The 62,918-nt window shown below is 51.6% G+C and overlaps 8 long non-coding RNA genes across 8 annotated transcripts; all 8 read left to right on the top strand.

Moving 5' to 3' along the window:
• The first annotated feature begins 3,173 nt into the window (after window positions 1–3,173).
• Window positions 3,174–4,595, top strand: LOC135408009 (uncharacterized). The gene is made up of 2 exons (XR_010427146.1): window positions 3,174–3,420; window positions 4,247–4,595. It is a non-coding gene; the product is annotated as an uncharacterized LOC135408009 (long non-coding RNA).
• A 3,072-nt stretch (window positions 4,596–7,667) lies between these two features.
• LOC135408010 (uncharacterized) lies at window positions 7,668–13,100 on the top strand. The gene is made up of 2 exons (XR_010427147.1): window positions 7,668–7,864; window positions 12,752–13,100. It is a non-coding gene; the product is annotated as an uncharacterized LOC135408010 (long non-coding RNA).
• On the top strand, window positions 9,799–11,892 carry LOC135408011 (uncharacterized). Its single transcript, XR_010427148.1, has 3 exons — window positions 9,799–10,146; window positions 10,598–10,669; window positions 11,125–11,892. It is a non-coding gene; the product is annotated as an uncharacterized LOC135408011 (long non-coding RNA).
• A 3,073-nt stretch (window positions 13,101–16,173) lies between the features above and the next one.
• On the top strand, window positions 16,174–21,610 carry LOC135408005 (uncharacterized). Its single transcript, XR_010427142.1, has 2 exons — window positions 16,174–16,370; window positions 21,262–21,610. It is a non-coding gene; the product is annotated as an uncharacterized LOC135408005 (long non-coding RNA).
• A 3,073-nt stretch (window positions 21,611–24,683) lies between these two features.
• Window positions 24,684–30,116, top strand: LOC135408007 (uncharacterized). The gene is made up of 2 exons (XR_010427144.1): window positions 24,684–24,880; window positions 29,768–30,116. It is a non-coding gene; the product is annotated as an uncharacterized LOC135408007 (long non-coding RNA).
• A 3,072-nt stretch (window positions 30,117–33,188) lies between these two features.
• LOC135408008 (uncharacterized) lies at window positions 33,189–38,621 on the top strand. Its single transcript, XR_010427145.1, has 2 exons — window positions 33,189–33,385; window positions 38,273–38,621. It is a non-coding gene; the product is annotated as an uncharacterized LOC135408008 (long non-coding RNA).
• Window positions 38,622–41,694: 3,073 nt separating this feature from the next.
• LOC135408006 (uncharacterized) lies at window positions 41,695–47,127 on the top strand. The gene is made up of 2 exons (XR_010427143.1): window positions 41,695–41,891; window positions 46,779–47,127. It is a non-coding gene; the product is annotated as an uncharacterized LOC135408006 (long non-coding RNA).
• Window positions 47,128–52,448: 5,321 nt separating this feature from the next.
• Window positions 52,449–55,121, top strand: LOC135408004 (uncharacterized). Its single transcript, XR_010427141.1, has 4 exons — window positions 52,449–52,680; window positions 53,132–53,203; window positions 53,659–54,002; window positions 54,486–55,121. It is a non-coding gene; the product is annotated as an uncharacterized LOC135408004 (long non-coding RNA).
• The last annotated feature ends 7,797 nt before the right edge of the window (window positions 55,122–62,918 follow it).

The raw sequence follows: 62,918 nt of genomic DNA, 5'->3' as shown, positions 1-62,918 counted from the left end.
TATAGGCTGGTAAGAGGCAGTGTTCTTTGCTGCAGCATTTCCCACCTGAGGTAATTTTCCTTGTTCTGAAGTGTCAAGTACAGTTGGGCAATGTACTGCATAGGAAGAAGGGAAAGAATCTCCAAAGCAAATAAATGAACAAAAAAACCCTTTATATTTGCTTGTGCAAGAAGAAGATTGTTATTCCACTCAACCAGGTTTTGAGAGGACAAATTAATTGTTTCTCTGACAACAGTATACACTGGAGGCTGTTAATGATCCCATAGTCTGTGCTAAAGGTTTTAGCTGATTGTGTTTGTCATCAGCTTTTACTAAAGAAAAAGCAAGCCTTCTCGGCTGTGTGGATATTACAGGAACGAAATGATTCCTTCATGTAGATAATGATAACAGAGCCAAACCAAAACTATTGTGAGTGTCCTATGTGGAACAATATACAGAATTCAAAAGGGATTGTAGTGGTCCCATATACAGAACTAACATACTTCCTGTTCCTTATTTGCTGATCAGGTCATGTTTATCTGCCTGTCAGGACTGTTGGAGCACTGGATGGAGAGCAGGTCATATGAAGAGGATTACGGAGTAAAAGGCAGCTTGTACTGAAGTGCAGGGAAAGTATAAATATTGATATATATTGGCACAGCGCCTGGCCTTAATGCTTAAAATCCTTTGGAGAGCTGTCTGCATATTTACTGTATTAATGATCAAATGCAAGGCTGTGTTGGGAAAGGTCTTCCATTTGGAAGTCAGTAGTTGAGACTGTCTTGCCTATGAAAAAGAGGGAGAATTTTCGTTAGAGGGTGTAGGATTCTGGCTGGTAATAGTCTTAATTCAAGGTATTTTTAGAGAATTGATTTAATACAAGCAGAACAAATGGCCAGAAGTGTAATGAGAGACAAGTTGAAATTAGAAAGTAGATGTGCATTTGAATGTATTGTCATAGCAACTGATTAAATTCTCCCTCTCTTGCTGTTCTGGGGACCTTTTAAATGTGCTTTGGCTAAATAAAAAGTTAGACTATTAGACTATTTCAGAGCCAAAAGGTCAGTTCTTGTTGTCTCTTTTGCACTTTAATTCTAGTACACTGATACTTGCTAACCACGTATAACCCTAGATGCAGAATGAGAACTTGGGTTATTAACAATAAACAAGTAAACAGCAGAAAGACTTGACCTTTCTTTTGAATTGCCCTACAGTGTTACAAAGTACCAAACAAACCTCCTTCCCCAAAGAAACGCCCCCCAAAATGCCCTAACAACTCACCAAACACAAAATCACCGACAACCAAAAAGCAGAAGTAACAAACATGAACAGCAAGTGGAGGAAGAGTTTGAAAGCGGGCTGGACAGAAGCAGAAGTGTTACTGCCCACTCTTAGGCCACTGTGCTGATTAAATGGGTGTTGTTAGGTTTAGATTAGTAGTTTGTTGTTGTTGGGTTTTTCGGTGGTGTTGATTTTTTTTGTTGTCGTTGTGGGGGATTGTTTGTTTGTTTGTTTTTATTTTGGTTTTTTTTCTGTATTAAAAATCTGGCTCAGTTACTCTCTAGTTCTGGTGTGTTCTCTTTTCCAGGTGGTTGGTGTTTCTGCAGTGTTTGGCACAGGACTGGGGGAGATTTTTACCCAGCTTTCTAAAGCTGTAGATGAATAGGAGAGGTAAGGGGATAACTTCTGGTCCGCGACCCAGTGACCACTTCCTGAAGGTCCTGATTCATGAGTCTGCTCCTTTGATTTGAAGGAGTGTACAGTTGCCATAGCCAAGGTAGCTTAGGGTGTCCAGTATCAGCATAAAAAGCAGCAGTAAAAAGGAACTATTCAGAGATGAATTTTTGTGCTGTTCCGTGAAAAAGTAAAAGCTATCTGTGCCAGCAAGTCTGTGAAGTAATTTTTTTCTTGTAGTTCCATACCAAGTTTTGAATTGTTGCTGTTTTAATGAAGTATGTTCATTGATTTTGCATCCATTGGTTTCAGAATCCAAATCTGGGGAAAAAAGTACTGTCTTTCTGAAATGTCTCTCAAACATGAAAGCCTAGAGAAAACTTTTTTTTGTGAGTAAAAAGAAGCCTCCAGGATGATCCTTATGCAATACAAATCATGTGTTTTTCAGACTGAATGCACTCCTTTATTCACCTTTTCAGAGAGTATCGGCCAGAATACGAGCGCCTGAGAAAAACACTGGTAAGTGTTTTTAGCTGTTTTACACCTGAACAGTGTATCTTGGGTCACTTTTGTGCACACAATTGCCTTTATGTTGAGAGGGTCTAACATGTCATTTACTAGTCGTACTCACTGTGGGAAAACTCCTGTCCTGAAGGAGTCCACCATTTGCCTTTTTTTTCCTAGATGTGGTGGAGCATATCTTTACAAAACTAAAGATTTTGTAAAACAGATGTTGCTCACTGGTTTAGTGCTAGTATTTGAGCTAATTGTGTGAAAATGATTGGGAAATAAGATTGTGTCTTCCATTCAGATGGACAGAGAGTTCTTAAAAATAAATTTCCAAAGGGATTTGTTGAGACTATCCCTGTATCTTCCTGCACCAGTGAAGAGTACTAGTTTGACTTAGTAAGAAAGACTGAATTGCAGTGCCAAAATCAGTAGCTCTGCTCACCTGAGTTCTGGCTGTCCAAAGGACAGTTCTCTGCAGGCACAGCTACACAGAGTTTGCTTCCCGGCGCTGCTGAAAACGTCCTAGAATCCCACCTGACTGGAGGTTGCTTTCCATGCTTAGTCAGAAGTTCTGTGTAACCTGAGTTGAAATGTAAGACCTGCGTAGTGACTTCTGCTCTCTGACTGGGGACAGGCTGCTGGGTTTGGGTGAGGTTTCTCTTCTCCTGATGTTTTAAATGTTCTCAGAATCCACATGTAAATCTTTGTCTACGGGAGAAAGCTCAAAATAAACAAAAGAGAGAGCAGCTGGAACACTTGTGGAAGGACATGGGCAGCGTGTGTGTGCAGGGCAGCACACTGGCAGGTACCTCCCAGGAAGATAAAGTTTACTGCAGAAGTTTTCTGAAGAGTTTGCCTTGTGAAGTAGTACAGTGCTTCTTTGTCCTCACAGCAGAAATGTGAAAGCAGCTCCATGTTAGAGGAGCAGGGCTTTAGTTCCTGTGGGATTGGTCACACTTAGCTCGTCCTGTGTCAGTCACAGGTTTGAAGAAACCCCGCTGTGTAGCTAAAGCAGTGGACCTACTAGAAATAATGAAATACTTTAGAAAAGGCGAAACAGTCAGATCAGAATATGAGAAAGCTCTGCTGTTGGCTGCACTGTTCCTTAGATGAGGCGAGTAGGTGCTGATGGAGTCTGTCCTGTGTCTGGGATCCACAAGCAGCTTTCTGTCCCCTTAGAGCAGGTGTTCATTGCTGGGTTTCTGTGCAGATAGAAACCTTACCTTTAGCAAGCTGCTGTGCTGTGTGTGCCTGCAGGTAAGAAAAGCTGGGAGTGCAGTCCCTCTGCTTTGATTGCTGTGTCCCTTTGGTAGTGATTTTGGAGGGGAATCCCAGAGCCATTTGGTTTGAAGGGGGACCTTCAAAGGCCAGCCTGTCTTCCGTGGGCAGGGACACCTTCCACTGTCGTTGCTCCGAGTCCCGTCCAGCCTGGCCTGGAACACGTGCAGGGATGGGGCAGGCTCAGCTTCCCTGTGCAGTGTGCTCTAATATCTCTCCACTGGCATCCTGAAAAATGTTGTCAGCGTGTTTTGTTGGCCGACGGTAAGCAGGACCTGGGTGAAAAGGACATTCTCTGAGGTGCTGGGAGAAGGAGGACTCGTGCGGGCACCTCCAGAGACAGCGGGAACGGGAGCGTGCTGCGGAGAAGGAAAATTCCAGGGGGTGGGTGCCAAGAAATTTGTCCTTCCCTTGCCCTGTGCTCTGCACTTAGCAATGGGTCAAGTGCAGAAGTTTCCTGGGGACCCTGGGAAATGATGCCGGGTCTGCTAAGAAAAGTGGGGCCAAGGGAGCAGGACCTGGGTCTGCGAGCGTGGGAGAAACAAGGGCCGGGTCATCCTCTGCTTCCAGGAGGGAGGGCAGCAGGAAAGGCCACGGACTAAAGCACTGAAGTGCCGTTCCCCAGGGAGCCCCTGCCCAGCACTGAACTTCCTTGTGCACTTGCTGTCCCTTTGCCAGCGGAGCCGAAGCGTCGGGTGCGGGTGCCGGGGGGATGGAGCTGCCAAGGACAAACTGGGAGGGTGTTTGCGAAGGAAGGGGGGAGAAGGAGCTCTTGATGTGCTTTTTTTACTTCTTCATCCCACAGAATTGCCACGAGAGGAAATACTTCAGAGGGGCTTCCCTCCAGCTAAGCCCTGAATATGCCAGGAGGTTTCAGCCGGGAGGAAAGGAGCTGTGGAAGAAAAGCAGCCTAAAAATAGCCAGCGGGGATCATCAGGTTTTCCAGCCAAGAAGAACAAGGAGAGAGATGAGGGAATCGGGTTCCAATTCCTAATGATTTGGTGGGTGCAGGAATGATTTCTGTGTGTTTTCCAGTCCCTTTTGATTCCTGAGATGATTTTAAAATGATGGCTTTAGCAATCAACTAAATCGGAGATGTTGTTTTTGAGAGGAAATGATGCCAAATAAATGCAGAGTTTTGGGTCAGTTTTTGGGATGATTTGAGTCAGTTTTTGGGGTCAGTTTGGGGTCATTGTTTGGGGTGATTTGGGTCAGTTTTGGGTCAGCTTTTGGGGTGATTGGGGTCAGTTTTGGGTCAGCTTTTGGGATGATTTGGGTCAGGTTTTGGGGTCAGTTTTGGGTCAGCTTTTGGGGTGATTTGGGTCGGTTTGGGGTCAATTTTTGGGGAGCACTGGGTGTTACTGGTGGTTGTTGGGGAGCACTGGGTGTTACTGGGGAGCACTGGGAGAGCAAATGAAAAATAAAGGGAATAAAAAATAACCGAAATAAAAAAGGAAATATAAAATAGAAAAGAAAATTAAAAAAAAAAAAGGCAAAAAAACTAAAAAGGAAATAAAATGAAAATGAAATAAAAGAGAAAAAAAAAAACAAAAAACCCCCTTCTTGGGCACCCCGTTTCCTCTCCTCCCCCCCCCCCCGAACCGTAAATTGCGGGGTCATCACCCCTCAAATGTGAGAAGGGGACCCCAAAATGTGGGTGAGGGAACCCCAGGGAGCCGAAAAAGTGGAGGGGGAGCCGCAGTAAGAAAGCGAAGCCGGGCGGTCGGGCGGCGGGGTGGGGGGGGGAGCCAAGGTGGCGACGCCGGCGCGTGCGCAGTCGTTGGAAAGACGCCGGCGATCACGTGGTAACTGAGGGCAGCCAGGAGAGGGACCGGCGACGCATGCGCGGTGGCTCTCGTGCCGGTGCAGCGCTCCCTGGTCGAGTTAAGGGCCGGTTCCGGCGGCAGGGCGGGACTCGCGGTCTCCCGTCCCTCCCGGGGTGTGTGTGGGGGGAATAACATGAAGATTTTTCGGGGTGAAAGCGCAGAAATTAGCGAGGAGGGACGCTAATTTGGGTAAACCCGGTCCCCGGAAGTAGAGAGCGACCGGAAGTCCTCCAAAGCCCCGGCCCGGAAGTCCGCCAAGCCCACAGTAAAGATGGCGCCGCCAGGACCGGAACGACCACACTAAAGATGGCGACCCCGGCCCGGAAGTCCGCCAAGCCCACAGTAAAGATGGCGCCACCAGGACCGGAACGACCACACTAAAGATGGCGGCCCCGGCCCGGAAGTCCGCCCCGAGGCCACACTCAAGATGGCGCCGCCAAAACCGGAACTTAGCCGAGGCCACTCTAAAGATGGCGGCGAGAGGCCCCCTCGCTTTAGAGAGGCGTTTATCCTGTTGCCTGACCTCCGCCGCCACCCGGACCCCCGCCCCGCGCCCGCAGCGCCGTCTCGCCGCGCCGCTTCCCGCTGTGGGGACAAGGCGGGGCGCTCGGCGGCGCCGGGCGCGGGCGGCAGGTTCGTGGGCGGCGGCAGGCACCGGCGACGGCAGCCCCCTCTCGGCGCCGCGGAGCGCGGCGGTCGCCGCGAGAAGCCCAGGCACCGCCCCCCTTCCGCTCCGCTCCGCTCCCGCTCCCGCCCCCGTCCCCGCCCCGCTCGGTCCCGCCGTGGCCTGGAGATGCTGTCGGGGCTGCGCCGCCGCCTTCCCCCCCTGGAAGCGACCCACGGCGGCAGATCCGACGGAGATCGTCCCCGGGGTAACCTGGGCGCTGTGGGGGGGGCGCGGCGGTGGGGGGGCGCGGCGGGGGGGCGCGGCCGCTCTTCTGCCTCTCCCGCGGCCATCGGCGACCGCAGGCAGGGGAAGCGACAGGCAAGTTTCTCGCCTCTGCGGAGAAACTTGCACCTGCGTGCCGCCGCAGGGCCGGTTTCGGATGTGCCCTGGCATTGCGCCCCCCCCTCCCCCGCGGGGAGGGTCTGCGCTGCCTCGGGGCCCCTGTCTGTGCTGCCGGGAGAGAGAAATCCTTTGGGAAGCTGGGCTGGAAACAGCAACTCTGTGAATTGCTCAGCTTTTCCTAGGCAAGGGCAGGTTTTAGGGAACAAAGGCCCGTACTCGCGAAAGGCGCCGCGGGTCTCGCCAAGGGGTGGGGGGGGGCGCGCGGCTGCGGCGCCGCGCGCGGCTGCAGTGCCGCTCCCGGCCGTGTCCGCCAGGCGGCGACTGTGAGGCCCGGCCCGGCGCTCGGGGGCGCTCTCGCAAGCGACGCCCCCGGGAAAGCGGCGGGCTTTGGGCGCTGCCGGCCTTCCCCCGGAGCGCCCGGGCTGGCCCGGCGCCTGGCAAAACCTCTGAGGGAAAAGGCAAGCAACAGCTGCGCTTCTTCTGCCCTTTCTTTAGCCAGGGACTGGAACACAGACAAAATCAAGGGGCTCTTTGACCTGTGCAGGCTCCAAGCATTTTTCAGCCTTCCCTAGCAGGGCATTCTCACCCTCTGAAAAGCTGAAAGGCTTTAACAGCTGGAGACGCGCCTGCAGCTGTGCAGATTAACGTAGTTTCTTTGAGGAAACGAAGGGGAAGTTTTCCTGTTGTGAGCCTAAATACCGAGTCTACTCTGCTTTTTCAATCAGGTGACGAAGCTTATGGAAAAAAAGACCAAAGGCCTCGAGGTGAGTACATTCTACCGAGTTCTGCTTTTCTGGGATCGGTTTGGGAAAATCACGTGAAATTCTAAAAAGCTTCTCTCCGTGTTTTCTAGTTGTTTTTTCAGCCTTGGTCTAAGTTTCCTGTAGAAAAGGGCATAGAATTATTAGAACAGACAAACTAGACCTTCTCGGGAGAGATGGAAGAAAAGGCTGCTGATTGCAGTTCTGCTTTTCTTGTCTTCCCTTCGACTGTCATTTTCTCTCCCCTGCTGTTCAAATAGGCAGCAATTAATTGCTCTGCTGAAGAGTTTGCTGTGCTAAGTGTCTGTCAAATTGACGCCTTCAACTCAAGACAGCACCTGCTCCTTAGTTACAAAAAGTTCCTCCCAGGAAATTTCCAGGCGTGCCCATAAATCTCCTCGCTGTTTGTTTGGGAGAACAGGGTTTTCTCGTCTGTAACAGAATAGTCGTGGCATTTGCTATTGAATGCTGGTGGCAATCTAGTCAGAAGAGGACCCCGTGCTTCACTAATTTTGCCTTTTTGTTGTTGGGGGTGACTTCTTCCCAGGGATGTTCTTCTTGATCCCCCGGGGCAAAGGGAGGTGTCAGCGTCAGGAGCCATCCTAACTGGGGCCCTGGTAGGTCAGTGCTTTTTGTGTGACTGGACGGTGAAGCTGTCTGTGGGAATGACCTGGCTAGTGCTCAGTGTAGTCCTAATTAAGGTGTCTTTTACTCCGTGTTCCCAGGCTCCCTGTTTTCCTTCGGTCGCCGTGGGTGTGCCGGACGCCTCTGGCAGGACTAACCCTGTGGCTTTTATGTCCAACGTGCTGTGCTGTGTGTGCCTGCAGGTAAGAAAAGCTGGGAGTGCAGTCCCTCTGCTTTGATTGCTGTGTCTCTTGGGTAGTGATTTTGGAAGCGGCGCCCGCGCAGAGCGAGGCGTTGGCCGGGCCGGCGCCTGAAGCGCTCGGGGCCGCCGGGCAGGGCAGTGCCCGGCTGGTGGGTGCCTCGCAGAGAGAAGAGCCTGGCCCTGGGAAGGCAGGAGCCTGGTCTCGAGCTGCTCTGGACCGCTGTGGGGATGAGTTTGAAGTTTTGGGGTCGCTTGTTTCTGTCCCTACCTTCCCACTGAAAACAATAACTTAAGAAGTTCTCCTCTGGACTGGTCCAGAGAAATTGTGGAGTCTCCATCCCTGGAGATGCTTAAAACACTTTTGCTCAGGCAAAGTTGTGAGCAACCTCTTCTGCCTAATCCCGCTTTTTGAGCAGGAGAGACTGGACTAGATGATCTCCAGAGGTATTGTCCAACCCCCACCATTCTGTCCTTCTGTAAAGGGGCTTTGCACTGCCCTTTGGAACTGTAATCTGTTGATGACCTGTGTTGAGGTCACGCTGCAGCTTGTTACACTGCAGCTTGTCACACTGAATGGCAGCCTGAATAATTTAATATTGAACTGTGATTAATCACAAGATGAAAGCTCAGATAGGCTGGTAAGAGGCAGTGTTCTTTGCTGCAGCATTTCCCACCTGAGGTAATTTTCCTTGTTCTGAAAGTGTCAAGTACAGTTGGGCAATGTACTGCATAGGAAGAAGGGAAAGAATCTCCAAAGCAAATAAATGAACAAAAAAACCCTTTATATTTGCTTGTGCAAGAAGAAGATTGTTATTCCACTCAACCAGGTTTTGAGAGGACAAATTAATTGTTTCTCTGACAACAGTATACACTGGAGGCTGTTAATGATCCCATAGTCTGTGCTAAAGGTTTTAGCTGATTGTGTTTGTCATCAGCTTTTACTAAAGAAAAAGCAAGCCTTCTCGGCTGTGTGGATATTACAGGAACGAAATGATTCCATTCATGTAGATAATGATAACAGAGCCAAACCAAAACTATTGTGAGTGTCCTATGTGGAACAATATACAGAATTTCAAAAGGGATTGTAGTGGTCCCATATACAGAACTAACATACTTCCTGTTCCTTATTTGCTGATCAGGTCATGTTTATCTGCCTGTCAGGACTGTTGGAGCACTGGATGGAGAGCAGGTCATATGAGGAGGATTACGGAGTAAAAGGCAGCTTGTACTGAAGTGCAGGGAAAGTATAAATATTGATATATATTGGCACAGCGCCTGGCCTTAATGCTTAAAATCCTTTGGAGAGCTGTCTGCATATTTACTGTATTAATGATCAAATGCAAGGCTGTGTTGGGAAAGGTCTTCCATTTGGAAGTCAGTAGTTGAGACTGTCTTGCCTATGAAAAAGAGGGAGAATTTTCGTTAGAGGGTGTAGGATTCTGGCTGGTAATAGTCTTAATTCAAGGTATTTTTAGAGAATTGATTTAATACAAGCAGAACAAATGGCCAGAAGTGTAATGAGAGACAAGTTGAAATTAGAAAGTAGATGTGCATTTTGAATGTATTGTCATAGCAACTGATTAAATTCTCCCTCTCTTGCTGTTCTGGGGACCTTTTAAATGTGCTTTGGCTAAATAAAAAGTTAGACTATTAGACTATTTCAGAGCCAAAAGGTCAGTTCTTGTTGTCTCTTTTGCACTTTAATTCTAGTACACTGATACTTGCTAACCACGTATAACCCTAGATGCAGAATGAGAACTTGGGTTATTAACAATAAACAAGTAAACAGCAGAAAGACTTGACCTTTCTTTTGAATTGCCCTACAGTGTTACAAAATACCAAACAAACCTCCTTCCCCAAAGAAACGCCCCCCAAAATGCCCTAACAACTCACCAAACACAAAATCACCGACAACCAAAAAGCAGAAGTAACAAACATGAACAGCAAGTGGAGGAAGAGTTTGAAAGCGGGCTGGACAGAAGCAGAAGTGTTACTGCCCACTCTTAGGCCACTGTGCTGATTAAATGGGTGTTGTTAGGTTTAGATTAGTAGTTTGTTGTTGTTGGGTTTTTCGGTGGTGTTGATTTTTTTTGTTGTCGTTGTGGGGGATTGTTTGTTTGTTTGTTTTTATTTTGGTTTTTTTTCTGTATTAAAAATCTGGCTCAGTTACTCTCTAGTTCTGGTGTGTTCTCTTTTCCAGGTGGTTGGTGTTTCTGCAGTGTTTGGCACAGGACTGGGGGAGATTTTTACCCAGCTTTCTAAAGCTGTAGATGAATAGGAGAGGTAAGGGGATAACTTCTGGTCCGCGACCCAGTGACCACTTCCTGAAGGTCCTGATTCATGAGTCTGCTCCTTTGATTTGAAGGAGTGTACAGTTGCCATAGCCAAGGTAGCTTAGGGTGTCCAGTATCAGCATAAAAAGCAGCAGTAAAAAGGAACTATTCAGAGATGAATTTTTGTGCTGTTCCGTGAAAAAGTAAAAGCTATCTGTGCCAGCAAGTCTGTGAAGTAATTTTTTTCTTGTAGTTCCATACCAAGTTTTGAATTGTTGCTGTTTTAATGAAGTATGTTCATTGATTTTGCATCCATTGGTTTCAGAATCCAAATCTGGGGAAAAAAGTACTGTCTTTCTGAAATGTCTCTCAAACATGAAAGCCTAGAGAAAACTTTTTTTTGTGAGTAAAAAGAAGCCTCCAGGATGATCCTTATGCAATACAAATCATGTGTTTTTCAGACTGAATGCACTCCCTTTATTCACCTTTTCAGAGAGTATCGGCCAGAATACGAGCGCCTGAGAAAAACACTGGTAAGTGTTTTTAGCTGTTTTACACCTGAACAGTGTATCTTGGGTCACTTTTGTGCACACAATTGCCTTTATGTTGAGAGGGTCTAACATGTCATTTACTAGTCGTACTCACTGTGGGAAAACTCCTGTCCTGAAGGAGTCCACCATTTGCCTTTTTTTTCCTAGATGTGGTGGAGCATATCTTTACAAAACTAAAGATTTTGTAAAACAGATGTTGCTCACTGGTTTAGTGCTAGTATTTGAGCTAATTGTGTGAAAATGATTGGGAAATAAGATTGTGTCTTCCATTCAGATGGACAGAGAGTTCTTAAAAATAAATTTCCAAAGGGATTTGTTGAGACTATCCCTGTATCTTCCTGCACCAGTGAAGAGTACTAGTTTGACTTAGTAAGAAAGACTGAATTGCAGTGCCAAAATCAGTAGCTCTGCTCACCTTGAGTTCTGGCTGTCCAAAGGACAGTTCTCTGCAGGCACAGCTACACAGAGTTTGGCTTCCCGGCGCTGCTGAAAACGTCCTAGAATCCCACCTGACTGGAGGTTGCTTTCCATGCTTAGTCAGAAGTTCTGTGTAACCTGAGTTGAAATGTAAGACCTGCGTAGTGACTTCTGCTCTCTGACTGGGGGACAGGCTGCTGGGTTTGGGTGAGGTTTCTCTTCTCCTGATGTTTTAAATGTTCTCAGAATCCACATGTAAATCTTTGTCTACGGGAGAAAGCTCAAAATAAACAAAAGAGAGAGCAGCTGGAACACTTGTGGAAGGACATGGGCAGCGTGTGTGTGCAGGGCAGCACACTGGCAGGTACCTCCCCAGGAAGATAAAGTTTACTGCAGAAGTTTTCTGAAGAGTTTGCCTTGTGAAGTAGTACAGTGCTTCTTTGTCCTCACAGCAGAAATGTGAAAGCAGCTCCATGTTAGAGGAGCAGGGCTTTAGTTCCTGTGGGATTGGTCACACTCAGCTCGTCCTGTGTCAGTCACAGGTTTGGAAGAAACCCCGCTGTGTAGCTAAAGCAGTGGACCTACTAGAAATAATGAAATACTTTAGAAAAGGCGAAACAGTCAGATCAGAATATGAGAAAGCTCTGCTGTTGGCTGCACTGTTCCTTAGATGAGGCGAGTAGGTGCTGATGGAGTCTGTCCTGTGTCTGGGATCCACAAGCAGCTTTCTGTCCCCTTAGAGCAGGTGTTCATTGCTGGGTTTCTGTGCAGATAGAAACCTTACCTTTAGCAAGCTGCTGTGCTGTGTGTGCCTGCAGATAAGAAAAGCTGGGAGTGCAGTCCCTCTGCTTTGATTGCTGTGTCCCTTTGGTAGTGATTTTGGAGGGGAATCCCAGAGCCATTTGGTTTGAAGGGGACCTTCAAAGGCCAGCCTGTCTTCCGTGGGCAGGGACACCTTCCACTGTCCCCGGTTGCTCCGAGTCCCGTCCAGCCTGGCCTGGAACACGTGCAGGGATGGGGCAGGCTCAGCTTCCCTGTGCAGTGTGCTCTAATATCTCTCCACTGGCATCCTGAAAAATGTTGTCAGCGTGTTTTGTTGGCCGACGGTAAGCAGGACCTGGGTGAAAAGGACATTCTCTGAGGTGCTGGGAGAAGGAGGACTCGTGCGGGCACCTCCAGAGACAGCGGGAACGGGAGCGTGCTGCGGAGAAGGAAAATTCCAGGGGGTGGGTGCCAAGAAATTTGTCCTTCCCTTGCCCTGTGCTCTGCACTTAGCAATGGGTCAAGTGCAGAAGTTTCCTGGGGACCCTGGGAAATGATGCCGGGTCTGCTAAGAAAAGTGGGGCCAAGGGAGCAGGACCTGGGTCTGCGAGCGTGGGAGAAACAAGGGCCGGGTCATCCTCTGCTTCCAGGAGGGAGGGCAGCAGGAAAGGCCACGGACTAAAGCACTGAAGTGCCGTTCCCCAGGGAGCCCCTGCCCAGCACTGAACTTGCTTGTGCACTTGCTGTCCCTTTGCCAGCGGAGCCGAAGCGTCGGGTGCGGGTGCCGGGGGGATGGAGCTGCCAAGGACAAACTGGGAGGGTGTTTGCGAAGGAAGGGGGGAGAAGGAGCTCTTGATGTGCTTTTTTTACTTCTTCATCCCACAGAATTGCCACGAGAGGAAATACTTCAGAGGGGCTTCCCTCCAGCTAAGCCCTGAATATGCCAGGAGGTTTCAGCCGGGAGGAAAGGAGCTGTGGAAGAAAAGCAGCCTAAAAATAGCCAGCGGGGATCATCAGGTTTTCCAGCCAAGAAGAACAAGGAGAGAGATGAGGGAATCGGGTTCCAATTCCTAATGATTTGGTGGGTGCAGGAATGATTTCTGTGTGTTTTCCAGTCCCTTTTGATTCCTGAGATGATTTTAAAATGATGGCTTTAGCAATCAACTAAATCGGAGATGTTGTTTTTGAGAGGAAATGATGCCAAATAAATGCAGAGTTTTGGGTCAGTTTTTGGGATGATTTGAGTCAGTTTTTGGGGTCAGTTTGGGGTCATTGTTTGGGGTGATTTGGGTCAGTTTTGGGTCAGCTTTTGGGGTGATTGGGGTCAGTTTTGGGTCAGCTTTTGGGATGATTTGGGTCAGGTTTTGGGGTCAGTTTTGGGTCAGCTTTTGGGGTGATTTGGGTCGGTTTGGGGTCAATTTTTGGGGAGCACTGGGTGTTACTGGTGGTTGTTGGGGAGCACTGGGTGTTACTGGGGAGCACTGGGAGAGCAAATGAAAAATAAAGGGAATAAAAAATAACCGAAATAAAAAAGGAAATATAAAATAGAAAAGAAAATTAAAAAAAAAAAAGGCAAAAAAACTAAAAAGGAAATAAAATGAAAATGAAATAAAAGAGAAAAAAAAAAACAAAAAACCCCCTTCTTGGGCACCCCGTTTCCTCTCCTCCCCCCCCCCCCGAACCGTAAATTGCGGGGTCATCACCCCTCAAATGTGAGAAGGGGACCCCAAAATGTGGGTGAGGGAACCCCAGGGAGCCGAAAAAGTGGAGGGGGAGCCGCAGTAAGAAAGCGAAGCCGGGCGGTCGGGCGGCGGGGTGGGGGGGGGAGCCAAGGTGGCGACGCCGGCGCGTGCGCAGTCGTTGGAAAGACGCCGGCGATCACGTGGTAACTGAGGGCAGCCAGGAGAGGGACCGGCGACGCATGCGCGGTGGCTCTCGTGCCGGTGCAGCGCTCCCTGGTCGAGTTAAGGGCCGGTTCCGGCGGCAGGGCGGGACTCGCGGTCTCCCGTCCCTCCCGGGGTGTGTGTGGGGGGAATAACATGAAGATTTTTCGGGGTGAAAGCGCAGAAATTAGCGAGGAGGGACGCTAATTTGGGTAAACCCGGTCCCCGGAAGTAGAGAGCGACCGGAAGTCCTCCAAAGCCCCGGCCCGGAAGTCCGCCAAGCCCACAGTAAAGATGGCGCCGCCAGGACCGGAACGACCACACTAAAGATGGCGACCCCGGCCCGGAAGTCCGCCAAGCCCACAGTAAAGATGGCGCCACCAGGACCGGAACGACCACACTAAAGATGGCGGCCCCGGCCCGGAAGTCCGCCCCGAGGCCACACTCAAGATGGCGCCGCCAAAACCGGAACTTAGCCGAGGCCACTCTAAAGATGGCGGCGAGAGGCCCCCTCGCTTTAGAGAGGCGTTTATCCTGTTGCCTGACCTCCGCCGCCACCCGGACCCCCGCCCCGCGCCCGCAGCGCCGTCTCGCCGCGCCGCTTCCCGCTGTGGGGACAAGGCGGGGCGCTCGGCGGCGCCGGGCGCGGGCGGCAGGTTCGTGGGCGGCGGCAGGCACCGGCGACGGCAGCCCCCTCTCGGCGCCGCGGAGCGCGGCGGTCGCCGCGAGAAGCCCAGGCACCGCCCCCCTTCCGCTCCGCTCCGCTCCCGCTCCCGCCCCCGTCCCCGCCCCGCTCGGTCCCGCCGTGGCCTGGAGATGCTGTCGGGGCTGCGCCGCCGCCTTCCCCCCCTGGAAGCGACCCACGGCGGCAGATCCGACGGAGATCGTCCCCGGGGTAACCTGGGCGCTGTGGGGGGGGCGCGGCGGTGGGGGGGCGCGGCGGGGGGGCGCGGCCGCTCTTCTGCCTCTCCCGCGGCCATCGGCGACCGCAGGCAGGGGAAGCGACAGGCAAGTTTCTCGCCTCTGCGGAGAAACTTGCACCTGCGTGCCGCCGCAGGGCCGGTTTCGGATGTGCCCTGGCATTGCGCCCCCCCCTCCCCCGCGGGGAGGGTCTGCGCTGCCTCGGGGCCCCTGTCTGTGCTGCCGGGAGAGAGAAATCCTTTGGGAAGCTGGGCTGGAAACAGCAACTCTGTGAATTGCTCAGCTTTTCCTAGGCAAGGGCAGGTTTTAGGGAACAAAGGCCCGTACTCGCGAAAGGCGCCGCGGGTCTCGCCAAGGGGTGGGGGGGGGGCGCGCGGCTGCGGCGCCGCGCGCGGCTGCAGTGCCGCTCCCGGCCGTGTCCGCCAGGCGGCGACTGTGAGGCCCGGCCCGGCGCTCGGGGGCGCTCTCGCAAGCGACGCCCCCGGGAAAGCGGCGGGGTTTGGGCACTGCCGGCCTTCCCCCGGAGCGCCCGGGCTGGCCCGGCGCCTGGCAAAACCTCTGAGGGAAAAGGCAAGCAACAGCTGCGCTTGTTCTGCCGTTTCTTTAGCCAGGGACTGGAACACAGACAAAATCAAGGGGCTCTTTGACCTGTGCAGGCTCCGAGCATTTTTCAGCCTTCCCTAGCAGGGCATTCTCACCCTCTGAAAAGCTGAAAGGCTTTAACAGCTGGAGACGCGCCTGCAGCTGTGCAGATTAACGTAGTTTCTTTGAGGAAACGAAGGGGAAGTTTTCCTGTTGTGAGCCTAAATACCGAGTCTACTCTGCTTTTTCAATCAGGTGACGAAGCTTATGGAAAAAAAGACCAAAGGCCTCGAGGTGAGTACATTCTACCGAGTTCTGCTTTTCTGGGATCGGTTTGGGAAAATCACGTGAAATTCTAAAAAGCTTCTCTCCGTGTTTTCTAGTTGTTTTTTCAGCCTTGGTCTAAGTTTCCTGTAGAAAAGGGCATAGAATTATTAGAACAGACAAACTAGACCTTCTCGGGAGAGATGGAAGAAAAGGCTGCTGATTGCAGTTCTGCTTTTCTTGTCTTCCCTTCGACTGTCATTTTCTCTCCCCTGCTGTTCAAATAGGCAGCAATTAATTGCTCTGCTGAAGAGTTTGCTGTGCTAAGTGTCTGTCAAATTGACGCCTTCAACTCAAGACAGCACCTGCTCCTTAGTTACAAAAAGTTCCTCCCAGGAAATTTCCAGGCGTGCCCATAAATCTCCTCGCTGTTTGTTTGGGAGAACAGGGTTTTCTCGTCTGTAACAGAATAGTCGTGGCATTTGCTATTGAATGCTGGTGGCAATCTAGTCAGAAGAGGACCCCGTGCTTCACTAATTTTGCCTTTTTGTTGTTGGGGGTGACTTCTTCCCAGGGATGTTCTTCTTGATCCCCCGGGGCAAAGGGAGGTGTCAGCGTCAGGAGCCATCCTAACTGGGGCCCTGGTAGGTCAGTGCTTTTTGTGTGACTGGACGGTGAAGCTGTCTGTGGGAATGACCTGGCTAGTGCTCAGTGTAGTCCTAATTAAGGTGTCTTTTACTCCGTGTTCCCAGGCTCCCTGTTTTCCTTCGGTCGCCGTGGGTGTGCCGGACGCCTCTGGCAGGACTAACCCTGTGGCTTTTATGTCCAACGTGCTGTGCTGTGTGTGCCTGCAGGTAAGAAAAGCTGGGAGTGCAGTCCCTCTGCTTTGATTGCTGTGTCTCTTGGGTAGTGATTTTGGAAGCGGCGCCCGCGCAGAGCGAGGCGTTGGCCGGGCCGGCGCCTGAAGCGCTCGGGGCCGCCGGGCAGGGCAGTGCCCGGCTGGTGGGTGCCTCGCAGAGAGAAGAGCCTGGCCCTGGGAAGGCAGGAGCCTGGTCTCGAGCTGCTCTGGACCGCTGTGGGGATGAGTTTGAAGTTTTGGGGTCGCTTGTTTCTGTCCCTACCTTCCCACTGAAAACAATAACTTAAGAAGTTCTCCTCTGGACTGGTCCAGAGAAATTGTGGAGTCTCCATCCCTGGAGATGCTTAAAACACTTTTGCTCAGGCAAAGTTGTGAGCAACCTCTTCTGCCTAATCCCGCTTTTTGAGCAGGAGAGACTGGACTAGATGATCTCCAGAGGTATTGTCCAACCCCCACCATTCTGTCCTTCTGTAAAGGGGCTTTGCACTGCCCTTTGGAACTGTAATCTGTTGATGACCTGTGTTGAGGTCACGCTGCAGCTTGTTACACTGCAGCTTGTCACACTGAATGGCAGCCTGAATAATTTAATATTGAACTGTGATTAATCACAAGATGAAAGCTCAGATAGGCTGGTAAGAGGCAGTGTTCTTTGCTGCAGCATTTCCCACCTGAGGTAATTTTCCTTGTTCTGAAAGTGTCAAGTACAGTTGGGCAATGTACTGCATAGGAAGAAGGGAAAGAATCTCCAAAGCAAATAAATGAACAAAAAAACCCTTTATATTTGCTTGTGCAAGAAGAAGATTGTTATTCCACTCAACCAGGTTTTGAGAGGACAAATTAATTGTTTCTCTGACAACAGTATACACTGGAGGCTGTTAATGATCCCATAGTCTGTGCTAAAGGTTTTAGCTGATTGTGTTTGTCATCAGCTTTTACTAAAGAAAAAGCAAGCCTTCTCGGCTGTGTGGATATTACAGGAACGAAATGATTCCATTCATGTAGATAATGATAACAGAGCCAAACCAAAACTATTGTGAGTGTCCTATGTGGAACAATATACAGAATTTCAAAAGGGATTGTAGTGGTCCCATATACAGAACTAACATACTTCCTGTTCCTTATTTGCTGATCAGGTCATGTTTATCTGCCTGTCAGGACTGTTGGAGCACTGGATGGAGAGCAGGTCATATGAGGAGGATTACGGAGTAAAAGGCAGCTTGTACTGAAGTGCAGGGAAAGTATAAATATTTATATATATTGGCACAGCGCCTGGCCTTAATGCTTAAAATCCTTTGGAGAGCTGTCTGCATATTTACTGTATTAATGATCAAATGCAAGGCTGTGTTGGGAAAGGTCTTCCATTTGGAAGTCAGTAGTTGAGACTGTCTTGCCTATGAAAAAGAGGGAGAATTTTCGTTAGAGGGTGTAGGATTCTGGCTGGTAATAGTCTTAATTCAAGGTATTTTTAGAGAATTGATTTAATACAAGCAGAACAAATGGCCAGAAGTGTAATGAGAGACAAGTTGAAATTAGAAAGTAGATGTGCATTTTGAATGTATTGTCATAGCAACTGATTAAATTCTCCCTCTCTTGCTGTTCTGGGGACCTTTTAAATGTGCTTTGGCTAAATAAAAAGTTAGACTATTAGACTATTTCAGAGCCAAAAGGTCAGTTCTTGTTGTCTCTTTTGCACTTTAATTCTAGTACACTGATACTTGCTAACCACGTATAACCCTAGATGCAGAATGAGAACTTGGGTTATTAACAATAAACAAGTAAACAGCAGAAAGACTTGACCTTTCTTTTGAATTGCCCTACAGTGTTACAAAATACCAAACAAACCTCCTTCCCCAAAGAAACGCCCCCCAAAATGCCCTAACAACTCACCAAACACAAAATCACCGACAACCAAAAAGCAGAAGTAACAAATATGAACAGCAAGTGGAGGAAGAGTTTGAAAGCGGGCTGGACAGAAGCAGAAGTGTTACTGCCCACTCTTAGGCCACTGTGCTGATTAAATGGGTGTTGTTAGGTTTAGATTAGTAGTTTGTTGTTGTTGGGTTTTTCGGTGGTGTTGATTTTTTTTGTTGTCGTTGTGGGGGATTGTTTGTTTGTTTGTTTGTTTTTATTTTGGTTTTTTTTCTGTATTAAAAATCTGGCTCAGTTACTCTCTAGTTCTGGTGTGTTCTCTTTTCCAGGTGGTTGGTGTTTCTGCAGTGTTTGGCACAGGACTGGGGGAGATTTTTACCCAGCTTTCTAAAGCTGTAGATGAATAGGAGAGGTAAGGGGATAACTTCTGGTCCGCGACCCAGTGACCACTTCCTGAAGGTCCTGATTCATGAGTCTGCTCCTTTGATTTGAAGGAGTGTACAGTTGCCATAGCCAAGGTAGCTTAGGGTGTCCAGTATCAGCATAAAAAGCAGCAGTAAAAAGGAACTATTCAGAGATGAATTTTTGTGCTGTTCCGTGAAAAAGTAAAAGCTATCTGTGCCAGCAAGTCTGTGAAGTAATTTTTTTCTTGTAGTTCCATACCAAGTTTTGAATTGTTGCTGTTTTAATGAAGTATGTTCATTGATTTTGCATCCATTGGTTTCAGAATCCAAATCTGGGGAAAAAAGTACTGTCTTTCTGAAATGTCTCTCAAACATGAAAGCCTAGAGAAAACTTTTTTTTGTGAGTAAAAAGAAGCCTCCAGGATGATCCTTATGCAATACAAATCATGTGTTTTTCAGACTGAATGCACTCCCTTTATTCACCTTTTCAGAGAGTATCGGCCAGAATACGAGCGCCTGAGAAAAACACTGGTAAGTGTTTTTAGCTGTTTTACACCTGAACAGTGTATCTTGGGTCACTTTTGTGCACACAATTGCCTTTATGTTGAGAGGGTCTAACATTTCATTTACTAGTCGTACTCACTGTGGGAAAACTCCTGTCCTGAAGGAGTCCACCATTTGCCTTTTTTTTCCTAGATGTGGTGGAGCATATCTTTACAAAACTAAAGATTTTGTAAAACAGATGTTGCTCACTGGTTTAGTGCTAGTATTTGAGCTAATTGTGTGAAAATGATTGGGAAATAAGATTGTGTCTTCCATTCAGATGGACAGAGAGTTCTTAAAAATAAATTTCCAAAGGGATTTGTTGAGACTATCCCTGTATCTTCCTGCACCAGTGAAGAGTACTAGTTTGACTTAGTAAGAAAGACTGAATTGCAGTGCCAAAATCAGTAGCTCTGCTCACCTTGAGTTCTGGCTGTCCAAAGGACAGTTCTCTGCAGGCACAGCTACACAGAGTTTGGCTTCCCGGCGCTGCTGAAAACGTCCTAGAATCCCACCTGACTGGAGGTTGCTTTCCATGCTTAGTCAGAAGTTCTGTGTAACCTGAGTTGAAATGTAAGACCTGCGTAGTGACTTCTGCTCTCTGACTGGGGGACAGGCTGCTGGGTTTGGGTGAGGTTTCTCTTCTCCTGATGTTTTAAATGTTCTCAGAATCCACATGTAAATCTTTGTCTACGGGAGAAAGCTCAAAATAAACAAAAGAGAGAGCAGCTGGAACACTTGTGGAAGGACATGGGCAGCGTGTGTGTGCAGGGCAGCACACTGGCAGGTACCTCCCCAGGAAGATAAAGTTTACTGCAGAAGTTTTCTGAAGAGTTTGCCTTGTGAAGTAGTACAGTGCTTCTTTGTCCTCACAGCAGAAATGTGAAAGCAGCTCCATGTTAGAGGAGCAGGGCTTTAGTTCCTGTGGGATTGGTCACACTCAGCTCGTCCTGTGTCAGTCACAGGTTTGGAAGAAACCCCGCTGTGTAGCTAAAGCAGTGGACCTACTAGAAATAATGAAATACTTTAGAAAAGGCGAAACAGTCAGATCAGAATATGAGAAAGCTCTGCTGTTGGCTGCACTGTTCCTTAGATGAGGCGAGTAGGTGCTGATGGAGTCTGTCCTGTGTCTGGGATCCACAAGCAGCTTTCTGTCCCCTTAGAGCAGGTGTTCATTGCTGGGTTTCTGTGCAGATAGAAACCTTACCTTTAGCAAGCTGCTGTGCTGTGTGTGCCTGCAGGTAAGAAAAGCTGGGAGTGCAGTCCCTCTGCTTTGATTGCTGTGTCCCTTTGGTAGTGATTTTGGAGGGGAATCCCAGAGCCATTTGGTTTGAAGGGGACCTTCAAAGGCCAGCCTGTCTTCCGTGGGCAGGGACACCTTCCACTGTCCCCGGTTGCTCCGAGTCCCGTCCAGCCTGGCCTGGAACACGTGCAGGGATGGGGCAGGCTCAGCTTCCCTGTGCAGTGTGCTCTAATATCTCTCCACTGGCATCCTGAAAAATGTTGTCAGCGTGTTTTGTTGGCCGACGGTAAGCAGGACCTGGGTGAAAAGGACATTCTCTGAGGTGCTGGGAGAAGGAGGACTCGTGCGGGCACCTCCAGAGACAGCGGGAACGGGAGCGTGCTGCGGAGAAGGAAAATTCCAGGGGGTGGGTGCCAAGAAATTTGTCCTTCCCTTGCCCTGTGCTCTGCACTTAGCAATGGGTCAAGTGCAGAAGTTTCCTGGGGACCCTGGGAAATGATGCCGGGTCTGCTAAGAAAAGTGGGGCCAAGGGAGCAGGACCTGGGTCTGCGAGCGTGGGAGAAACAAGGGCCGGGTCATCCTCTGCTTCCAGGAGGGAGGGCAGCAGGAAAGGCCACGGACTAAAGCACTGAAGTGCCGTTCCCCAGGGAGCCCCTGCCCAGCACTGAACTTGCTTGTGCACTTGCTGTCCCTTTGCCAGCGGAGCCGAAGCGTCGGGTGCGGGTGCCGGGGGGATGGAGCTGCCAAGGACAAACTGGGAGGGTGTTTGCGAAGGAAGGGGGGAGAAGGAGCTCTTGATGTGCTTTTTTTACTTCTTCATCCCACAGAATTGCCACGAGAGGAAATACTTCAGAGGGGCTTCCCTCCAGCTAAGCCCTGAATATGCCAGGAGGTTTCAGCCGGGAGGAAAGGAGCTGTGGAAGAAAAGCAGCCTAAAAATAGCCAGCGGGGATCATCAGGTTTTCCAGCCAAGAAGAACAAGGAGAGAGATGAGGGAATCGGGTTCCAATTCCTAATGATTTGGTGGGTGCAGGAATGATTTCTGTGTGTTTTCCAGTCCCTTTTGATTCCTGAGATGATTTTAAAATGATGGCTTTAGCAATCAACTAAATCGGAGATGTTGTTTTTGAGAGGAAATGATGCCAAATAAATGCAGAGTTTTGGGTCAGTTTTTGGGATGATTTGAGTCAGTTTTTGGGGTCAGTTTGGGGTCATTGTTTGGGGTGATTTGGGTCAGTTTTGGGTCAGCTTTTGGGGTGATTGGGGTCAGTTTTGGGTCAGCTTTTGGGATGATTTGGGTCAGGTTTTGGGGTCAGTTTTGGGTCAGCTTTTGGGGTGATTTGGGTCGGTTTGGGGTCAATTTTTGGGGAGCACTGGGTGTTACTGGTGGTTGTTGGGGAGCACTGGGTGTTACTGGGGAGCACTGGGAGAGCAAATGAAAAATAAAGGGAATAAAAAATAACCGAAATAAAAAAGGAAATATAAAATAGAAAAGAAAATTAAAAAAAAAAAAAGGCAAAAAAACTAAAAAGGAAATAAAATGAAAATGAAATAAAAGAGAAAAAAAAAACAAAAAACCCCCTTCTTGGGCACCCCGTTTCCTCTCCTCCCCCCCCCCCCCGAACCGTAAATTGCGGGGTCATCACCCCTCAAATGTGAGAAGGGGACCCCAAAATGTGGGTGAGGGAACCCCAGGGAGCCGAAAAAGTGGAGGGGGAGCCGCAGTAAGAAAGCGAAGCCGGGCGGTCGGGCGGCGGGGTGGGGGGGGGAGCCAAGGTGGCGACGCCGGCGCGTGCGCAGTCGTTGGAAAGACGCCGGCGATCACGTGGTAACTGAGGGCAGCCAGGAGAGGGACCGGCGACGCATGCGCGGTGGCTCTCGTGCCGGTGCAGCGCTCCCTGGTCGAGTTAAGGGCCGGTTCCGGCGGCAGGGCGGGACTCGCGGTCTCCCGTCCCTCCCGGGGTGTGTGTGGGGGGAATAACATGAAGATTTTTCGGGGTGAAAGCGCAGAAATTAGCGAGGAGGGACGCTAATTTGGGTAAACCCGGTCCCCGGAAGTAGAGAGCGACCGGAAGTCCTCCAAAGCCCCGGCCCGGAAGTCCGCCAAGCCCACAGTAAAGATGGCGCCGCCAGGACCGGAACGACCACACTAAAGATGGCGGCCCCGGCCCGGAAGTCCGCCAAGCCCACAGTAAAGATGGCGCCACCAGGACCGGAACGACCACACTAAAGATGGCGGCCCCGGCCCGGAAGTCCGCCCCGAGGCCACACTCAAGATGGCGCCGCCAAAACCGGAACTTAGCCGAGGCCACTCTAAAGATGGCGGCGAGAGGCCCCCTCGCTTTAGAGAGGCGTTTATCCTGTTGCCTGACCTCCGCCGCCACCCGGACCCCCGCCCCGCGCCCGCAGCGCCGTCTCGCCGCGCCGCTTCCCGCTGTGGGGACAAGGCGGGGCGCTCGGCGGCGCCGGGCGCGGGCGGCAGGTTCGTGGGCGGCGGCAGGCACCGGCGACGGCAGCCCCCTCTCGGCGCCGCGGAGCGCGGCGGTCGCCGCGAGAAGCCCAGGCACCGCCCCCCTTCCGCTCCGCTCCGCTCCCGCTCCCGCCCCCGTCCCCGCCCCGCTCGGTCCCGCCGTGGCCTGGAGATGCTGTCGGGGCTGCGCCGCCGCCTTCCCCCCCTGGAAGCGACCCACGGCGGCAGATCCGACGGAGATCGTCCCCGGGGTAACCTGGGCGCTGTGGGGGGGCGCGGCGGTGGGGGGGCGCGGCGGGGGGGCGCGGCCGCTCTTCTGCCTCTCCCGCGGCCATCGGCGACCGCAGGCAGGGGAAGCGACAGGCAAGTTTCTCGCCTCTGCGGAGAAACTTGCACCTGCGTGCCGCCGCAGGGCCGGGTTCGGATGTGCCCTGGCATTGCGCCCCCCCCTCCCCCGCGGGGAGGGTCTGCGCTGCCTCGGGGCCCCTGTCTGTGCTGCCGGGAGAGAGAAATCCTTTGGGAAGCTGGGCTGGAAACAGCAACTCTGTGAATTGCTCAGCTTTTCCTAGGCAAGGGCAGGTTTTAGGGAACAAAGGCCCGTACTCGCGAAAGGCGCCGCGGGTCTCGCCAAGGGGTGGGGGGGGGGCGCGCGGCTGCGGCGCCGCGCGCGGCTGCAGTGCCGCTCCCGGCCGTGTCCGCCAGGCGGCGACTGTGAGGCCCGGCCCGGCGCTCGGGGGCGCTCTCGCAAGCGACGCCCCCGGGAAAGCGGCGGGGTTTGGGCGCTGCCGGCCTTCCCCCGGAGCGCCCGGGCTGGCCCGGCGCCTGGCAAAACCTCTGAGGGAAAAGGCAAGCAACAGCTGCGCTTGTTCTGCCGTTTCTTTAGCCAGGGACTGGAACACAGACAAAATCAAGGGGCTCTTTGACCTGTGCAGGCTCCGAGCATTTTTCAGCCTTCCCTAGCAGGGCATTCTCACCCTCTGAAAAGCTGAAAGGCTTTAACAGCTGGAGACGCGCCTGCAGCTGTGCAGATTAACGTAGTTTCTTTGAGGAAACGAAGGGGAAGTTTTCCTGTTGTGAGCCTAAATACCGAGTCTACTCTGCTTTTTCAATCAGGTGACGAAGCTTATGGAAAAAAAGACCAAAGGCCTCGAGGTGAGTACATTCTACCGAGTTCTGCTTTTCTGGGATCGGTTTGGGAAAATCACGTGAAATTCTAAAAAGCTTCTCTCCGTGTTTTCTAGTTGTTTTTTCAGCCTTGGTCTAAGTTTCCTGTAGAAAAGGGCATAGAATTATTAGAACAGACAAACTAGACCTTCTCGGGAGAGATGGAAGAAAAGGCTGCTGATTGCAGTTCTGCTTTTCTTGTCTTCCCTTCGACTGTCATTTTCTCTCCCCTGCTGTTCAAATAGGCAGCAATTAATTGCTCTGCTGAAGAGTTTGCTGTGCTAAGTGTCTGTCAAATTGACGCCTTCAACTCAAGACAGCACCTGCTCCTTAGTTACAAAAAGTTCCTCCCAGGAAATTTCCAGGCGTGCCCATAAATCTCCTCGCTGTTTGTTTGGGAGAACAGGGTTTTCTCGTCTGTAACAGAATAGTCGTGGCATTTGCTATTGAATGCTGGTGGCAATCTAGTCAGAAGAGGACCCCGTGCTTCACTAATTTTGCCTTTTTGTTGTTGGGGGTGACTTCTTCCCAGGGATGTTCTTCTTGATCCCCCGGGGCAAAGGGAGGTGTCAGCGTCAGGAGCCATCCTAACTGGGGCCCTGGTAGGTCAGTGCTTTTTGTGTGACTGGACGGTGAAGCTGTCTGTGGGAATGACCTGGCTAGTGCTCAGTGTAGTCCTAATTAAGGTGTCTTTTACTCCGTGTTCCCAGGCTCCCTGTTTTCCTTCGGTCGCCGTGGGTGTGCCGGACGCCTCTGGCAGGACTAACCCTGTGGCTTTTATGTCCAACGTGCTGTGCTGTGTGTGCCTGCAGGTAAGAAAAGCTGGGAGTGCAGTCCCTCTGCTTTGATTGCTGTGTCTCTTGGGTAGTGATTTTGGAAGCGGCGCCCGCGCAGAGCGAGGCGTTGGCCGGGCCGGCGCCTGAAGCGCTCGGGGCCGCCGGGCAGGGCAGTGCCCGGCTGGTGGGTGCCTCGCAGAGAGAAGAGCCTGGCCCTGGGAAGGCAGGAGCCTGGTCTCGAGCTGCTCTGGACCGCTGTGGGGATGAGTTTGAAGTTTTGGGGTCGCTTGTTTCTGTCCCTACCTTCCCACTGAAAACAATAACTTAAGAAGTTCTCCTCTGGACTGGTCCAGAGAAATTGTGGAGTCTCCATCCCTGGAGATGCTTAAAACACTTTTGCTCAGGCAAAGTTGTGAGCAACCTCTTCTGCCTAATCCCGCTTTTTGAGCAGGAGAGACTGGACTAGATGATCTCCAGAGGTATTGTCCAACCCCCACCATTCTGTCCTTCTGTAAAGGGGCTTTGCACTGCCCTTTGGAACTGTAATCTGTTGATGACCTGTGTTGAGGTCACGCTGCAGCTTGTTACACTGCAGCTTGTCACACTGAATGGCAGCCTGAATAATTTAATATTGAACTGTGATTAATCACAAGATGAAAGCTCAGATAGGCTGGTAAGAGGCAGTGTTCTTTGCTGCAGCATTTCCCACCTGAGGTAATTTTCCTTGTTCTGAAAGTGTCAAGTACAGTTGGGCAATGTACTGCATAGGAAGAAGGGAAAGAATCTCCAAAGCAAATAAATGAACAAAAAAACCCTTTATATTTGCTTGTGCAAGAAGAAGATTGTTATTCCACTCAACCAGGTTTTGAGAGGACAAATTAATTGTTTCTCTGACAACAGTATACACTGGAGGCTGTTAATGATCCCATAGTCTGTGCTAAAGGTTTTAGCTGATTGTGTTTGTCATCAGCTTTTACTAAAGAAAAAGCAAGCCTTCTCGGCTGTGTGGATATTACAGGAACGAAATGATTCCATTCATGTAGATAATGATAACAGAGCCAAACCAAAACTATTGTGAGTGTCCTATGTGGAACAATATACAGAATTTCAAAAGGGATTGTAGTGGTCCCATATACAGAACTAACATACTTCCTGTTCCTTATTTGCTGATCAGGTCATGTTTATCTGCCTGTCAGGACTGTTGGAGCACTGGATGGAGAGCAGGTCATATGAGGAGGATTACGGAGTAAAAGGCAGCTTGTACTGAAGTGCAGGGAAAGTATAAATATTGATATATATTGGCACAGCGCCTGGCCTTAATGCTTAAAATCCTTTGGAGAGCTGTCTGCATATTTACTGTATTAATGATCAAATGCAAGGCTGTGTTGGGAAAGGTCTTCCATTTGGAAGTCAGTAGTTGAGACTGTCTTGCCTATGAAAAAGAGGGAGAATTTTCGTTAGAGGGTGTAGGATTCTGGCTGGTAATAGTCTTAATTCAAGGTATTTTTAGAGAATTGATTTAATACAAGCAGAACAAATGGCCAGAAGTGTAATGAGAGACAAGTTGAAATTAGAAAGTAGATGTGCATTTTGAATGTATTGTCATAGCAACTGATTAAATTCTCCCTCTCTTGCTGTTCTGGGGACCTTTTAAATGTGCTTTGGCTAAATAAAAAGTTAGACTATTAGACTATTTCAGAGCCAAAAGGTCAGTTCTTGTTGTCTCTTTTGCACTTTAATTCTAGTACACTGATACTTGCTAACCACGTATAACCCTAGATGCAGAATGAGAACTTGGGTTATTAACAATAAACAAGTAAACAGCAGAAAGACTTGACCTTTCTTTTGAATTGCCCTACAGTGTTACAAAATACCAAACAAACCTCCTTCCCCAAAGAAACGCCCCCCAAAATGCCCTAACAACTCACCAAACACAAAATCACCGACAACCAAAAAGCAGAAGTAACAAACATGAACAGCAAGTGGAGGAAGAGTTTGAAAGCGGGCTGGACAGAAGCAGAAGTGTTACTGCCCACTCTTAGGCCACTGTGCTGATTAAATGGGTGTTGTTAGGTTTAGATTAGTAGTTTGTTGTTGTTGGGTTTTTCGGTGGTGTTGATTTTTTTTGTTGTCGTTGTGGGGGATTGTTTGTTTGTTTGTTTTTATTTTGGTTTTTTTTCTGTATTAAAAATCTGGCTCAGTTACTCTCTAGTTCTGGTGTGTTCTCTTTTCCAGGTGGTTGGTGTTTCTGCAGTGTTTGGCACAGGACTGGGGGAGATTTTTACCCAGCTTTCTAAAGCTGTAGATGAATAGGAGAGGTAAGGGGATAACTTCTGGTCCGCGACCCAGTGACCACTTCCTGAAGGTCCTGATTCATGAGTCTGCTCCTTTGATTTGAAGGAGTGCACAGTTGCCATAGCCAAGGTAGCTTAGGGTGTCCAGTATCAGCATAAAAAGCAGCAGTAAAAAGGAACTATTCAGAGATGAATTTTTGTGCTGTTCCGTGAAAAAGTAAAAGCTATCTGTGCCAGCAAGTCTGTGAAGTAATTTTTTTCTTGTAGTTCCATACCAAGTTTTGAATTGTTGCTGTTTTAATGAAGTATGTTCATTGATTTTGCATCCATTGGTTTCAGAATCCAAATCTGGGGAAAAAAGTACTGTCTTTCTGAAATGTCTCTCAAACATGAAAGCCTAGAGAAAACTTTTTTTTGTGAGTAAAAAGAAGCCTCCAGGATGATCCTTATGCAATACAAATCATGTGTTTTTCAGACTGAATGCACTCCCTTTATTCACCTTTTCAGAGAGTATCGGCCAGAATACGAGCGCCTGAGAAAAACACTGGTAAGTGTTTTTAGCTGTTTTACACCTGAACAGTGTATCTTGGGTCACTTTTGTGCACACAATTGCCTTTATGTTGAGAGGGTCTAACATTTCATTTACTAGTCGTACTCACTGTGGGAAAACTCCTGTCCTGAAGGAGTCCACCATTTGCCTTTTTTTTCCTAGATGTGGTGGAGCATATCTTTACAAAACTAAAGATTTTGTAAAACAGATGTTGCTCACTGGTTTAGTGCTAGTATTTGAGCTAATTGTGTGAAAATGATTGGGAAATAAGATTGTGTCTTCCATTCAGATGGACAGAGAGTTCTTAAAAATAAATTTCCAAAGGGATTTGTTGAGACTATCCCTGTATCTTCCTGCACCAGTGAAGAGTACTAGTTTGACTTAGTAAGAAAGGCTGAATTGCAGTGCCAAAATCAGTAGCTCTGCTCACCTTGAGTTCTGGCTGTCCAAAGGACAGTTCTCTGCAGGCACAGCTACACAGAGTTTGGCTTCCCGGCGCTGCTGAAAACGTCCTAGAATCCCACCTGACTGGAGGTTGCTTTCCATGCTTAGTCAGAAGTTCTGTGTAACCTGAGTTGAAATGTAAGACCTGCGTAGTGACTTCTGCTCTCTGACTGGGGGACAGGCTGCTGGGTTTGGGTGAGGTTTCTCTTCTCCTGATGTTTTAAATGTTCTCAGAATCCACATGTAAATCTTTGTCTACGGGAGAAAGCTCAAAATAAACAAAAGAGAGAGCAGCTGGAACACTTGTGGAAGGACATGGGCAGCGTGTGTGTGCAGGGCAGCACACTGGCAGGTACCTCCCCAGGAAGATAAAGTTTACTGCAGAAGTTTTCTGAAGAGTTTGCCTCGTGAAGTAGTACAGTGCTTCTTTGTCCTCACAGCAGAAATGTGAAAGCAGCTCCATGTTAGAGGAGCAGGGCTTTAGTTCCTGTGGGATTGGTCACACTCAGCTCGTCCTGTGTCAGTCACAGGTTTGGAAGAAACCCCGCTGTGTAGCTAAAGCAGTGGACCTACTAGAAATAATGAAATACTTTAGAAAAGGCGAAACAGTCAGATCAGAATATGAGAAAGCTCTGCTGTTGGCTGCACTGTTCCTTAGATGAGGCGAGTAGGTGCTGATGGAGTCTGTCCTGTGTCTGGGATCCACAAGCAGCTTTCTGTCCCCTTAGAGCAGGTGTTCATTGCTGGGTTTCTGTGCAGATAGAAACCTTACCTTTAGCAAGCTGCTGTGCTGTGTGTGCCTGCAGGTAAGAAAAGCTGGGAGTGCAGTCCCTCTGCTTTGATTGCTGTGTCCCTTTGGTAGTGATTTTGGAGGGGAATCCCAGAGCCATTTGGTTTGAAGGGGACCTTCAAAGGCCAGCCTGTCTTCCGTGGGCAGGGACACCTTCCACTGTCCCCGGTTGCTCCGAGTCCCGTCCAGCCTGGCCTGGAACACGTGCAGGGATGGGGCAGGCTCAGCTTCCCTGTGCAGTGTGCTCTAATATCTCTCCACTGGCATCCTGAAAAATGTTGTCAGCGTGTTTTGTTGGCCGACGGTAAGCAGGACCTGGGTGAAAAGGACATTCTCTGAGGTGCTGGGAGAAGGAGGACTCGTGCGGGCACCTCCAGAGACAGCGGGAACGGGAGCGTGCTGCGGAGAAGGAAAATTCCAGGGGGTGGGTGCCAAGAAATTTGTCCTTCCCTTGCCCTGTGCTCTGCACTTAGCAATGGGTCAAGTGCAGAAGTTTCCTGGGGACCCTGGGAAATGATGCCGGGTCTGCTAAGAAAAGTGGGGCCAAGGGAGCAGGACCTGGGTCTGCGAGCGTGGGAGAAACAAGGGCCGGGTCATCCTCTGCTTCCAGGAGGGAGGGCAGCAGGAAAGGCCACGGACTAAAGCACTGAAGTGCCGTTCCCCAGGGAGCCCCTGCCCAGCACTGAACTTGCTTGTGCACTTGCTGTCCCTTTGCCAGCGGAGCCGAAGCGTCGGGTGCGGGTGCCGGGGGGATGGAGCTGCCAAGGACAAACTGGGAGGGTGTTTGCGAAGGAAGGGGGGAGAAGGAGCTCTTGATGTGCTTTTTTTACTTCTTCATCCCACAGAATTGCCACGAGAGGAAATACTTCAGAGGGGCTTCCCTCCAGCTAAGCCCTGAATATGCCAGGAGGTTTCAGCCGGGAGGAAAGGAGCTGTGGAAGAAAAGCAGCCTAAAAATAGCCAGCGGGGATCATCAGGTTTTCCAGCCAAGAAGAACAAGGAGAGAGATGAGGGAATCGGGTTCCAATTCCTAATGATTTGGTGGGTGCAGGAATGATTTCTGTGTGTTTTCCAGTCCCTTTTGATTCCTGAGATGATTTTAAAATGATGGCTTTAGCAATCAACTAAATCGGAGATGTTGTTTTTGAGAGGAAATGATGCCAAATAAATGCAGAGTTTTGGGTCAGTTTTTGGGATGATTTGAGTCAGTTTTTGGGGTCAGTTTGGGGTCATTGTTTGGGGTGATTTGGGTCAGTTTTGGGTCAGCTTTTGGGGTGATTGGGGTCAGTTTTGGGTCAGCTTTTGGGATGATTTGGGTCAGGTTTTGGGGTCAGTTTTGGGTCAGCTTTTGGGGTGATTTGGGTCGGTTTGGGGTCAATTTTTGGGGAGCACTGGGTGTTACTGGTGGTTGTTGGGGAGCACTGGGTGTTACTGGGGAGCACTGGGAGAGCAAATGAAAAATAAAGGGAATAAAAAATAACCGAAATAAAAAAGGAAATATAAAATAGAAAAGAAAATTAAAAAAAAAAAAAGGCAAAAAAACTAAAAAGGAAATAAAATGAAAATGAAATAAAAGAGAAAAAAAAAACAAAAAACCCCCTTCTTGGGCACCCCGTTTCCTCTCCTCCCCCCCCCCCCCGAACCGTAAATTGCGGGGTCATCACCCCTCAAATGTGAGAAGGGGACCCCAAAATGTGGGTGAGGGAACCCCAGGGAGCCGAAAAAGTGGAGGGGGAGCCGCAGTAAGAAAGCGAAGCCGGGCGGTCGGGCGGCGGGGTGGGGGGGGGAGCCAAGGTGGCGACGCCGGCGCGTGCGCAGTCGTTGGAAAGACGCCGGCGATCACGTGGTAACTGAGGGCAGCCAGGAGAGGACCGGCGACGCATGCGCGGTGGCTCTCGTGCCGGTGCAGCGCTCCCTGGTCGAGTTAAGGGCCGGTTCCGGCGGCAGGGCGGGACTCGCGGTCTCCCGTCCCTCCCGGGGTGTGTGTGGGGGGAATAACATGAAGATTTTTCGGGGTGAAAGCGCAGAAATTAGCGAGGAGGGACGCTAATTTGGGTAAACCCGGTCCCCGGAAGTAGAGAGCGACCGGAAGTCCTCCAAAGCCCCGGCCCGGAAGTCCGCCAAGCCCACAGTAAAGATGGCGCCGCCAGGACCGGAACGACCACACTAAAGATGGCGGCCCCGGCCCGGAAGTCCGCCAAGCCCACAGTAAAGATGGCGCCACCAGGACCGGAACGACCACACTAAAGATGGCGGCCCCGGCCCGGAAGTCCGCCCCGAGGCCACACTCAAGATGGCGCCGCCAAAACCGGAACTTAGCCGAGGCCACTCTAAAGATGGCGGCGAGAGGCCCCCTCGCTTTAGAGAGGCGTTTATCCTGTTGCCTGACCTCCGCCGCCACCCGGACCCCCGCCCCGCGCCCGCAGCGCCGTCTCGCCGCGCCGCTTCCCGCTGTGGGGACAAGGCGGGGCGCTCGGCGGCGCCGGGCGCGGGCGGCAGGTTCGTGGGCGGCGGCAGGCACCGGCGACGGCAGCCCCCTCTCGGCGCCGCGGAGCGCGGCGGTCGCCGCGAGAAGCCCAGGCACCGCCCCCCTTCCGCTCCGCTCCGCTCCCGCTCCCGCCCCCGTCCCCGCCCCGCTCGGTCCCGCCGTGGCCTGGAGATGCTGTCGGGGCTGCGCCGCCGCCTTCCCCCCCTGGAAGCGACCCACGGCGGCAGATCCGACGGAGATCGTCCCCGGGGTAACCTGGGCGCTGTGGGGGGGCGCGGCGGTGGGGGGGCGCGGCGGGGGGGCGCGGCCGCTCTTCTGCCTCTCCCGCGGCCATCGGCGACCGCAGGCAGGGGAAGCGACAGGCAAGTTTCTCGCCTCTGCGGAGAAACTTGCACCTGCGTGCCGCCGCAGGGCCGGGTTCGGATGTGCCCTGGCATTGCGCCCCCCCCTCCCCCGCGGGGAGGGTCTGCGCTGCCTCGGGGCCCCTGTCTGTGCTGCCGGGAGAGAGAAATCCTTTGGGAAGCTGGGCTGGAAACAGCAACTCTGTGAATTGCTCAGCTTTTCCTAGGCAAGGGCAGGTTTTAGGGAACAAAGGCCCGTACTCGCGAAAGGCGCCGCGGGTCTCGCCAAGGGGTGGGGGGGGGGCGCGCGGCTGCGGCGCCGCGCGCGGCTGCAGTGCCGCTCCCGGCCGTGTCCGCCAGGCGGCGACTGTGAGGCCCGGCCCGGCGCTCGGGGGCGCTCTCGCAAGCGACGCCCCCGGGAAAGCGGCGGGGTTTGGGCGCTGCCGGCCTTCCCCCGGAGCGCCCGGGCTGGCCCGGCGCCTGGCAAAACCTCTGAGGGAAAAGGCAAGCAACAGCTGCGCTTGTTCTGCCGTTTCTTTAGCCAGGGACTGGAACACAGACAAAATCAAGGGGCTCTTTGACCTGTGCAGGCTCCGAGCATTTTTCAGCCTTCCCTAGCAGGGCATTCTCACCCTCTGAAAAGCTGAAAGGCTTTAACAGCTGGAGACGCGCCTGCAGCTGTGCAGATTAACGTAGTTTCTTTGAGGAAACGAAGGGGAAGTTTTCCTGTTGTGAGCCTAAATACCGAGTCTACTCTGCTTTTTCAATCAGGTGACGAAGCTTATGGAAAAAAAGACCAAAGGCCTCGAGGTGAGTACATTCTACCGAGTTCTGCTTTTCTGGGATCGGTTTGGGAAAATCACGTGAAATTCTAAAAAGCTTCTCTCCGTGTTTTCTAGTTGTTTTTTCAGCCTTGGTCTAAGTTTCCTGTAGAAAAGGGCATAGAATTATTAGAACAGACAAACTAGACCTTCTCGGGAGAGATGGAAGAAAAGGCTGCTGATTGCAGTTCTGCTTTTCTTGTCTTCCCTTCGACTGTCATTTTCTCTCCCCTGCTGTTCAAATAGGCAGCAATTAATTGCTCTGCTGAAGAGTTTGCTGTGCTAAGTGTCTGTCAAATTGACGCCTTCAACTCAAGACAGCACCTGCTCCTTAGTTACAAAAAGTTCCTCCCAGGAAATTTCCAGGCGTGCCCATAAATCTCCTCGCTGTTTGTTTGGGAGAACAGGGTTTTCTCGTCTGTAACAGAATAGTCGTGGCATTTGCTATTGAATGCTGGTGGCAATCTAGTCAGAAGAGGACCCCGTGCTTCACTAATTTTGCCTTTTTGTTGTTGGGGGTGACTTCTTCCCAGGGATGTTCTTCTTGATCCCCCGGGGCAAAGGGAGGTGTCAGCGTCAGGAGCCATCCTAACTGGGGCCCTGGTAGGTCAGTGCTTTTTGTGTGACTGGACGGTGAAGCTGTCTGTGGGAATGACCTGGCTAGTGCTCAGTGTAGTCCTAATTAAGGTGTCTTTTACTCCGTGTTCCCAGGCTCCCTGTTTTCCTTCGGTCGCCGTGGGTGTGCCGGACGCCTCTGGCAGGACTAACCCTGTGGCTTTTATGTCCAACGTGCTGTGCTGTGTGTGCCTGCAGGTAAGAAAAGCTGGGAGTGCAGTCCCTCTGCTTTGATTGCTGTGTCTCTTGGGTAGTGATTTTGGAAGCGGCGCCCGCGCAGAGCGAGGCGTTGGCCGGGCCGGCGCCTGAAGCGCTCGGGGCCGCCGGGCAGGGCAGTGCCCGGCTGGTGGGTGCCTCGCAGAGAGAAGAGCCTGGCCCTGGGAAGGCAGGAGCCTGGTCTCGAGCTGCTCTGGACCGCTGTGGGGATGAGTTTGAAGTTTTGGGGTCGCTTGTTTCTGTCCCTACCTTCCCACTGAAAACAATAACTTAAGAAGTTCTCCTCTGGACTGGTCCAGAGAAATTGTGGAGTCTCCATCCCTGGAGATGCTTAAAACACTTTTGCTCAGGCAAAGTTGTGAGCAACCTCTTCTGCCTAATCCCGCTTTTTGAGCAGGAGAGACTGGACTAGATGATCTCCAGAGGTATTGTCCAACCCCCACCATTCTGTCCTTCTGTAAAGGGGCTTTGCACTGCCCTTTGGAACTGTAATCTGTTGATGACCTGTGTTGAGGTCACGCTGCAGCTTGTTACACTGCAGCTTGTCACACTGAATGGCAGCCTGAATAATTTAATATTGAACTGTGATTAATCACAAGATGAAAGCTCAGATAGGCTGGTAAGAGGCAGTGTTCTTTGCTGCAGCATTTCCCACCTGAGGTAATTTTCCTTGTTCTGAAAGTGTCAAGTACAGTTGGGCAATGTACTGCATAGGAAGAAGGGAAAGAATCTCCAAAGCAAATAAATGAACAAAAAAACCCTTTATATTTGCTTGTGCAAGAAGAAGATTGTTATTCCACTCAACCAGGTTTTGAGAGGACAAATTAATTGTTTCTCTGACAACAGTATACACTGGAGGCTGTTAATGATCCCATAGTCTGTGCTAAAGGTTTTAGCTGATTGTGTTTGTCATCAGCTTTTACTAAAGAAAAAGCAAGCCTTCTCGGCTGTGTGGATATTACAGGAACGAAATGATTCCATTCATGTAGATAATGATAACAGAGCCAAACCAAAACTATTGTGAGTGTCCTATGTGGAACAATATACAGAATTTCAAAAGGGATTGTAGTGGTCCCATATACAGAACTAACATACTTCCTGTTCCTTATTTGCTGATCAGGTCATGTTTATCTGCCTGTCAGGACTGTTGGAGCACTGGATGGAGAGCAGGTCATATGAGGAGGATTACGGAGTAAAAGGCAGCTTGTACTGAAGTGCAGGGAAAGTATAAATATTGATATATATTGGCACAGCGCCTGGCCTTAATGCTTAAAATCCTTTGGAGAGCTGTCTGCATATTTACTGTATTAATGATCAAATGCAAGGCTGTGTTGGGAAAGGTCTTCCATTTGGAAGTCAGTAGTTGAGACTGTCTTGCCTATGAAAAAGAGGGAGAATTTTCGTTAGAGGGTGTAGGATTCTGGCTGGTAATAGTCTTAATTCAAGGTATTTTTAGAGAATTGATTTAATACAAGCAGAACAAATGGCCAGAAGTGTAATGAGAGACAAGTTGAAATTAGAAAGTAGATGTGCATTTTGAATGTATTGTCATAGCAACTGATTAAATTCTCCCTCTCTTGCTGTTCTGGGGACCTTTTAAATGTGCTTTGGCTAAATAAAAAGTTAGACTATTAGACTATTTCAGAGCCAAAAGGTCAGTTCTTGTTGTCTCTTTTGCACTTTAATTCTAGTACACTGATACTTGCTAACCACGTATAACCCTAGATGCAGAATGAGAACTTGGGTTATTAACAATAAACAAGTAAACAGCAGAAAGACTTGACCTTTCTTTTGAATTGCCCTACAGTGTTACAAAATACCAAACAAACCTCCTTCCCCAAAGAAACGCCCCCCAAAATGCCCTAACAACTCACCAAACACAAAATCACCGACAACCAAAAAGCAGAAGTAACAAACATGAACAGCAAGTGGAGGAAGAGTTTGAAAGCGGGCTGGACAGAAGCAGAAGTGTTACTGCCCACTCTTAGGCCACTGTGCTGATTAAATGGGTGTTGTTAGGTTTAGATTAGTAGTTTGTTGTTGTTGGGTTTTTCGGTGGTGTTGATTTTTTTTGTTGTCGTTGTGGGGGATTGTTTGTTTGTTTGTTTTTATTTTGGTTTTTTTTCTGTATTAAAAATCTGGCTCAGTTACTCTCTAGTTCTGGTGTGTTCTCTTTTCCAGGTGGTTGGTGTTTCTGCAGTGTTTGGCACAGGACTGGGGGAGATTTTTACCCAGCTTTCTAAAGCTGTAGATGAATAGGAGAGGTAAGGGGATAACTTCTGGTCCGCGACCCAGTGACCACTTCCTGAAGGTCCTGATTCATGAGTCTGCTCCTTTGATTTGAAGGAGTGCACAGTTGCCATAGCCAAGGTAGCTTAGGGTGTCCAGTATCAGCATAAAAAGCAGCAGTAAAAAGGAACTATTCAGAGATGAATTTTTGTGCTGTTCCGTGAAAAAGTAAAAGCTATCTGTGCCAGCAAGTCTGTGAAGTAATTTTTTTCTTGTAGTTCCATACCAAGTTTTGAATTGTTGCTGTTTTAATGAAGTATGTTCATTGATTTTGCATCCATTGGTTTCAGAATCCAAATCTGGGGAAAAAAGTACTGTCTTTCTGAAATGTCTCTCAAACATGAAAGCCTAGAGAAAACTTTTTTTTGTGAGTAAAAAGAAGCCTCCAGGATGATCCTTATGCAATACAAATCATGTGTTTTTCAGACTGAATGCACTCCCTTTATTCACCTTTTCAGAGAGTATCGGCCAGAATACGAGCGCCTGAGAAAAACACTGGTAAGTGTTTTTAGCTGTTTTACACCTGAACAGTGTATCTTGGGTCACTTTTGTGCACACAATTGCCTTTATGTTGAGAGGGTCTAACATTTCATTTACTAGTCGTACTCACTGTGGGAAAACTCCTGTCCTGAAGGAGTCCACCATTTGCCTTTTTTTTCCTAGATGTGGTGGAGCATATCTTTACAAAACTAAAGATTTTGTAAAACAGATGTTGCTCACTGGTTTAGTGCTAGTATTTGAGCTAATTGTGTGAAAATGATTGGGAAATAAGATTGTGTCTTCCATTCAGATGGACAGAGAGTTCTTAAAAATAAATTTCCAAAGGGATTTGTTGAGACTATCCCTGTATCTTCCTGCACCAGTGAAGAGTACTAGTTTGACTTAGTAAGAAAGGCTGAATTGCAGTGCCAAAATCAGTAGCTCTGCTCACCTTGAGTTCTGGCTGTCCAAAGGACAGTTCTCTGCAGGCACAGCTACACAGAGTTTGGCTTCCCGGCGCTGCTGAAAACGTCCTAGAATCCCACCTGACTGGAGGTTGCTTTCCATGCTTAGTCAGAAGTTCTGTGTAACCTGAGTTGAAATGTAAGACCTGCGTAGTGACTTCTGCTCTCTGACTGGGGGACAGGCTGCTGGGTTTGGGTGAGGTTTCTCTTCTCCTGATGTTTTAAATGTTCTCAGAATCCACATGTAAATCTTTGTCTACGGGAGAAAGCTCAAAATAAACAAAAGAGAGAGCAGCTGGAACACTTGTGGAAGGACATGGGCAGCGTGTGTGTGCAGGGCAGCACACTGGCAGGTACCTCCCCAGGAAGATAAAGTTTACTGCAGAAGTTTTCTGAAGAGTTTGCCTCGTGAAGTAGTACAGTGCTTCTTTGTCCTCACAGCAGAAATGTGAAAGCAGCTCCATGTTAGAGGAGCAGGGCTTTAGTTCCTGTGGGATTGGTCACACTCAGCTCGTCCTGTGTCAGTCACAGGTTTGGAAGAAACCCCGCTGTGTAGCTAAAGCAGTGGACCTACTAGAAATAATGAAATACTTTAGAAAAGGCGAAACAGTCAGATCAGAATATGAGAAAGCTCTGCTGTTGGCTGCACTGTTCCTTAGATGAGGCGAGTAGGTGCTGATGGAGTCTGTCCTGTGTCTGGGATCCACAAGCAGCTTTCTGTCCCCTTAGAGCAGGTGTTCATTGCTGGGTTTCTGTGCAGATAGAAACCTTACCTTTAGCAAGCTGCTGTGCTGTGTGTGCCTGCAGGTAAGAAAAGCTGGGAGTGCAGTCCCTCTGCTTTGATTGCTGTGTCCCTTTGGTAGTGATTTTGGAGGGGAATCCCAGAGCCATTTGGTTTGAAGGGGACCTTCAAAGGCCAGCCTGTCTTCCGTGGGCAGGGACACCTTCCACTGTCCCCGGTTGCTCCGAGTCCCGTCCAGCCTGGCCTGGAACACGTGCAGGGATGGGGCAGGCTCAGCTTCCCTGTGCAGTGTGCTCTAATATCTCTCCACTGGCATCCTGAAAAATGTTGTCAGCGTGTTTTGTTGGCCGACGGTAAGCAGGACCTGGGTGAAAAGGACATTCTCTGAGGTGCTGGGAGAAGGAGGACTCGTGCGGGCACCTCCAGAGACAGCGGGAACGGGAGCGTGCTGCGGAGAAGGAAAATTCCAGGGGGTGGGTGCCAAGAAATTTGTCCTTCCCTTGCCCTGTGCTCTGCACTTAGCAATGGGTCAAGTGCAGAAGTTTCCTGGGGACCCTGGGAAATGATGCCGGGTCTGCTAAGAAAAGTGGGGCCAAGGGAGCAGGACCTGGGTCTGCGAGCGTGGGAGAAACAAGGGCCGGGTCATCCTCTGCTTCCAGGAGGGAGGGCAGCAGGAAAGGCCACGGACTAAAGCACTGAAGTGCCGTTCCCCAGGGAGCCCCTGCCCAGCACTGAACTTGCTTGTGCACTTGCTGTCCCTTTGCCAGCGGAGCCGAAGCGTCGGGTGCGGGTGCCGGGGGGATGGAGCTGCCAAGGACAAACTGGGAGGGTGTTTGCGAAGGAAGGGGGGAGAAGGAGCTCTTGATGTGCTTTTTTTACTTCTTCATCCCACAGAATTGCCACGAGAGGAAATACTTCAGAGGGGCTTCCCTCCAGCTAAGCCCTGAATATGCCAGGAGGTTTCAGCCGGGAGGAAAGGAGCTGTGGAAGAAAAGCAGCCTAAAAATAGCCAGCGGGGATCATCAGGTTTTCCAGCCAAGAAGAACAAGGAGAGAGATGAGGGAATCGGGTTCCAATTCCTAATGATTTGGTGGGTGCAGGAATGATTTCTGTGTGTTTTCCAGTCCCTTTTGATTCCTGAGATGATTTTAAAATGATGGCTTTAGCAATCAACTAAATCGGAGATGTTGTTTTTGAGAGGAAATGATGCCAAATAAATGCAGAGTTTTGGGTCAGTTTTTGGGATGATTTGAGTCAGTTTTTGGGGTCAGTTTGGGGTCATTGTTTGGGGTGATTTGGGTCAGTTTTGGGTCAGCTTTTGGGGTGATTGGGGTCAGTTTTGGGTCAGCTTTTGGGATGATTTGGGTCAGGTTTTGGGGTCAGTTTTGGGTCAGCTTTTGGGGTGATTTGGGTCGGTTTGGGGTCAATTTTTGGGGAGCACTGGGTGTTACTGGTGGTTGTTGGGGAGCACTGGGTGTTACTGGGGAGCACTGGGAGAGCAAATGAAAAATAAAGGGAATAAAAAATAACCGAAATAAAAAAGGAAATATAAAATAGAAAAGAAAATTAAAAAAAAAAAAAGGCAAAAAAACTAAAAAGGAAATAAAATGAAAATGAAATAAAAGAGAAAAAAAAAACAAAAAACCCCCTTCTTGGGCACCCCGTTTCCTCTCCTCCCCCCCCCCCCCCGAACCGTAAATTGCGGGGTCATCACCCCTCAAATGTGAGAAGGGGACCCCAAAATGTGGGTGAGGGAACCCCAGGGAGCCGAAAAAGTGGAGGGGGAGCCGCAGTAAGAAAGCGAAGCCGGGCGGTCGGGCGGCGGGGTGGGGGGGGGAGCCAAGGTGGCGACGCCGGCGCGTGCGCAGTCGTTGGAAAGACGCCGGCGATCACGTGGTAACTGAGGGCAGCCAGGAGAGGGACCGGCGACGCATGCGCGGTGGCTCTCGTGCCGGTGCAGCGCTCCCTGGTCGAGTTAAGGGCCGGTTCCGGCGGCAGGGCGGGACTCGCGGTCTCCCGTCCCTCCCGGGGTGTGTGTGGGGGGAATAACATGAAGATTTTTCGGGGTGAAAGCGCAGAAATTAGCGAGGAGGGACGCTAATTTGGGTAAACCCGGTCCCCGGAAGTAGAGAGCGACCGGAAGTCCTCCAAAGCCCCGGCCCGGAAGTCCGCCAAGCCCACAGTAAAGATGGCGCCGCCAGGACCGGAACGACCACACTAAAGATGGCGGCCCCGGCCCGGAAGTCCGCCAAGCCCACAGTAAAGATGGCGCCACCAGGACCGGAACGACCACACTAAAGATGGCGGCCCCGGCCCGGAAGTCCGCCCCGAGGCCACACTCAAGATGGCGCCGCCAAAACCGGAACTTAGCCGAGGCCACTCTAAAGATGGCGGCGAGAGGCCCCCTCGCTTTAGAGAGGCGTTTATCCTGTTGCCTGACCTCCGCCGCCACCCGGACCCCCGCCCCGCGCCCGCAGCGCCGTCTCGCCGCGCCGCTTCCCGCTGTGGGGACAAGGCGGGGCGCTCGGCGGCGCCGGGCGCGGGCGGCAGGTTCGTGGGCGGCGGCAGGCACCGGCGACGGCAGCCCCCTCTCGGCGCCGCGGAGCGCGGCGGTCGCCGCGAGAAGCCCAGGCACCGCCCCCCTTCCGCTCCGCTCCGCTCCCGCTCCCGCCCCCGTCCCCGCCCCGCTCGGTCCCGCCGTGGCCTGGAGATGCTGTCGGGGCTGCGCCGCCGCCTTCCCCCCCTGGAAGCGACCCACGGCGGCAGATCCGACGGAGATCGTCCCCGGGGTAACCTGGGCGCTGTGGGGGGGCGCGGCGGTGGGGGGGCGCGGCGGGGGGGCGCGGCCGCTCTTCTGCCTCTCCCGCGGCCATCGGCGACCGCAGGCAGGGGAAGCGACAGGCAAGTTTCTCGCCTCTGCGGAGAAACTTGCACCTGCGTGCCGCCGCAGGGCCGGGTTCGGATGTGCCCTGGCATTGCGCCCCCCCCTCCCCCGCGGGGAGGGTCTGCGCTGCCTCGGGGCCCCTGTCTGTGCTGCCGGGAGAGAGAAATCCTTTGGGAAGCTGGGCTGGAAACAGCAACTCTGTGAATTGCTCAGCTTTTCCTAGGCAAGGGCAGGTTTTAGGGAACAAAGGCCCGTACTCGCGAAAGGCGCCGCGGGTCTCGCCAAGGGGTGGGGGGGGGCGCGCGGCTGCGGCGCCGCGCGCGGCTGCAGTGCCGCTCCCGGCCGTGTCCGCCAGGCGGCGACTGTGAGGCCCGGCCCGGCGCTCGGGGGCGCTCTCGCAAGCGACGCCCCCGGGAAAGCGGCGGGGTTTGGGCGCTGCCGGCCTTCCCCCGGAGCGCCCGGGCTGGCCCGGCGCCTGGCAAAACCTCTGAGGGAAAAGGCAAGCAACAGCTGCGCTTGTTCTGCCGTTTCTTTAGCCAGGGACTGGAACACAGACAAAATCAAGGGGCTCTTTGACCTGTGCAGGCTCCGAGCATTTTTCAGCCTTCCCTAGCAGGGCATTCTCACCCTCTGAAAAGCTGAAAGGCTTTAACAGCTGGAGACGCGCCTGCAGCTGTGCAGATTAATGTAGTTTCTTTGAGGAAACGAAGGGGAAGTTTTCCTGTTGTGAGCCTAAATACCGAGTCTACTCTGCTTTTTCAATCAGGTGACGAAGCTTATGGAAAAAAAGACCAAAGGCCTCGAGGTGAGTACATTCTACCGAGTTCTGCTTTTCTGGGATCGGTTTGGGAAAATCACGTGAAATTCTAAAAAGCTTCTCTCCGTGTTTTCTAGTTGTTTTTTCAGCCTTGGTCTAAGTTTCCTGTAGAAAAGGGCATAGAATTATTAGAACAGACAAACTAGACCTTCTCGGGAGAGATGGAAGAAAAGGCTGCTGATTGCAGTTCTGCTTTTCTTGTCTTCCCTTCGACTGTCATTTTCTCTCCCCTGCTGTTCAAATAGGCAGCAATTAATTGCTCTGCTGAAGAGTTTGCTGTGCTAAGTGTCTGTCAAATTGACGCCTTCAACTCAAGACAGCACCTGCTCCTTAGTTACAAAAAGTTCCTCCCAGGAAATTTCCAGGCGTGCCCATAAATCTCCTCGCTGTTTGTTTGGGAGAACAGGGTTTTCTCGTCTGTAACAGAATAGTCGTGGCATTTGCTATTGAATGCTGGTGGCAATCTAGTCAGAAGAGGACCCCGTGCTTCACTAATTTTGCCTTTTTGTTGTTGGGGGTGACTTCTTCCCAGGGATGTTCTTCTTGATCCCCCGGGGCAAAGGGAGGTGTCAGCGTCAGGAGCCATCCTAACTGGGGCCCTGGTAGGTCAGTGCTTTTTGTGTGACTGGACGGTGAAGCTGTCTGTGGGAATGACCTGGCTAGTGCTCAGTGTAGTCCTAATTAAGGTGTCTTTTACTCCGTGTTCCCAGGCTCCCTGTTTTCCTTCGGTCGCCGTGGGTGTGCCGGACGCCTCTGGCAGGACTAACCCTGTGGCTTTTATGTCCAACGTGCTGTGCTGTGTGTGCCTGCAGGTAAGAAAAGCTGGGAGTGCAGTCCCTCTGCTTTGATTGCTGTGTCTCTTGGGTAGCGATTTTGGAAGCGGCGCCCGCGCAGAGCGAGGCGTTGGCCGGGCCGGCGCCTGAAGCGCTCGGGGCCGCCGGGCAGGGCAGTGCCCGGCTGGTGGGTGCCTGGCAGAGAGAAGAGCCTGGCCCTGGGAAGGCAGGAGCCTGGTCTCGAGCTGCTCTGGACCGCTGTGGGGATGAGTTTGAAGTTTTGGGATCGCTTGTTTCTGTCCCTACCTTCCCACTGAAAACAATAACTTAAGAAGTTCTCCTCTGGACTGGTCCAGAGAAATTGTGGAGTCTCCATCCCTGGAGATGCTTAAAACACTTTTGCTCAGGCAAAGTTGTGAGCAACCTCTTCTGCCTAATCCCGCTTTTTGAGCAGGAGAGACTGGACTAGATGATCTCCAGAGGTATTGTCCAACCCCCACCATTCTGTCCTTCTGTAAAGGGGCTTTGCACTGCCCTTTGGAACTGTAATCTGTTGATGACCTGTGTTGAGGTCACGCTGCAGCTTGTTACACTGCAGCTTGTCACACTGAATGGCAGCCTGAATAATTTAATATTGAACTGTGATTAATCACAAGATGAAAGCTCAGATAGGCTGGTAAGAGGCAGTGTTCTTTGCTGCAGCATTTCCCACCTGAGGTAATTTTCCTTGTTCTGAAAGTGTCAAGTACAGTTGGGCAATGTACTGCATAGGAAGAAGGGAAAGAATCTCCAAAGCAAATAAATGAACAAAAAAACCCTTTATATTTGCTTGTGCAAGAAGAAGATTGTTATTCCACTCAACCAGGTTTTGAGAGGACAAATTAATTGTTTCTCTGACAACAGTATACACTGGAGGCTGTTAATGATCCCATAGTCTGTGCTAAAGGTTTTAGCTGATTGTGTTTGTCATCAGCTTTTACTAAAGAAAAAGCAAGCCTTCTCGGCTGTGTGGATATTACAGGAACGAAATGATTCCATTCATGTAGATAATGATAACAGAGCCAAACCAAAACTATTGTGAGTGTCCTATGTGGAACAATATACAGAATTTCAAAAGGGATTGTAGTGGTCCCATATACAGAACTAACATACTTCCTGTTCCTTATTTGCTGATCAGGTCATGTTTATCTGCCTGTCAGGACTGTTGGAGCACTGGATGGAGAGCAGGTCATATGAGGAGGATTACGGAGTAAAAGGCAGCTTGTACTGAAGTGCAGGGAAAGTATAAATATTGATATATATTGGCACAGCGCCTGGCCTTAATGCTTAAAATCCTTTGGAGAGCTGTCTGCATATTTACTGTATTAATGATCAAATGCAAGGCTGTGTTGGGAAAGGTCTTCCATTTGGAAGTCAGTAGTTGAGACTGTCTTGCCTATGAAAAAGAGGGAGAATTTTCGTTAGAGGGTGTAGGATTCTGGCTGGTAATAGTCTTAATTCAAGGTATTTTTAGAGAATTGATTTAATACAAGCAGAACAAATGGCCAGAAGTGTAATGAGAGACAAGTTGAAATTAGAAAGTAGATGTGCATTTTGAATGTATTGTCATAGCAACTGATTAAATTCTCCCTCTCTTGCTGTTCTGGGGACCTTTTAAATGTGCTTTGGCTAAATAAAAAGTTAGACTATTAGACTATTTCAGAGCCAAAAGGTCAGTTCTTGTTGTCTCTTTTGCACTTTAATTCTAGTACACTGATACTTGCTAACCACGTATAACCCTAGATGCAGAATGAGAACTTGGGTTATTAACAATAAACAAGTAAACAGCAGAAAGACTTGACCTTTCTTTTGAATTGCCCTACAGTGTTACAAAATACCAAACAAACCTCCTTCCCCAAAGAAACGCCCCCCAAAATGCCCTAACAACTCACCAAACACAAAATCACCGACAACCAAAAAGCAGAAGTAACAAACATGAACAGCAAGTGGAGGAAGAGTTTGAAAGCGGGCTGGACAGAAGCAGAAGTGTTACTGCCCACTCTTAGGCCACTGTGCTGATTAAATGGGTGTTGTTAGGTTTAGATTAGTAGTTTGTTGTTGTTGGGTTTTTCGGTGGTGTTGATTTTTTTTGTTGTCGTTGTGGGGGATTGTTTGTTTGTTTGTTTTTATTTTGGTTTTTTTTCTGTATTAAAAATCTGGCTCAGTTACTCTCTAGTTCTGGTGTGTTCTCTTTTCCAGGTGGTTGGTGTTTCTGCAGTGTTTGGCACAGGACTGGGGGAGATTTTTACCCAGCTTTCTAAAGCTGTAGATGAATAGGAGAGGTAAGGGGATAACTTCTGGTCCGCGACCCAGTGACCACTTCCTGAAGGTCCTGATTCATGAGTCTGCTCCTTTGATTTGAAGGAGTGTACAGTTGCCATAGCCAAGGTAGCTTAGGGTGTCCAGTATCAGCATAAAAAGCAGCAGTAAAAAGGAACTATTCAGAGATGAATTTTTGTGCTGTTCCGTGAAAAAGTAAAAGCTATCTGTGCCAGCAAGTCTGTGAAGTAATTTTTTTCTTGTAGTTCCATACCAAGTTTTGAATTGTTGCTGTTTTAATGAAGTATGTTCATTGATTTTGCATCCATTGGTTTCAGAATCCAAATCTGGGGAAAAAAGTACTGTCTTTCTGAAATGTCTCTCAAACATGAAAGCCTAGAGAAAACTTTTTTTTGTGAGTAAAAAGAAGCCTCCAGGATGATCCTTATGCAATACAAATCATGTGTTTTTCAGACTGAATGCACTCCCTTTATTCACCTTTTCAGAGAGTATCGGCCAGAATACGAGCGCCTGAGAAAAACACTGGTAAGTGTTTTTAGCTGTTTTACACCTGAACAGTGTATCTTGGGTCACTTTTGTGCACACAATTGCCTTTATGTTGAGAGGGTCTAACATTTCATTTACTAGTCGTACTCACTGTGGGAAAACTCCTGTCCTGAAGGAGTCCACCATTTGCCTTTTTTTTCCTAGATGTGGTGGAGCATATCTTTACAAAACTAAAGATTTTGTAAAACAGATGTTGCTCACTGGTTTAGTGCTAGTATTTGAGCTAATTGTGTGAAAATGATTGGGAAATAAGATTGTGTCTTCCATTCAGATGGACAGAGAGTTCTTAAAAATAAATTTCCAAAGGGATTTGTTGAGACTATCCCTGTATCTTCCTGCACCAGTGAAGAGTACTAGTTTGACTTAGTAAGAAAGGCTGAATTGCAGTGCCAAAATCAGTAGCTCTGCTCACCTTGAGTTCTGGCTGTCCAAAGGACAGTTCTCTGCAGGCACAGCTACACAGAGTTTGGCTTCCCGGCGCTGCTGAAAACGTCCTAGAATCCCACCTGACTGGAGGTTGCTTTCCATGCTTAGTCAGAAGTTCTGTGTAACCTGAGTTGAAATGTAAGACCTGCGTAGTGACTTCTGCTCTCTGACTGGGGGACAGGCTGCTGGGTTTGGGTGAGGTTTCTCTTCTCCTGATGTTTTAAATGTTCTCAGAATCCACATGTAAATCTTTGTCTACGGGAGAAAGCTCAAAATAAACAAAAGAGAGAGCAGCTGGAACACTTGTGGAAGGACATGGGCAGCGTGTGTGTGCAGGGCAGCACACTGGCAGGTACCTCCCCAGGAAGATAAAGTTTACTGCAGAAGTTTTCTGAAGAGTTTGCCTCGTGAAGTAGTACAGTGCTTCTTTGTCCTCACAGCAGAAATGTGAAAGCAGCTCCATGTTAGAGGAGCAGGGCTTTAGTTCCTGTGGGATTGGTCACACTCAGCTCGTCCTGTGTCAGTCACAGGTTTGGAAGAAACCCCGCTGTGTAGCTAAAGCAGTGGACCTACTAGAAATAATGAAATACTTTAGAAAAGGCGAAACAGTCAGATCAGAATATGAGAAAGCTCTGCTGTTGGCTGCACTGTTCCTTAGATGAGGCGAGTAGGTGCTGATGGAGTCTGTCCTGTGTCTGGGATCCACAAGCAGCTTTCTGTCCCCTTAGAGCAGGTGTTCATTGCTGGGTTTCTGTGCAGATAGAAACCTTACCTTTAGCAAGCTGCTGTGCTGTGTGTGCCTGCAGGTAAGAAAAGCTGGGAGTGCAGTCCCTCTGCTTTGATTGCTGTGTCCCTTTGGTAGTGATTTTGGAGGGGAATCCCAGAGCCATTTGGTTTGAAGGGGACCTTCAAAGGCCAGCCTGTCTTCCGTGGGCAGGGACACCTTCCACTGTCCCCGGTTGCTCCGAGTCCCGTCCAGCCTGGCCTGGAACACGTGCAGGGATGGGGCAGGCTCAGCTTCCCTGTGCAGTGTGCTCTAATATCTCTCCACTGGCATCCTGAAAAATGTTGTCAGCGTGTTTTGTTGGCCGACGGTAAGCAGGACCTGGGTGAAAAGGACATTCTCTGAGGTGCTGGGAGAAGGAGGACTCGTGCGGGCACCTCCAGAGACAGCGGGAACGGGAGCGTGCTGCGGAGAAGGAAAATTCCAGGGGGTGGGTGCCAAGAAATTTGTCCTTCCCTTGCCCTGTGCTCTGCACTTAGCAATGGGTCAAGTGCAGAAGTTTCCTGGGGACCCTGGGAAATGATGCCGGGTCTGCTAAGAAAAGTGGGGCCAAGGGAGCAGGACCTGGGTCTGCGAGCGTGGGAGAAACAAGGGCCGGGTCATCCTCTGCTTCCAGGAGGGAGGGCAGCAGGAAAGGCCACGGACTAAAGCACTGAAGTGCCGTTCCCCAGGGAGCCCCTGCCCAGCACTGAACTTGCTTGTGCACTTGCTGTCCCTTTGCCAGCGGAGCCGAAGCGTCGGGTGCGGGTGCCGGGGGGATGGAGCTGCCAAGGACAAACTGGGAGGGTGTTTGCGAAGGAAGGGGGGAGAAGGAGCTCTTGATGTGCTTTTTTTACTTCTTCATCCCACAGAATTGCCACGAGAGGAAATACTTCAGAGGGGCTTCCCTCCAGCTAAGCCCTGAATATGCCAGGAGGTTTCAGCCGGGAGGAAAGGAGCTGTGGAAGAAAAGCAGCCTAAAAATAGCCAGCGGGGATCATCAGGTTTTCCAGCCAAGAAGAACAAGGAGAGAGATGAGGGAATCGGGTTCCAATTCCTAATGATTTGGTGGGTGCAGGAATGATTTCTGTGTGTTTTCCAGTCCCTTTTGATTCCTGAGATGATTTTAAAATGATGGCTTTAGCAATCAACTAAATCGGAGATGTTGTTTTTGAGAGGAAATGATGCCAAATAAATGCAGAGTTTTGGGTCAGTTTTTGGGATGATTTGAGTCAGTTTTTGGGGTCAGTTTGGGGTCATTGTTTGGGGTGATTTGGGTCAGTTTTGGGTCAGCTTTTGGGGTGATTGGGGTCAGTTTTGGGTCAGCTTTTGGGATGATTTGGGTCAGGTTTTGGGGTCAGTTTTGGGTCAGCTTTTGGGGTGATTTGGGTCGGTTTGGGGTCAATTTTTGGGGAGCACTGGGTGTTACTGGTGGTTGTTGGGGAGCACTGGGTGTTACTGGGGAGCACTGGGAGAGCAAATGAAAAATAAAGGGAATAAAAAATAACCGAAATAAAAAAGGAAATATAAAATAGAAAAGAAAATTAAAAAAAAAAAAAGGCAAAAAAACTAAAAAGGAAATAAAATGAAAATGAAATAAAAGAGAAAAAAAAAACAAAAAACCCCCTTCTTGGGCACCCCGTTTCCTCTCCTCCCCCCCCCCCCCCGAACCGTAAATTGCGGGGTCATCACCCCTCAAATGTGAGAAGGGGACCCCAAAATGTGGGTGAGGGAACCCCAGGGAGCCGAAAAAGTGGAGGGGGAGCCGCAGTAAGAAAGCGAAGCCGGGCGGTCGGGCGGCGGGGTGGGGGGGGGAGCCAAGGTGGCGACGCCGGCGCGTGCGCAGTCGTTGGAAAGACGCCGGCGATCACGTGGTAACTGAGGGCAGCCAGGAGAGGGACCGGCGACGCATGCGCGGTGGCTCTCGTGCCGGTGCAGCGCTCCCTGGTCGAGTTAAGGGCCGGTTCCGGCGGCAGGGCGGGACTCGCGGTCTCCCGTCCCTCCCGGGGTGTGTGTGGGGGGAATAACATGAAGATTTTTCGGGGTGAAAGCGCAGAAATTAGCGAGGAGGGACGCTAATTTGGGTAAACCCGGTCCCCGGAAGTAGAGAGCGACCGGAAGTCCTCCAAAGCCCCGGCCCGGAAGTCCGCCAAGCCCACAGTAAAGATGGCGCCGCCAGGACCGGAACGACCACACTAAAGATGGCGGCCCCGGCCCGGAAGTCCGCCAAGCCCACAGTAAAGATGGCGCCACCAGGACCGGAACGACCACACTAAAGATGGCGGCCCCGGCCCGGAAGTCCGCCCCGAGGCCACACTCAAGATGGCGCCGCCAAAACCGGAACTTAGCCGAGGCCACTCTAAAGATGGCGGCGAGAGGCCCCCTCGCTTTAGAGAGGCGTTTATCCTGTTGCCTGACCTCCGCCGCCACCCGGACCCCCGCCCCGCGCCCGCAGCGCCGTCTCGCCGCGCCGCTTCCCGCTGTGGGGACAAGGCGGGGCGCTCGGCGGCGCCGGGCGCGGGCGGCAGGTTCGTGGGCGGCGGCAGGCACCGGCGACGGCAGCCCCCTCTCGGCGCCGCGGAGCGCGGCGGTCGCCGCGAGAAGCCCAGGCACCGCCCCCCTTCCGCTCCGCTCCGCTCCCGCTCCCGCCCCCGTCCCCGCCCCGCTCGGTCCCGCCGTGGCCTGGAGATGCTGTCGGGGCTGCGCCGCCGCCTTCCCCCCCTGGAAGCGACCCACGGCGGCAGATCCGACGGAGATCGTCCCCGGGGTAACCTGGGCGCTGTGGGGGGGCGCGGCGGTGGGGGGGCGCGGCGGGGGGGCGCGGCCGCTCTTCTGCCTCTCCCGCGGCCATCGGCGACCGCAGGCAGGGGAAGCGACAGGCAAGTTTCTCGCCTCTGCGGAGAAACTTGCACCTGCGTGCCGCCGCAGGGCCGGGTTCGGATGTGCCCTGGCATTGCGCCCCCCCCTCCCCCGCGGGGAGGGTCTGCGCTGCCTCGGGGCCCCTGTCTGTGCTGCCGGGAGAGAGAAATCCTTTGGGAAGCTGGGCTGGAAACAGCAACTCTGTGAATTGCTCAGCTTTTCCTAGGCAAGGGCAGGTTTTAGGGAACAAAGGCCCGTACTCGCGAAAGGCGCCGCGGGTCTCGCCAAGGGGTGGGGGGGGGCGCGCGGCTGCGGCGCCGCGCGCGGCTGCAGTGCCGCTCCCGGCCGTGTCCGCCAGGCGGCGACTGTGAGGCCCGGCCCGGCGCTCGGGGGCGCTCTCGCAAGCGACGCCCCCGGGAAAGCGGCGGGGTTTGGGCGCTGCCGGCCTTCCCCCGGAGCGCCCGGGCTGGCCCGGCGCCTGGCAAAACCTCTGAGGGAAAAGGCAAGCAACAGCTGCGCTTGTTCTGCCCTTTCTTTAGCCAGGGACTGGAACACAGACAAAATCAAGGGGCTCTTTGACCTGTGCAGGCTCCGAGCATTTTTCAGCCTTCCCTAGCAGGGCATTCTCACCCTCTGAAAAGCTGAAAGGCTTTAACAGCTGGAGACGCGCCTGCAGCTGTGCAGATTAATGTAGTTTCTTTGAGGAAACGAAGGGGAAGTTTTCCTGTTGTGAGCCTAAATACCGAGTCTACTCTGCTTTTTCAATCAGGTGACGAAGCTTATGGAAAAAAAGACCAAAGGCCTCGAGGTGAGTACATTCTACCGAGTTCTGCTTTTCTGGGATCGGTTTGGGAAAATCACGTGAAATTCTAAAAAGCTTCTCTCCGTGTTTTCTAGTTGTTTTTTCAGCCTTGGTCTAAGTTTCCTGTAGAAAAGGGCATAGAATTATTAGAACAGACAAACTAGACCTTCTCGGGAGAGATGGAAGAAAAGGCTGCTGATTGCAGTTCTGCTTTTCTTGTCTTCCCTTCGACTGTCATTTTCTCTCCCCTGCTGTTCAAATAGGCAGCAATTAATTGCTCTGCTGAAGAGTTTGCTGTGCTAAGTGTCTGTCAAATTGACGCCTTCAACTCAAGACAGCACCTGCTCCTTAGTTACAAAAAGTTCCTCCCAGGAAATTTCCAGGCGTGCCCATAAATCTCCTCGCTGTTTGTTTGGGAGAACAGGGTTTTCTCGTCTGTAACAGAATAGTCGTGGCATTTGCTATTGAATGCTGGTGGCAATCTAGTCAGAAGAGGACCCCGTGCTTCACTAATTTTGCCTTTTTGTTGTTGGGGGTGACTTCTTCCCAGGGATGTTCTTCTTGATCCCCCGGGGCAAAGGGAGGTGTCAGCGTCAGGAGCCATCCTAACTGGGGCCCTGGTAGGTCAGTGCTTTTTGTGTGACTGGACGGTGAAGCTGTCTGTGGGAATGACCTGGCTAGTGCTCAGTGTAGTCCTAATTAAGGTGTCTTTTACTCCGTGTTCCCAGGCTCCCTGTTTTCCTTCGGTCGCCGTGGGTGTGCCGGACGCCTCTGGCAGGACTAACCCTGTGGCTTTTATGTCCAACGTGCTGTGCTGTGTGTGCCTGCAGGTAAGAAAAGCTGGGAGTGCAGTCCCTCTGCTTTGATTGCTGTGTCTCTTGGGTAGTGATTTTGGAAGCGGCGCCCGCGCAGAGCGAGGCGTTGGCCGGGCCGGCGCCTGAAGCGCTCGGGGCCGCCGGGCAGGGCAGTGCCCGGCTGGTGGGTGCCTGGCAGAGAGAAGAGCCTGGCCCTGGGAAGGCAGGAGCCTGGTCTCGAGCTGCTCTGGACCGCTGTGGGGATGAGTTTGAAGTTTTGGGATCGCTTGTTTCTGTCCCTACCTTCCCACTGAAAACAATAACTTAAGAAGTTCTCCTCTGGACTGGTCCAGAGAAATTGTGGAGTCTCCATCCCTGGAGATGCTTAAAACACTTTTGCTCAGGCAAAGTTGTGAGCAACCTCTTCTGCCTAATCCCGCTTTTTGAGCAGGAGAGACTGGACTAGATGATCTCCAGAGGTATTGTCCAACCCCCACCATTCTGTCCTTCTGTAAAGGGGCTTTGCACTGCCCTTTGGAACTGTAATCTGTTGATGACCTGTGTTGAGGTCACGCTGCAGCTTGTTACACTGCAGCTTGTCACACTGAATGGCAGCCTGAATAATTTAATATTGAACTGTGATTAATCACAAGATGAAAGCTCAGATAGGCTGGTAAGAGGCAGTGTTCTTTGCTGCAGCATTTCCCACCTGAGGTAATTTTCCTTGTTCTGAAAGTGTCAAGTACAGTTGGGCAATGTACTGCATAGGAAGAAGGGAAAGAATCTCCAAAGCAAATAAATGAACAAAAAAACCCTTTATATTTGCTTGTGCAAGAAGAAGATTGTTATTCCACTCAACCAGGTTTTGAGAGGACAAATTAATTGTTTCTCTGACAACAGTATACACTGGAGGCTGTTAATGATCCCATAGTCTGTGCTAAAGGTTTTAGCTGATTGTGTTTGTCATCAGCTTTTACTAAAGAAAAAGCAAGCCTTCTCGGCTGTGTGGATATTACAGGAACGAAATGATTCCATTCATGTAGATAATGATAACAGAGCCAAACCAAAACTATTGTGAGTGTCCTATGTGGAACAATATACAGAATTTCAAAAGGGATTGTAGTGGTCCCATATACAGAACTAACATACTTCCTGTTCCTTATTTGCTGATCAGGTCATGTTTATCTGCCTGTCAGGACTGTTGGAGCACTGGATGGAGAGCAGGTCATATGAGGAGGATTACGGAGTAAAAGGCAGCTTGTACTGAAGTGCAGGGAAAGTATAAATATTGATATATATTGGCACAGCGCCTGGCCTTAATGCTTAAAATCCTTTGGAGAGCTGTCTGCATATTTACTGTATTAATGATCAAATGCAAGGCTGTGTTGGGAAAGGTCTTCCATTTGGAAGTCAGTAGTTGAGACTGTCTTGCCTATGAAAAAGAGGGAGAATTTTCGTTAGAGGGTGTAGGATTCTGGCTGGTAATAGTCTTAATTCAAGGTATTTTTAGAGAATTGATTTAATACAAGCAGAACAAATGGCCAGAAGTGTAATGAGAGACAAGTTGAAATTAGAAAGTAGATGTGCATTTTGAATGTATTGTCATAGCAACTGATTAAATTCTCCCTCTCTTGCTGTTCTGGGGACCTTTTAAATGTGCTTTGGCTAAATAAAAAGTTAGACTATTAGACTATTTCAGAGCCAAAAGGTCAGTTCTTGTTGTCTCTTTTGCACTTTAATTCTAGTACACTGATACTTGCTAACCACGTATAACCCTAGATGCAGAATGAGAACTTGGGTTATTAACAATAAACAAGTAAACAGCAGAAAGACTTGACCTTTCTTTTGAATTGCCCTACAGTGTTACAAAATACCAAACAAACCTCCTTCCCCAAAGAAACGCCCCCCAAAATGCCCTAACAACTCACCAAACACAAAATCACCGACAACCAAAAAGCAGAAGTAACAAACATGAACAGCAAGTGGAGGAAGAGTTTGAAAGCGGGCTGGACAGAAGCAGAAGTGTTACTGCCCACTCTTAGGCCACTGTGCTGATTAAATGGGTGTTGTTAGGTTTAGATTAGTAGTTTGTTGTTGTTGGGTTTTTCGGTGGTGTTGATTTTTTTTGTTGTCGTTGTGGGGGATTGTTTGTTTGTTTGTTTTTATTTTGGTTTTTTTTTCTGTATTAAAAATCTGGCTCAGTTACTCTCTAGTTCTGGTGTGTTCTCTTTTCCAGGTGGTTGGTGTTTCTGCAGTGTTTGGCACAGGACTGGGGGAGATTTTTACCCAGCTTTCTAAAGCTGTAGATGAATAGGAGAGGTAAGGGGATAACTTCTGGTCCGCGACCCAGTGACCACTTCCTGAAGGTCCTGATTCATGAGTCTGCTCCTTTGATTTGAAGGAGTGCACAGTTGCCATAGCCAAGGTAGCTTAGGGTGTCCAGTATCAGCATAAAAAGCAGCAGTAAAAAGGAACTATTCAGAGATGAATTTTTGTGCTGTTCCGTGAAAAAGTAAAAGCTATCTGTGCCAGCAAGTCTGTGAAGTAATTTTTTTCTTGTAGTTCCATACCAAGTTTTGAATTGTTGCTGTTTTAATGAAGTATGTTCATTGATTTTGCATCCATTGGTTTCAGAATCCAAATCTGGGGAAAAAAGTACTGTCTTTCTGAAATGTCTCTCAAACATGAAAGCCTAGAGAAAACTTTTTTTTGTGAGTAAAAAGAAGCCTCCAGGATGATCCTTATGCAATACAAATCATGTGTTTTTCAGACTGAATGCACTCCCTTTATTCACCTTTTCAGAGAGTATCGGCCAGAATACGAGCGCCTGAGAAAAACACTGGTAAGTGTTTTTAGCTGTTTTACACCTGAACAGTGTATCTTGGGTCACTTTTGTGCACACAATTGCCTTTATGTTGAGAGGGTCTAACATTTCATTTACTAGTCGTACTCACTGTGGGAAAACTCCTGTCCTGAAGGAGTCCACCATTTGCCTTTTTTTTCCTAGATGTGGTGGAGCATATCTTTACAAAACTAAAGATTTTGTAAAACAGATGTTGCTCACTGGTTTAGTACTAGTATTTGAGCTAATTGTGTGAAAATGATTGGGAAATAAGATTGTGTCTTCCATTCAGATGGACAGAGAGTTCTTAAAAATAAATTTCCAAAGGGATTTGTTGAGACTATCCCTGTATCTTCCTGCACCAGTGAAGAGTACTAGTTTGACTTAGTAAGAAAGACTGAATTGCAGTGCCAAAATCAGTAGCTCTGCTCACCTTGAGTTCTGGCTGTCCAAAGGACAGTTCTCTGCAGGCACAGCTACACAGAGTTTGGCTTCCCGGCGCTGCTGAAAACGTCCTAGAATCCCACCTGACTGGAGGTTGCTTTCCATGCTTAGTCAGAAGTTCTGTGTAACCTGAGTTGAAATGTAAGACCTGCGTAGTGACTTCTGCTCTCTGACTGGGGGACAGGCTGCTGGGTTTGGGTGAGGTTTCTCTTCTCCTGATGTTTTAAATGTTCTCAGAATCCACATGTAAATCTTTGTCTACGGGAGAAAGCTCAAAATAAACAAAAGAGAGAGCAGCTGGAACACTTGTGGAAGGACATGGGCAGCGTGTGTGTGCAGGGCAGCACACTGGCAGGTACCTCCCCAGGAAGATAAAGTTTACTGCAGAAGTTTTCTGAAGAGTTTGCCTCGTGAAGTAGTACAGTGCTTCTTTGTCCTCACAGCAGAAATGTGAAAGCAGCTCCATGTTAGAGGAGCAGGGCTTTAGTTCCTGTGGGATTGGTCACACTCAGCTCGTCCTGTGTCAGTCACAGGTTTGGAAGAAACCCCGCTGTGTAGCTAAAGCAGTGGACCTACTAGAAATAATGAAATACTTTAGAAAAGGCGAAACAGTCAGATCAGAATATGAGAAAGCTCTGCTGTTGGCTGCACTGTTCCTTAGATGAGGCGAGTAGGTGCTGATGGAGTCTGTCCTGTGTCTGGGATCCACAAGCAGCTTTCTGTCCCCTTAGAGCAGGTGTTCATTGCTGGGTTTCTGTGCAGACAGAAGTTGTCAGTGCACACGCTCCCTTACCTTTAGCAAGCTGGTTTGTGTACAGCCGTTTCTGTTCCCTTCAAGGACCTGATGCTTCTGCAATGGGTCCCTCTGAGCTAATACTAACATGAGGAACTCTCGATGAAGAGCAAGAAGAGAGGGAGAGTGACGCTGATGGCATTGACCACGAAGGTAAGGGAATGAGGTCTAAAAGCTGCCTCTCAAGAAATCCCCTCTATATTTCATGTCCTGGATGGACTGTAAGGAGAGCCTAGAAAACAAGCAAACATTCAGTCACCTGACGTGTCAGAATCTGTAGCAGAAGCTCAGCTGCAATGGTCAGTGCAGGGATATCACTCTGTAACCTTTGTGAAAGTTCAATTGTAAATTTTCTATTCAAGTAATTAATAGGTGTATAACACACATAAACCAGAGAACTCGTTAGGCTTGGGGCATGCAGTGACCTCTGAACCTGATTGATGCACAGATGTGTCCATCATCTTTTTGGCCTTACAGTTTCTGCCCCTGGCTCTCTTCCCTTTTCCTGTGACTGTGGTCTTGGAGCAATCTTCTAAGTTGTTACAGTGTGATTTTTCTCTTCTATAGCTCACAGACTTAATCTTCATTCTTTCCCTGTTCCACTGATGGGTAGGATCACTTATTTCCTTTGCCCTGTAATGTAGCTGAAGATGGAATAGACTTTCTATGTTGCTTTGGCTATCCTGATTCTAGCTTTTTTTCAGAAACACAAGTAGAACAAGTACTGAAATAGCGCTGAACTTCAGCAGCAGCGGGGACTGCGCAGGAGAAGGAGGGTGGGCAGCGGGCCTGGGGCAGGCAGGGGGATGGGGGTGGGGGCGGGCACTTAAAAGATTTCGGCCAGGGAGCTGATCTCAGCCAGCACCCAGTCGGGGCAGTCTAAGTCCCCGTAGAAGCAGAACTGCTGCGTGGGGAGAGGCGGTCAGAGGCGCACTGCTGCTCTGCGTCCTCCCCGCTCCCCGCCGCCGACTCCCGGCCCACCACGTCGCCGCTGCTCCACGGTCCCCCATGCCGCACAGTCCGCCTTCGCGATCCGGAACCGCCCCGTGTGCCGGTGGGGGGCTCCCCGAGGGGCTCTGCAGGGGCCTTGGGGCCGGGACCCCGGGGGTGCAGCCCGACCAAGGGGCGGGGCAGGGGACGGGGTCCCGGGAGCGGGACCCGGGACGGCCACGGACCCGCGGGAAGGGCGCCTCCGACACGGCCCTAGTCCCTCCTCCTGACCACCCGAGCACCTCCCGCCACCCCGCCGGCTCCAAGCCCCGCCAATCCGGGCCCGAGGCAGAGTCTGGCCCGCCAATCCCGGGCCGCCTTTCTCGGCGCCGTCCAATCACAGCCCGCCTTTTCAATCCGGCAGCGGTCCCCCAAGCTCTGCCCGCTCAGCCGCGGCGCGGCCCCTCCGAGCGGCACCGTCCCCCCGTTCCCCTCAGGCGCTGCTGGGACCACGGAAGGGCGGTGGGAGCTCCGCGGTCACGTCCCGTCCGGGAGCTCTCCCAGGAGAAGGAGAGGGAGGCGGGGAGCGGGCGGGAGGGGCTCCGGGAGCGGGGCCTGCGGGACCAGCGGGGTTCTCGGGAACGGGCGGGCGGGGATTGGCTGGGCTGGCACGAGGGGGGCGGGGCCGTGCGGGCCGCGGGCTATAAATAGCGGAGGGGGAAGCGGGGGGGGGCAGTTCGGCGGCGGAGGTGGAAGCGGCGCTGGAGCGGCGGGAGCCGGGACGAGATCGGCGGTGAGCTGGGGCGGGACTCCCGCGGCTGCCGCTCCCGACGTGCAGGTCCGATCCCGGCCCGCCACTCCCAGCCCGCTTTTCTCCGCTCCGTCCAATCGTAGCCTGCCCTTTCAATGGGGCCGCGGTCCCGTAAGCTGTGCCCGCTCAGCCGCGGCGCGGCGCCGCCCCCCTTCCCCACGTTCCCCTCAGGCGCTGTAGGTGCCGGCGCCTTTGCTTCCGGAGCAGCGCCTGCGCTGCCGCAGCCCCCGACAGGCCCTGTTGGGATCAGGGAGGGCGAGTGGCACAGCTCCGCGCTCACGTCCCGTCTGGGAGTTCTTCCGGGAGGCGGGGAGGGGGCGGGAGCGGCGGCGGCCCTTTCAACGCGGCCGCGGTCGAGCAAGCTCTGCCCGCTCAGCCGCGGCGCGGAGCCGCCCCCCTCTCCACCTCGTCCCCCGCGTTCCCCTCAGGCGCCGGTCTCGGCGCCTTTGCTCCGGGATCCGGCGGAGCCGCGCCTGCGCTGCCGCGGTGCCCGCAGGCGCTGTTGGGAGGGCGGGTGGGAGGTCCGCGGTCCCGTCCCGTCCCGGAGTTCTCCCGGGAGAAGGGGAGGGAGGCGGGCAGTGGGCGGAAGCGGAGCAGCCCCTGGGAGCGGGGCCTGAGGGGACAGCGGGGTTCTTGGGGACGGGCAGGGCGGGAACGGGCAGGCGGGGATTGGCGGACGCTGCCGGACGCTGGGATTGGCTGGGCTGGCACGAGGGGGGCGGGGCCGTGCGGGCCGCGGGCTATAAATAGCGGAGGGGGAAGCGGGGGGGGGCAGTTCGGCGGCGGAGGTGGAAGCGGCGCTGGAGCGGCGGGAGCCGGGACGAGATCGGCGGTGAGCTGGGGCGGGACTCCCGCGGCTGCCGCTCCCGACGTGCAGGTCCGATCCCGGCCCGCCACTCCCAGCCCGCTTTTCTCCGCTCCGTCCAATCGTAGCCTGCCCTTTCAATGGGGCCGCGGTCCCGTAAGCTGTGCCCGCTCAGCCGCGGCGCGGCGCCGCCCCCCTTCCCCACGTTCCCCTCAGGCGCTGTAGGTGCCGGCGCCTTTGCTTTCGGAGCCGCGCCTGCGCTGCCGCAGCCCCCGACAGGCCCTGTTGGGACCAGGGAGGGCGGGTGGCACAGCTCCGCGCTCACGTCCCGTCTGGGAGTTCTTCCGGGAGGCGGGGAGGGGGCGGGAGCGGCAGCGGCCCTTTCAACGGGGCCGCGGTCGGGCAAGCTCTGCTCGCTCAGCCGCGGCGCGGAGCCGCCCCCCTCTCCACCTCGTCCCCCGCGTTCCCCTCAGGCGCCGGTCTCGGCGCCTTTGCTTCGGGATCCGGCGGAGCCGCGCCTGCGCTGCCGCGGTGCCCGCAGGCGCTGTTGAAAGGGCGGGTGGGAGGTCCGCGGTCCCGTCCCGTCCCGGAGTTCTCCCGGGAGAAGGGGAGGGAGGCGGGCAGCGGGCGGAAGCGGAGCAGCCCCTGGGAGCGGGGCCTGAGGGGACAGCGGGGTTCTTGGGGACGGGCAGGGCGGGAACGGGCAGGCGGGGATTGGCGGACGCTGCCGGACGCTGGGATTGGCTGGGCTGGCACGGGGGGGGCGGGGCCGTGCGGGCCGCGGGCTATAAATGGCGTGGGCGGGGGGCGCTGGGGGCAGTTCGGCGGCGGGGCTGGGGGCGGCGCTGGAGCGGCGGGAGCCGGCCCGGGATCGGCGCGGCCGCCGGGCCGAGGAGCGGCGGTGAGCCAGGGTGGGACCCTCGCGGCTGCCGCTCCAGGGAGCGGTGGGGAGCCATGAGGCAGCACCCCCTCGGCTGCCGATCCAGGGGGAGCCGGGGTCGGTCCCCCACAGCTGCCGAGGCAGGGCGTTGGGCAGGCGGTGTCCCGGGCAGCTGTGCCGGCCAGCTTTGGTCAGTGCTCAGTGGGGGAGCAGCCCATGCTCAGGGGTGCTCCCCCGAACCAGAAGGACTAGGATGCAGCCTCTCAGTGGGGCTGGTATTGAAAGTATTGTTACAAAGAAAAGTAATAAAAGATGTTTCATTCTATTATAATTTTATTTTACTTTTATTTTCATCTTTGACTACTTGATTGTTTATTCTATTGTTTTGTTGCTGTTCCCGTTGGGATGGGTGGGACAGCTCCTAGAGATATTTAAGTGAACGACAAAGACTGATTTGTGACCTTGTCAACAGCCCGGGCCTGCAGAGATACCCAGGAGCAGATTTAGGCAGAGGCAGCAGAAAGCTGAGGCAGAGGCAGCAGAAAGCTGAGAACGTGGAGCTCAGGCAGCAGAGCTGGTGGAGACATAAAGACGGTAGGACTGTGGGCAGAACAAGGGTGGGGCTGGATTAGGGAGCATGGACCTGGCATAAGTACTTGCAGGGATGGAGCTGGGATAAAAATAGTCAGGCCTGGCCTGGAATGTGGGCTTGAGAGCTGGGGTGGAAAACTCAGACCTTTAAAAAAAGAAAGATGCTAGGATTGGAACGTGCAGCAGCTTTACCGGGAGCTGACAGCAGAGCTGGCAGAGAAATAAAGGTTGTGGGTCTGGGTATGGGATAGGGAGAGTGGTGCTCGGAAAGGGACTGTTGAGCAGGGATAGGGACTGTGGCACTGCAGTAGAAATCACTGTAGGATTGAGACAGGGACTGGCACCGTCGCACAAACATCTGTGTGTCTGTGGAATAGGGATTGATGGGCAGGAACATGGACTGGGGGGGAAGAGCTGAAATCAGTCTAGGGCAAAGATCTGGCCTTTGGAGTTGGGATCGGGTTTGTGGGGTTGGAGGAGTACCTGGGGGACTGGGATTGGGAATGTGAAGTTGGAGCTGGAAAGTCGCAGAGCTGGAGCCAAGCTGAAGATCCTGCAGTGAGAACCTGGAGCAGCTTCCCGTGGCGGCGCTGGCAAGATGCAGAGCTACTGCTGAGAGAGCAGAGCTGGCAGTGCAATAAAGCTTGTGGGTCTCGAGCTGAAATCACTGAGGGGCTGGGGTAGGGACAGGGTTCTGGGCTTGGGACTGTAATACTTGGGGCAGTAATCAGAGCAATCACTGTGAGATAGGGCATGTGGCACCGTTGCTGCAGTGGCTGTGTGTCTGATATAGGGATTGATGGGTGGGAACGTGGATTGGGTGGGTAGAGCTGAAGTCAGTATAGGGCTGGGCTTGTGATTTTTGAATTGGGATCGGGTTTGTGGGGCTGGAGGAGCACCTGGGGGACTAGGACTGGGAGTGTGAGGGTGGAGCTGGAAAGTCACAGAGCTGGAGGCAAGCTGAAGATCCTGCAGTGAGAACCTGGAGCAGCTTCCTGAGGCGGCGCTGGCAAGATGCAGAGCTACTGCTGAGAGAGCAGAGCTGGCAGTGCAATAAAGCTTGTGGGTCTCGAGCTGAAATCACTGAGGGGCTGGGGTAGGGACAGGGTTTGGGCTTGGGACAGTAACACTTGGGGCAGGAATCCGTGTGGGGAGGAGATAGGGCCTGTGGCACCGTTGCTGAAATCTCTGTGTGGCTGTGGAATTGGGATTATAATTGGGAATGTGGACTGAGAGGCTGGGGCTGAAATCAGCATAGTGGTTGGATTGCATCTGTGGAGCTGGGAGGGTGTCTGGAGCTCAGATAGGGCCTGTGGCACGTTCGCTGAAATCCCTGAGGGGCTGTGGAATAGGGATTAATGGGCGGGAACGTGGATTGGGTGGGTAGAGCTGAAGTCAGTATAGTGCTGGGCTTGTGATTTTTGAATTGGGATCGGGTTTGTGGAGCTGGAGGAGCACCTGGGGGACTGGGACTGGGAGTGTGAGGTGGGAGCTGGAAAGTCGCAGAGCTGGAGCCAAGCTGAAGATCCTGCAGTGAGAACCTGGAGCAGCTTCCTGAGGCGGCGCTGGCAAGATGCAGAGCTACTGCTGAGAGAGCAGAGCTGGCAGTGCAATAAAGCTTGTGGGTCTCGAGCTGAAATCACTGAGGGGCTGGGGTAGGGACAGGGTTTGGGCTTGGGACTGTAACACTTGGGGCAGTAATCAGAGCAATCATTGTGAGATAGGGCCTGTGGCACCGTCGCTGCAATGGCTGTGTGTGTGATATAGGGATTGCTGGGTGGGAACGTGGATTGGGTGGGAGAGCTGAAATCAGTCTAGTGCTGTGCTTGGGTCTTTGGTATTGGGATAGGAATTTTGGGGTTGGAGGAGCACCTGGGGGACTAGGACTGGGAGTGTGAGGTGGGAACTGGAAAGTCACAGAGCTGGAGCCAAGCTGAAGATCCTGCAGTGAGAACCTGGAGCAGCTTCCCGTGGCGGCGCTGGCAAGATGCAGAGCTACTGCTGAGAGAGCAGAGCTGGCAGTGCAATAAAGCTTGTGGGTCTCGAGCTGAAATCACTGAGGGGCTGGGGTAGGGACAGGGTGTGGGCTTGGGACTGTAACACTTGGGCAGGAATCCGTGTGGGGAGGTGATAGGGCCTGTGGCACCGTTGCTGAAATCTCTATGCAGCTGGAAATGGGATTGTAAATTGGGAATGTGGACTGGGCGGGTAGAGCTGAAATTTGTATAGGGCTGGGCTTGTGATTTTGGAATTGGGATAGGAATTTTGGGGCTGGAGGAGCACCTGGGGGACTGGGTTTGGGAGTGTGAGGGTGGAGCTGGAAAGTCACAGAGCTGGAGCCAAGCTGAAGATCCTGCAGTGAGAACCTGGAGCAGCTTCCTGAGGCGGCGCTGGCAAGATGCAGAGCTACTGCTGAGAGAGCAGAGCTGGCAGTGCAATAAAGCTTGTGGGTCTCGAGCTGAAATCACTGAGGGGCTGGGGTAGGGACAGGGTTTGGGCTTGGGACTGTAACACTTGGGCAGGAATCCGTGTTGGGAGGAGATAGGGCCTGTGGCACTGTTGCTGAAATCTCTGTGTGGCTGTGGAATTGGGATTATAATTGGGAATGTGGACTGAGGGGCTGGGGCTGAAATCAGCATAGTGGTTGGATTGCATCTGTGGAGCTGGGAGGGTGTCTGGAGCTCAGATAGGGCCTGTGGCACGTTCGCTGAAATCCCTGAGGGGCTGTGGAATAGGGATTAATGGGCGGGAACGTGGATTGGGTGGGTAGAGCTGAAGTCAGTATAGTGCTGGGCTTGTGATTTTTGAATTGGGATCGGGTTTGTGGAGCTGGAGGAGCACCTGGGGGACTAGGACTGGGAGTGTGAGGGTGGAGCTGGAAAGTCACAGAGCTGGAGCCAAGCTGAAGATCCTGCAGTGAGAACCTGGAGCAGCTTCCTGAGGCAGCGCTGGCAAGATGCAGAGCTACTGCTGAGAGAGCAGAGCTGGCAGTGCAATAAAGCTTGTGGGTCTCGAGCTGAAATCACTGAGGGGCTGGGGTAGGGACAGGGTGTGGGCTTGGGACTGTAACACTTGGGGCAGTAATCAGAGCAATCATTGTGAGATAGGGCCTGTGGCACCGTCGCTGCAATGGCTGTGTTTCTGATATAGGGATTGATGGGTGGGAACGTGGATTGGGTGGGAGAGCTGAAATCAGTCTAGTGCTGTGCTTGTGTCTTTGGTATTGGGATAGGAATTTTGGGGCTGGAGGAGCACCTGGGGGACTGGGTTTGGGAGTGTGAGGGTGGAGCTGGAAAGTCGCAGAGCTGGAGCCAAGCTGAAGATCCTGCAGTGAGAACCTGGAGCAGCTTCCCGTGGCGGCGCTGGCAAGATGCAGAGCTACTGCTGAGAGAGCAGAGCTGGCAGTGCAATAAAGCTTGTGGGTCTCGAGCTGAAATCACTGAGGGGCTGGGGTAGGGACAGGGTTTGGGCTTGGGACTGTAACACTTGGGCAGGAATCCGTGTGGGGAGGTGATAGGGCCTGTGGCACCGTTGCTGAAATCTCTATGCAGCTGGAAATGGGATTGTAAATTGGGAATGTGGACTGGGCGGGTAGAGCTGAAATTCGTATAGGGCTGGGCTTGTGATTTTGGAATTGGGATAGGAATTTTGGGGCTGGAGGAGCACCTGGGGGACTGGGTTTGGGAGTGTGAGGGTGGAGCTGGAAAGTCACAGAGCTGGAGCCAAGCTGAAGATCCTACAGTGAGAACCTGGAGCAGCTTCCCGTGGCGGTGCTGGCAAGATGCAGAGCTACTGCTGAGAGAGCAGAGCTGGCAGTGCAATAAAGCTTGTGGGTCTTGAACTGAAATCACTGAGGGGCTGGGGTAGGGATGGGTTCTGGGCTGGGGACAGTAACACTTGGGCAGTAATCAAAGCAATCACTGTGAGATAGGGCCTGTGGCACCGTTGCTAAAATCCCTGTGTGGTTGGAATTGGGATTGTAAATTGGGAATGCGGACAGGGAGGCTGGGGCTGAAGTCAGTATAGTGCTAGGATTGCATCTCTGGAGCTGGGAGAGTGTCTGGAGCTCGGATAGGGACTGGCACCGTTGTTTAAAAGCCTGTGCGGCTGTGGACTAGTGATTGATGGGCAGGAACATGGACTGGGCTAGGAGAGGTTAAATTAGTCTAGTGCTGGGTTTGTGAGTTTTGAATTGGGCTAGGGTTTGTGGGGCTGGAGGAGTAATTGGGGGACTGGGAATGGGAGTGTGAGATTGGAGCTGAAAAGTCACAGAGATGGAGCCAATATGAAGATCCTGCAAGATTTGGAGCTGCTTCTGAGAGAGCAGAGCTGGCAGTGCAATAAAGCTTGTGGGTCTCAAGCTAAAATCACTGAGGGGCTGGGATAGAGCTGGGGTCTAGAATATGGACTGGATGCTTTGGTCAGGTACTGTTGGTTTTGAGTAGAAATTACTGTGGGATT

The sequence above is a fragment of the Pseudopipra pipra genome, unplaced genomic scaffold (assembly GCF_036250125.1).
Source record: "Pseudopipra pipra isolate bDixPip1 unplaced genomic scaffold, bDixPip1.hap1 HAP1_SCAFFOLD_122, whole genome shotgun sequence".
Lineage (NCBI taxonomy): Eukaryota > Metazoa > Chordata > Aves > Passeriformes > Pipridae > Pseudopipra > Pseudopipra pipra.
The sequence above is the reverse complement of the archived record's forward strand: the minus strand, read 5'-3'. Positions and strand labels throughout refer to the sequence as shown.